Source organism: Lolium perenne, chromosome 1 (assembly GCF_019359855.2).
Source record: "Lolium perenne isolate Kyuss_39 chromosome 1, Kyuss_2.0, whole genome shotgun sequence".
NCBI lineage: Eukaryota > Viridiplantae > Streptophyta > Magnoliopsida > Poales > Poaceae > Lolium > Lolium perenne.
In genome coordinates this window covers 132,742,483-132,814,571 of record NC_067244.2, presented here as the reverse complement: position 1 = coordinate 132,814,571, position 72,089 = coordinate 132,742,483, and the positions used below count along the sequence as shown (strand labels likewise).

The 72,089-nt window shown below is 44.8% G+C and overlaps 3 protein-coding genes across 4 annotated transcripts; 2 read left to right on the top strand and 1 right to left on the bottom strand.

Annotated features, from left to right (window-relative positions):
* Positions 1–36,384: 36,384 nt before the first annotated feature.
* LOC127302686 (uncharacterized) lies at positions 36,385–38,302 on the top strand. Its single transcript, XM_051333231.2, has 3 exons — positions 36,385–36,531; positions 37,144–37,273; positions 37,461–38,302. The coding sequence occupies exons 1-3, from the start codon at positions 36,417–36,419 to the stop codon at positions 38,077–38,079; spliced, it is 864 nt and encodes a 287-aa protein (XP_051189191.1). The 5' UTR covers positions 36,385–36,416; the 3' UTR covers positions 38,080–38,302.
* Positions 38,303–38,452: 150 nt separating this feature from the next.
* On the bottom strand, positions 38,453–41,507 carry LOC127302674 (protein NEOXANTHIN-DEFICIENT 1). Of its 2 annotated transcripts, none has more exons than XM_051333222.2 (9): positions 41,179–41,507; positions 40,922–41,069; positions 40,785–40,831; positions 40,213–40,267; positions 40,078–40,116; positions 39,823–39,994; positions 39,385–39,445; positions 39,114–39,170; positions 38,453–38,890 (listed from the first exon to the last, which is right to left on the bottom strand). In XM_051333222.2, the coding sequence occupies exons 1-9, from the start codon at positions 41,235–41,237 to the stop codon at positions 38,650–38,652; spliced, it is 879 nt and encodes a 292-aa protein (XP_051189182.1). In that variant the 5' UTR covers positions 41,238–41,507; the 3' UTR covers positions 38,453–38,649. The 2 variants fall into 2 exon arrangements, with proteins under 2 accessions (XP_051189182.1, XP_051189173.1); XM_051333213.2 differs by having other exon boundaries at positions 39,385–39,457; positions 41,179–41,503.
* Positions 41,508–44,393: 2,886 nt separating this feature from the next.
* LOC127302666 (probable disease resistance protein At4g14610) lies at positions 44,394–49,323 on the top strand. Its single transcript, XM_051333207.2, has 8 exons — positions 44,394–44,810; positions 45,048–45,114; positions 45,220–45,318; positions 45,404–45,460; positions 46,995–47,043; positions 47,307–47,984; positions 48,064–48,237; positions 49,013–49,323. Exons 2-7 carry the CDS (start codon positions 45,080–45,082, stop codon positions 48,235–48,237), a joined length of 1,092 nt encoding a protein of 363 aa, XP_051189167.1. The 5' UTR covers positions 44,394–44,810; positions 45,048–45,079; the 3' UTR covers positions 49,013–49,323.
* The last annotated feature ends 22,766 nt before the right edge of the window (positions 49,324–72,089 follow it).

The following is a 72,089-nucleotide window of genomic DNA, read 5'->3' as shown; positions in this document are numbered from 1 at the left end:
TTAGACTCAGTTGGTCCCAGGCACTTGAGTAGTAACCCTTCCAACGTCCTGTAGAACATATCGTCTCCTAGGAGGACATACTTCATGGCTTTGTATCTTATCCGTTTAGGTGCCCCCCGAGCCGAATCTTTTAAATAATTGAAGATTTCGGCTCTCCAATCATCCTGTTCCAGGAACTGTACCTGAACTTCCGACCCGTCAGATATATCTATATAGCCTGACGCCATTTGTGCGAGATTGTTGGCCTCGGTATTTTGGGATCTTGGGACCCAATTAAAGTTGATGTACCAAAACTGTGTCATCAACTCACGGCATTCCATCCAATATGGGAAAAGCGATTCACTTTCGCACTTATATTCATCCGTGAGCTGGTTAATCACCAACTTGGAGTCTCCAAAAAGCTCTACTGCTTCTGCCCCGGCTTCCAGTAGCAACTCCATTCCCTTACGTATTGCCTCATATTCTGCCACGTTGTTGGTGCAAGGGGTAGATAACCTGATGGAGAAGGAGTATTCTGCCCCCCGAGGCGACACGAGCAGAATGCCGATGCCACAACCATCGTCGCAAGCCGATCCATCGAAGAACATAGCCCATGCACGTATAGATAGTGCTGCTATATTGGTACTGATCCTTTCAGTGATAAGATCGGCCAACGCTTGTCCCTTGACTGCTTTCGCAGGCTGATACCGGAGATCGACCTCTGACAACGCAAACATCCACTTACCAAGTCGGCCTTTCAAAACAGGGGCCGACAACATGTGCTTGACAACATCTGACTTGCATATGACGATGATCTCTGCCGTCAAAAGGATGTGGTGAAGCTTGGTGCAGGTAAAGAACAGGCAGAGGCAAAGTTTCTCGACCTCAGGATATCTTGTCTCCGCGTCCAGCATCCTTCTGCTGAGGTAGAAAACGACCTTTTCAACGCCCTCGTAGAGTTGCACCACTACCGAAGCGATGGATGTGTCAGCTACTGACAAGTAGATGTAGAACGGCCTATCTTGCTGGGGCGGAACTAGCACAGGCGGCGTCGTCAGATACCGCTTAATCTCATCAAACGCCTGTTGCTGTTGTGCCCCCCAGTGAAACTCGTCATCAGACTTAGTTTTCACCAGCGCCATGAACGGCTCGATTCGCCCTGACAGATTAGAGATGAATCGTCGGACAAAATTGATCTTGCCGATGAGACGTTGGAGCTCCTTCTTCGTGGTTGGCGGCTGCATGGTACGCACCGCCTCCTGACTTTTCAGGCCGATCTCAATTCCCCGTTCATGAACCAGAAAACCTAGGAATTGACCAGCCGTCACGCCAAAGGCACACTTCTTCGGATTCATTCTCAGTCCGAATTTCCGAGTTCGGTCTAGGACGCGCCGTAAATCATCCAAGTGTCCCTCCATGGAGATAGATTTGACTACCACGTCGTCGATATAGATCTCTACCAACTTACCGATCAGATCATGAAAAATGTAATTCATGGCTCGTTGGTACGTTGCACCAGCATTCTTCAACCCAAAGGTCATGACCACATATTCAAACAAGCCTACTGCCCCTGGTACTCTGAATGCGGTCTTGTGTATATCTTCCGGGGCCATGAATATCTGGTTATAGCCGGCGTTGCCATCCATGAAGCTCAACACCTTGTGGCCAGCAGCGGCATTTATCAACGTTTCTGCCACAGGCATCGGATACTCGTCCTTTGGAGTGGCTCTATTGAGATCTCGGAAATCGATGGCCACACGCCATCGGCCGTCCTTCTTCTCTACAGAACGAGCATCGGAGATCCACTCAGCATACCTGCATGGCCTGATGAACCCGGCGGCCAACATTTTCTCGATCTCTTTCTTGACTTCTTCCAGAATTTCGGCCCTCATCTGACGTGCTCGTTGTTGGAACGGCCGAAATCCTTTCTTAAGGGGGAGCCGATGTTCAATGATGCTCCTGTCCAACCCAGGCATCTCCGTGTAATCCCATGCAAAGCAATCTGGGTATTCCTTTAACAGAGCTATCATCTGTCCCCTGAGCTGTGGATCTAACTTCTTGCTGATAAAAGTCGGTCCCACCGGGCGTGCCAGAATGTGTTGCGGTCAAAACCCACCGGCGGGCAGCGACGGGCAACACAGTAGAGCCGGGAACAACTTAGGGCTGCGGCTGGCCCTGGTCCCTCCGAGCGACGGCCCGCAAAGCCTCTGGTACACACGTCCGATGCTGATGCAAGGGCGTGCCACCTGACCTATACCTGGTCAGGAAGGTGATGGAGATGCCTCGCTTAGTTTCCTGCATGGCATACACGTAAACATTAAATACGAGCCTCGATCGGCTCTCAGGTTATCCTGTGAATCGGCTCAAGGAGCCGATCCACCCATGATTCGTACGAGGTGCACGAATATATGGTGGTCCTGCTTGATCAAGATAAAGCTAAAACGATCTACGACGATTTAGGGTTTTCACCGCATAATCGGATCATCCTACTCACGATTGGGCCTCGCGGCCACGCACGGTGATCGTAAGCCGATCCTAGACAAGGCCTAAAAACCAACACGAAGTTGATCCCCGGAACATCCTGTCTAGGACTAGCAAACGACACCCTACGTGCCGCTGGATCCTCCAACCCTTTGTAAGGCCTAACTATTGCAGATATTAAACTAATCCTTGAAGAACAAGGAGCAACCGTAACGGATCGGATCTACTAAATAATGATCAAGCGGGGTGCCGCCCCTACACCTGAGATAGGTGTAAGGGCGGCTAGACATGCAAGGGTTGCACTACGACAGCATATGATACGAAGAACAATGCTAACCCTAACACATCTATGATAACTACGTTGCTCGCCATCAAAAAGGCTTCAGTACGAGCAACGCATGAACAACATAAAGCTTATACTGCCTAGATCGCAAGATGCGATCTAGGCAGCATGATGCTTACCGGTAGAAACCCTCGAGACGAAGGAGTTGGCGATGCGCCGAGATTGATTTGTGGTTGAACGTTGGTTGTTGTTTATTCCATAAACCCTAGATACATATTTATAGTCCAGGGGACTTTCTAATTTAGGCGTGCACCTAACCGTGCACGGGTAAAACTCTATCTAAGATGCGATCTACTATATTACAGATATATGGGCAATCTAGCCCAACTTTGCATATGAGGCCGATTCACGTATTTCTTCCGTATATAATCTTTAAGCCCATCTTGATCGCGGCCCACCTCTAACTTGGTCAAATTCTGGTGATAACAGTTATAAATAACTCTGCATATACTCCCATCGGGAGATCGATATAAGTCATCTTTGACTTGATTAAATGTGCCATTCCAACAGCCGAAAAAGCACTCGACAATATATTCTCAGAACGCCAAAGTTGCGATCAATTTCTGAATGCCGCAAATTTGCGAAGGTAAGACCCCAGATCCGTTCTGCTGGGCGTGGCATCGCCGAAGACTGCGCTCTGCTACTTTTATCCATATCAACAGATACGAAGAAAAATCCTAACGGACGCGTTAGGTACCCGATAAATTTTACTGGGACTCGACAGAATGGTAAGACCTTAAGCGGCACCTGTCGAAGTTTGCACCAGTATCCCGAGATCATGTCCAGGGACGTGATCTTGAAGTAGGTTTTTGCGGATTGCCACTAGAGCAGTTAACTAGTACCTGATCCGTCAGATGAACTAGCCCCAACTACCATTATCCCTGTACAATATAGAAGTTTATGAGAATAAATATAGAAAAGTTGAAGTTGTCGAATAAAAATAAACAGTGGAGATTTTCCTTAACTCTACGATTCAAGCAAAATCTCGGGGGCTACTGACATAGGCATCCCAAATGGGCCTGCCGAAGGTAGTACCCGGGGTTTACTGAAGGCCCATTACCCGAAGAATAAGAAGATTCGGGAGCCCAAGATATTATTAAGAAAGACTAGAGTTGTAATAGGAAGTGTTATTTGTAATCTTACGGGATGAGTTAGAAACCTTCCCGGACTCTGTAACTTGTACAGCACGAATCCCTTGGCTCCGCCTCCTATATAAGGGGGAGTCGAGGGACGCAGAAATCATCAAATCATTGTTTTACAAACCCTAGTTTCATAATCGTCGAATACTTTTCGGCTGAAACCTTCGAGATCTACCTGCCCTCTACTTCCAACTAAACCCTAGTCTACAATCCGTAGGCATTGACAAGTTAGTACCTTGTCAGCCGCCTCGTCGCCCCACTTCGTATCGCCCCTGGTGTTCTGGAAACTTCGTGGAAAAATAAGATCCTGGGCGTTGATTTCGTCCAATTCCGAGAATATTTCCTTACTAGGATTTCTGAAACCAAAAACAGCAGAAAATAGCAACTGGCTCTTCGGCATCTTGTTAATAGGTTAGTGCCGGAAAATGCATAAATATGACATAAAGTATGTATAAAACATGTGTGTATCATCATAAAAGTAGCATGGAACATAAGAAATTATCGATACGTTGGAGACGTATCAGCATCCCCAAGCTTAGTTCCTACTCGTCCCGAGTAGGTAAACGATAACAAAGATAATTTCTGAAGTGACATGCCATCATAATCTTGATCAATACTATTGTAAGCACATGTAATGAATGCAGCGATTCAGAGCAATGGTAAATACAATGAGTAAACAATTGAATCATATAGCAAAGACTTTTCATGAATAGTACTTTCAAGACAAGCATCAATAAGTCTTACATAAGAGTTAACTCATAAAGCAATAAATTCATAGTAAAGGCATTGAAACAACACAAAGGAAGATTAAGTTTCAGCGGTTGCTTTCAACTTGTAACATGTATATCTCATGGATATTGTCAACATAAAGTAATATAATAAGTGCAATATGCAAGTATGTAGGAATCAATGCACAGTTAACACAAGTGTTTGCTTCTTGAGATAGAAGGAAGTAGGTAAACTGACTCAACATAAAAGTAGAAGAATGGCCCTTCGCAGAGGGAAGCATTGATTGCTATATTTGTGCTAGAGCTTTTATTTTGAAAACAAGAAACAATTTTGTCAACGGTAGTAATAAAGCATATGTATTATGTAAATTATATCCTACAAGTTGCAAGCCTCATGCATAGTATACCAATAGTGCCTGCACCTTGTCCTAATTAGCTCGGATTACCTGGATTATCACCGCAATACATATGTTTTAACCAAGTATCACAAAGGGGTACCTTTATGCCGCCTGTACAAAGGTCTAAGGAGAAAGCTCGCATTGGATTTCTCGCTTTTGATTATTCTCAACTTAGACATCCATACCGGGACAACATAGACAACAGATAATGGACTCCTCTTTAATGCTTAAGCATTCAACAACAAATAATTTTCTCATAAGGGATTGAGGATTGTTGTCCAAAACTGAAACTTCCACCATGGATCATGGCTTTAGTTAGTGGCCCAATGTTCTTCTCTAACAATATGCATGCTCAAACCATTCAAAAATCGCCCTTACTTCAGACAAGACGAACATGCATAGCAACTCACATGATATTCAAAAAAGGGTAGTTGATGGCGTCCCCAGGAACATGGTTATCGCTCAATAAGCAACTTATAAGAGATAAGATGCATAAGTACATATTCAATACCACAATAGTTTTTAGGCTATTTGTCCCATGAGCTATATATTGCAAAGATAAAGAATAGAAATTTAAAGGTAGCACTCAAGCAATTTACTTTGGAATGGCGGAGAAATACCATGTAGTAGGTAGGTATGGTGGACACAAGTGGCATAGTGTTTGACTCAAGGATTTTGGATGCATGAGAAGTAATCCCTCTCGATACAAGGTTTAGGCTAGCAAGGTTGTTTGAAACAAACACAAGTATGAACCGGTACAGCAAAACTCACATAAAAGACATATTGTAAGCATTATAAGACTCTACACCGTCTTCCTTGTTGTTCGACCCTTACCAGAAAATATCTAGACTCTAGAGAGACCAATCATGCAAACCAAATTTTAGCAAGCTCTATGTATTTCTTCATTAATAGGTGCAAAGTATATGATGCAAGAGCTTAAACATGAGCACAACAATTGCCAAGTATCACATTATTCAAGATATTATACCAATTACCACATGTAGCATTTCCCGTTTCCAACCATATAACAATTTAACGAAGCAGTTTCAACCTTCGCCATGAATATTATGAGTAAAGCCTAAGGACATATTTGTCCATATGCAACAGCGGAGCGTGTCTCTCTCCCACACAATGAATGCTAGGATCCAACTTTATTCAAACAAAACAAAAACAAAAACATACAGACGCTCCAAGCAAAGCACATAAGATGTGATGGAATAAAAATATAGTTTCACTAGAGGAACCTGATAATGTTGTCGATGAAGAAGGGGATGCCTTGGGCATCCCCAAGCTTAGATGCTTGAGTCTTCTTGAAATATGCAGGGATGAACCACCGGGGCATCCCCAAGCTTAGAGCTTTCACTCTCCTTGATCATATTGTATCATCCTCCTCTCATGATCCTTGAAAACTTCCTCCACACCAAACTCAAAACAACTCATTAGAGGGTTAGTGCATAATCAAAATTCACATGTTCAGAGGTGACATAATCATTCTGAACACTTCTGTACATTGCACAAAGCTACTGAAAGTTAATGGAATAGAAAAATCCATCAAGCATAGCAAAACAGGCAATGCGAAATAAAAGGCAGAATCTGTCAAAACAGAACAGTCCGTAAAGACGAATTTCTAAGAGGCACCAGACTTGCTCAAATGAAAATGCTAAAATTGAATGAAAGTTGTGTACATATCTGAGGATCACTCACGTAAATTTGCAGAATTTCCTGAGTTACCTACAGATAATTCAACCCAGATTCGTGACAGCAAGAAATCTGTTTCTGCGCAGTAATCCAAATCTAGTATGAACCTTACTATCAAAGACTTTACTTGGCACAACAATGCAACAAAACTAAGATAAGGAGAGGTTGCTACAGTAGTAACAACTTCCAAGACTCAAATATAAAATAAAAGTGCAGTAGTAAAATCATGGGTTGTCTCCCATAAGCGCTTTTCTTTAACGCCTTTCAGCTAGGCGCAGAAAGTGTGTATCAAGTATTATCAAGAGACGAAGCATCAACATCATAATTTGTTCTAATGATAGAATCAAAAGGTAACTTCATTCTCTTTCTAGGGAAGTGTTCCATACCTTTCTTGAGAGGAAATTGATATTTAATATTACCTTCCTTCATATCAATAATAGCACCAACAGTTCGAAGAAAAGGTCTTCCCAATATAATGGGACAAGATGCATTGCATTCAATATCCAAGACACCAAAATCAACGGGGACAAGGTTATTGTTAACCGTAATGCGAACATTATCAACTCTCGCCAAAGGTTTCTTTGTAGAGTTATCAGCAAGATTAACATCCAAATAACAATTTTTCAATGGTGGCAAGTCAAGCATATTATAGATTTTCCTAGGCATAATAGAAATACTTGCACCAAGATCACATAAAGCATTACAATCAAAGTCATTGACCTTCATATTAATGATGGGCTCCCAACCATCCTCTAACTTCCTAGGAATAGAAGCTTCACGTTCTAATTTCTCTTCTCTAGCTTTTATGAGAGCATTTGTAATATGTTTTGTAAAGGCCAAATTTATAGCACTAGCATTAGGACTTTTAGCAAGTTTTTGTAAGAACTTTATAACTTCAGAGATGTGGCAATCATCAAAATATAAACCATTATAATCTAAAGCAATGGGATCATTGTCCCCAATGTTGGAAAAAATTTCAGCAGTTTTATCATAGGCAGTTTCAGCAGTTTTAGCAGTTTCAGGCATGTTTTCACGCTTTGCATTAGAAGTAGAAACATTACCAACACTAATTCTTTTACCATTAATAGTAGGAGGTGCAACAACATGTGAAGCATTAGCATTACTAGTGGTGGTAATAGTCCAAACTTTAGCCATATTATCTTCTTTAGCATTTTCTTCCTTTTCCCACCTAGCACGCAATTCGGCCATCAATCTTATATTCTCATTAATTCTAACTTAGATGGCATTTGCTGTAGCAAATGAATTAATATCATTATTTTCATTAGGCATAAATTTCGATTTCAAAAGATCAACATCAACAGCAAGACTATCGACTTTAGAAGCAAGTATATCAATTTTCCCAAGCTTTTCTTCAACAGATTTGTTAAAAGAAGTTTGTGTACTAATAAATTCTTTAAGCATGGCTTCAAGTCCAGGGGGTGTATTCCTATTATTGTTGTAAGAATTCCCGTAAGAATTACCATAACCGTTACCATTATTATAAGGATATGGCCTATAGTTGTTACTAGAATTGTTCCGATAAGCATTGTTGTTGAAATTATTATTTTTAATGAAGTTCACATCAACATGTTCTTCTTGAGCAACCAATGAAGCTAACGGAACATTATTAGGATCAACATTAGTCCTACCATTCACAAGCATAGACATAATAGCATCAATCTTATCACTCAAGGAGGAGGTTTCTTCAATAGAATTTACCTTCTTACCTTGTGGAGCTCTTTCCGTGTGCCATTCAGAGTAATTAATCATCATATTATCAAGAAGCTTTGTTGCGGCGCCTAGAGTGATGGACATAAAGGTACCTCCAGCAGCTGAATCCAATAGGTTCCGTGAAGGAAAATTCAGTCCTGCATAAAAGGTTTGGATGATCATCCAAGTAGTCAGTCCATGGGTTGGGCAATTTTTAACCAAAGATTTCATTCTTTCCCTTGCTTGGGCAACATGCTCATTATCCAATTGTTTAAATTTCATTATGCTACTTCTCAAAGATATAATTTTAGCAGCAGGATAATATCTACCAATGAAAGCATCCTTGCATTTAGTCCATGAATCAATACTATTCTTAGGCAGAGATAGCAACCAATCTTTAGCTCTTCCTCTTAATGAGAAAGGAAACAATTTTAATTTTATAATGTCACCATCTACATCCATATACTTTTGCATTTCACATAATTCAACAAAATTATTAAGATGGGCAGCAGCATCATCAGAACTAACACCAGAAAATTGCTCTCTCATAACAAGATTTAGTAAAGCAGGTTTAATTTCAAAGAATTCTGCTGTAGTAGCAGGTGGAGCAATAGGTGTGCATAAGAAATCATTATTATTTGTGTTTGTGAAGTCACACAACTTAGTATTTTCAGGAGTACCCATTTTAGCAATAGTAAATAAAGCAAACTAGATAAAGTAAATGCAAGTAACTAATTTTTTTGTGTTTTTAATATGGAGATTGCAAACAAGACAGTAAATAAAGTAAAGCTAGCAACTAATTTTTTTGTGTTTTGATATAATGCAGCAAACAAAGAAGTAAATAAAAGTAAAGCAAGACAAAAACAAAGTAAAGAGATTGGAGGTGGAGACTCCCCTTGCAGTGTGTCTTGATCTCCCCGGCAACGGCGCCAGAAAAAGAGCTTGATACGCGTACATCACGCGTCTGTTGGGAACCCCAAGAGGAAGGTGTGATGCGTACAGCGGCAAGTTTTCCCTCAGTAAGAAACCAAGGTTTATCGAACCAGTAGGAGCCAAGAAGCACGTTGAAGGTTGATGGCGGCGGAGTGTAGTGCGGCGCAACACAAGGGATTCCGGCGCCAACGTGGAACCTGCACAACACAACCAAGATACTTTGTCCCAACGTAAAAGTGAGGTTGTCAATCTCACCGGCTTGCTGTAACAAAGGATTAGATGAATAGTGTGGATGATGATGTTTGCAGAGAACAGTAGAACGAGTATTGCAGTTGATTGTATTCGATGTAAAGAATGGACCGGGGTCCACAGTTCACTAGTGGTGTCTCTCCCATAAGATAAATAGCATGTTGGGTGAACAAATTACAGTTGGGCAATTGACAAATAAAGAGGGCATGACCATGCACATACATGTTATGATGAGTATTATGAGATTTAATTGGGCATTACGACAAAGTACATAGATCGCTATCCAGCATGCATCTATGCCTAAAAAGTCCACCTTCAGGTTATCATCCGAACCCCCTCCAGTATTAAGTTGCAAACAACAGACAATTGCATTAAGTATGGTGCGTAATGTAATCAACAAATATATCCTTAGACATAGCATTGATGTTTTATCCCTAGTGGCAACAGCACATCCACAACCTTAGAACTTTCTATCACTGTCCCAGATTTAATGGAGGCTTGAACCCACTATCGAGCATAAATACTCCCTCTTGGAGTTACAAGCAAAAACTTGGCCAGAGCCTCTACTAGCAACGGAGAGCATGCAAGATCATAAACAACACATAGATAATAGATTGATAATCAACATAGCATAGTATTCATTATTCATCGGATCCCAACAAACGCAACATGTAGCATTACAGATAGATGATCTTGATCATGTTAGGCAGCTCACAAGATCCAACAATGATAGCACAATTAGGAGAAGACGACCATCTAGCTACTGCTATGGACCCATAGTCCAGGGGTGAACTACTCACACATCACTCCGGAGGCGACCATGGCGGTGAAGAGTCCTCCGGGAGATGATTCCCCTCTCCGGCAGGGTGCCGGAGGCGATCTCCTGAATCCCCCGAGATGGGATTGGCGGCGGTGGCGTCTCTGGAAGGTTTTCCGTATCGTGGCTCTCGGTACTGGAACTATTATCGACGAAGGCTTAAGTAGGTGGAAGGGTAGGTCAGGAGGCGACGCGAGGGGCCCACACAACAGGGCCGCGCGGCCAGGGGGTGGGCCGCGCCTCCCTGGCGTGTCACCGCCTCGTCGCCCCACTTCGTATCTCCCCCGGTGTTCTGGAAGCTTCATGGAAAAATAAGATCCTTGGCGTTGATTTCGTCCAATTCCGAGAATATTTCCTTACTAGGATTTCTGAAACCAAAAACAGCAGAAAACAACAACTGGCTCTTCGGCATCTTGTTAATAGGTTAGTGCCGGAAAATGCATAAATATGACATAAAGTATGTATAAAACATGTGTGTATCATCATAAAAGTAGCATGGAACATAAGAAATTATCGATACGTTGGATACGTATCAATCACAAGCTGCTAACTACCCGTACAAAGAACATAGGACAAGGCAGTACTTAGTGCAAATGGATGCTAAGGAATCTGAGTATACCTGTGTTTGTTGTTTCTTCCAGAAAAATGGTATCCTATGTTCACACATCTTGAAAGTAATGATTCATTTGAATGTCCCTGAAATCCCGGAGAAGTACATTATAGACCGATGGAGAAAAAAAGACAAGAAACTGAATGGAAATAACATGATAGGAGCACCAATTCAGGAAGAACAACCTGCTCTCAGATTCAATGTGCTTTCAAAGATGAGTGTGCGCACTGCTGCAACAGCTTCACTAACCAGAAGAAAAAGTGATTACTACCTACAAGAAATCAGAAGAATTGATCAGGTTTTAGCTGATATGGATAATGAAGAACAAGAAACAGTTCCGCTGGCAGGTACCTCCACACGTACTGTGACGCATGTCCCGTCTGCCGGAGATTCTGATTTTAGCTCATCAAGTATTACCCTGAAAGATCCTGATGTTGCGAACACAAAAGGAAGGCCCAGAATGTTGACTATAAAGGAAGCAATTAAACAAAACAAGTTCTACAGCTGCACCCACTGTGGATCTAATAAACACACGAAAAGGAATTGTCCAGACTTGGATAAAGTGTTTGACCTTCCTAAGAAGAAACGATCGAGATCGAAAAACCCGCGGAATATAAACAAAGGTTAGTATTTATTTTTGAGCAAAATACATTATTTTAAAAAAATACTATTGCTCTCTTACTTTTAAAAGTACAGAAAACATTTGCTCACCCAAAAAAAATGTGCAGGTGATGTTGGAACTAGCAAGAAGAGTAAACAACAATAAAGTGAAGGATGTTGATGTTAATCCAAAGTCGTAGAAAGCAAAGCCAGAAGACGACCAGAAGACATAATGGAAGACGGTGATCCATCAAGAATTGGAGAGAGGAAAAAGAGTACATCAGTGATTGAACAATAAGTTGTGTTTGTGTGTTATTGTACTCTGCCAGAAAAATATAGGATATTCATTTTCCTATTGTAATGTTATGAAAACATCTGTGGTTGACTCAATTCTCTATTGTTTTGAAGTGGCCAACGCAGAAAGTATATACACAACCAAAAACACTCATAATAGCAGAAATCACACAGGAAAAGGTTGTAGTCCGCAAGACGACAGCAAAAGAAAGTACTAGTCTCTTTGTACCGTGACCAAGAAAACAGAAAATGATCCTATGAAAAACTAGATGAAATGAGCATCTGTTCTACAATAGTGTCTTCAATGTAAACTATAACAAAAAAAGAAAACAAAAACAGATCCTCCGTTCATGAAAATCTCCGCTGCGATGATTCACATGTTAGTTGTTCCCCCGATAATCCATCAAACTTGTAGTACTGTCCATCTTACTTCAGACCAACCTGTGAATGAAGAAAACAAGTATTACAACAAAAATATAGAACCTGTTTTTTTCTGTTTTAAGCATCTAATCGATAGTATACTTGGGCAAAAAAATTCCATCAAAAAGCAGTAAAAAAATGATATCGACATGAAAAAATGAATACATACATCACCAAAAAATTCAGACACAACAGTTTTGTCAACTTTGTTGTGCTTGCTGAAGTAAATCTCATTTGCCAACTTTATCCTGATGTTTCGGATGTCATTAGATGAGAAGATGTTCTGTAGTTGTGCTCTTGGATGCCACACATCCAATATCTTGACAGCGACTACTCCACAGTCATCACTGGGAAAGAAACAGACACCATTTTTTAGTTCATTACAGTGATCGAACACCAATTTGGATATCAGTTTATTTGTAAAAAAATGTCAATAAATCAGTACTTACGGATTAGTTTGTCTTGGAACATGTGGATAAACTATTTGGTATTCATTGAAATTGATTTGGTAAGGCATTATAGGAGTGACAATTATGTCCCATAGGTGAACAAACTTTTCCAACTAGAAAAATCAGAAATATGGACAGTTAGCAGTAAATCAAAACCACTACAAAAATGAAAAAGGAAAAAATTATATAAAATGTTACCAAAACATGATCAATTGTCTGATGGTAACTTGAATTTTCTGTGTAAAGTGAGTCGCAGAAAGCGAACATTTTTGCTTTGAAGCAGACAGCAAAAACAAACCAGTGGTTACCAATGCATAAAGGGAATAATAGCTGGATAAAATGTAAGAAAAGAATTAAACAAAGAAAAAGATATATAAAAGAAGTTAAGAAAAATCAAAAAAAGTTCCAGACACGAACCTGGTTGGAGCGCCACATAGGGTATGCACTGTTTGCTCCTTCAAAGGCATGTTGCACGACATCTCCGTTCTTTTCATTATATTTGTAAATTGGTTCTTGTAAAAAAACACTCATAAATCAAAAGTAAAAAAGAAAAAAAAGATTATGGAAAAGAAGGTATAATTGTACCCTTACCCCGACATATGAAAAGAAGGTATGTTTCTTTGAGTATCTTGGGTGATGATCCATGAATAGCTTGCGACAATAAACTAGCACTAGGTAGTTATCAACGTGACCATATGGTTGCAGTGTTGCTAAAGATTGGAAAGAACATAAAGACTTTTCATATTTTACTGCTTCTAACCTTTACAAATTCGAAAACAAAAAAAACAATGTTAATTTTACAGAAACTTATTGTACTACATGTAAAAAACATTGAAAAGTTGATCCCTATGTAGCAAATAGCGCTATAATATCTGGTAACAGAGGGTAACGTGTAGATTGAGTTGAGACAAATGGGTCTGAGTTGTATCTACCCGGTACAATGCGCCTTGTGGGTACAAAATAGTTGTTACTCTTGCTAGATGATCCTGGTATGTTAGTATCAACTTGATTTAATCCAAGATTTTGGGCACTAGGCCTTACTTGTGTGCTCAAGTCAGTATCAACTTGTTTCCCCTGATATATGACCAGAAAAACATCAAAAATCCTACATACAGTAACTGACAAAAAAAAAAGACACCAATTATGTAAATGAGGTAAAAAAATCAAAGAAGTTATTGTACGCTCAGTATGTATTTAGATGATGTAAAAAACTAAATCTCAAGGAAAACACTTGATTTACAGATCCCACATTATGTATTTACAGGATTACTAATCATGTAGAACTAGGAATACAACTATGTAAAAAACGCAATTTACTAAATCCACATTACCATATTTACAGGACTGCTAATCATGTAAAAAGTAGTCATACTTACATAACCTTTTGGAAAGTATTTACATATCATGCAGCATGTAGGAAAACATGTAATTCTCGAAATTACATAACCTTTTGGAAAATATTTACATAAAGTTGTTGTACTTACATATCATGCAGCATGTAGGAAAACATGTAATTCTCTAACTTACATAACCTTTTGGAAAGTATTTACATAAAGTTGTTCTACTTACATATCATGCAGCATGTAGGAAAACATGTAATTCTCGAACTTACATAATCTTATGGAAAGTATTTACATAAAAAATCATATGAGAAAAAGAAACTGCTAACCTCAGGTGACTGTGAAATTTGGATAGTTTCTTGAACTTGTGAATGACCATATGTATTATCTGCTTTATCTAAGTTTGTTACAGAAACAAGCTTATTATAGGCATCATTGGCTTCCTTTGACAATGTATTGCATCTATCTTTGAAATATTTTTGGCCGGTAATTTGACAAGCTAATGGATCAGGAGACTGGGATAAAAAAAACAAACTGTCAAATTTAATGTGTTGTTGCAAAACTATAAATCATACAGAGAAATATTTTAGATAAAAAGGTGTAGATTAATACATCATCTAGAAGCACGACGTTACTATTGGAGCATACTGGAGATGTCAAATCAATTGAGTTCTTCTTTAGCAGAAACAAATTGCTTGCACACTTAGAAGGAATTCCAAAGGAAGTCTTGGCTTTTAGTTTTGACTTCTGTATGGAAACAACACAAGTAATCAAAAACACGATAAATAAAAATAGAAAAGTAAAGGTGAAAACTAGAGAGCACAATTAGATGTCAGTTTGAACCTGTTCACTAAAGACATCAGTCAGTTTCCTTGGAATTATTGGAGATTGAAAGGTTGTTTCATTCCCAGAAGGTTGTTTCATTCCCAGAAGGTTGTTTGAGATTGGTGAATTGGATGCATCAAGGATGATGACATTGTCCTTGATCTTGGGGTCTAGTTTAACAATGTAATTTCCAAAAAAAAGAAATAAACATCAGGAAACACAAAAACAAAAGGTACTGAAAAATGTATTGGAAAGCAAAAGTGATGAAAAAAATTAGAAAAATAAACCTGGTGCTAACTCTTGTGAGTCTAGAATATCAATGTGACAGGGTGGAATAGTATTTGAAATGGTTGCATTAAAATAGACATGGTAAATAAGAAATTAGTAAAAATATAATATAAAATATGAAAATAAAATTAGCACTGCTTCAAACAAAAACATACTTTGTGTGTTTCCATCATTTTTCACAGTCTGGACATTGGGAACATGTTGAACTTCGTTGTTGGAACAATAATTCGATTTGTAGCAAGTACCACTATTGGAAAAATCGAAGTTGTCCACTGCTTGAAAAACATTGCCCCTTGCATTCAATCTTTTAGCTAACTCTTGATATTTGCCTGAAGCAAGCTTGCCTCTACTGATACTGAAGTAGAAATCTACAAATTAATAAAGTTTAATTTGAGTGAGAATAAATTTGAAAAATGAAAAAAATAGAAGACTAGTATATAACCCCATATATGTAAGACCAATATGTAAAACATTTTTGTAAGAAACACCCGTTAGATACCTACATACCTACAAAAATCTTTGATTTACAAAAATAAAAAGCCATCATGTAAAACCAGTGAACAAAAAAACAATAAGAACTAACAAGTAAGATCAGAATTAAAGTGAAAAAATAGGGAGAACATTTTCACCTGTTTCATCTTTGTTGCTCAAAGCCTTATCATCAGGATCAATCTTGAAACTAGGACTGCTAATTAATGGTTCAGAACATTTACTGGTTGCATTTGGTACTGCCTTGTTAGTAGAAGTATGAAGGTCGATGTTCTGGTTGCCCACATACAAACCTTTGAGCACCTGACAAACAATCTCTTCACACTTTTGTTCAATCTCTACTGGATTTCCAACAGTATTCAATTTAACAACCTCTGCTATAGTTTTTAGTTGCTGCAAAATGAATAAATAGTTTCAACATATTTAGACCCATTTGCATACAGACGACAAACAATAAAAACACCATGAAAAAGGTAAAAAAAACCTTGGTATCCAAGCATGGTCCAAGTAAAGAGGACAGTTTATCAATGAAAGATGGTTGTGCAGTTTGAATATTGGAACGAAAATTTTCTGACACTCTATGTTGAGAATGTTCAGGTTCTTCTGGCTGCAACAACCAAAAACGAAATAATTTTCTTACTGCAAAGAACTAGAAGAAAAAACAAATTAAAAAATAAAAGAGAGTAGATCAAAAAGAAAATATAACCCGAACTTTACTTGCATAAGACACATGCTTGAATTGTCTCCTTCCACTAGAATCATGTAAATATGGCAATGTACTTTGTGAATATTGAGGTTCTTTTGACTGCAACAACCAAACCAAAATGAAAAGTTTTACTGAAGGAACTACGTAAAAGAAAACAAAACTAATAGAATAAAAAATATAGGGCAAAGAAGATATAAATAACCTGAACTTTACTTGCATAAGACACATGCTTCAATGGTCTCTTCCCAAAACAATTCCCACTACACTTATCCAAATCTGCATAGTCTCTTATTCTGGTTCCTTTCCACACAAGAACTCGAGGCACAACATCTGGTAGTGACTTCAATCCAAAATCAACTCTGTCAAGGTACGCAACCTGGAGGAAAACATCCACACACAAAAACAAGAAACACATCAAGATGATGATCAATAAAAAGAAAAGAATGTAGTGAGACTAAAAAAATTACTTACAACAAGGATGTAGTGATTTCCTCCAAGTGTGATTTGTCTCTTTGCAGAAACTTTTACTGCTTTGCGGAATTTCTTGATACTGCTCACAAGCCAATCATACACAAATTTGCATAGATCATACTTCATGATATTAGCAACATCTCAGAACAGGTGCAAGTACTCTGTGCTGGGTTGTAAGCTAGAATTTGGGCAAAGAAAACTTTGAAACAGAACAATCATGAAACAAATTAAAATATCCTCATAAGACTTTAGCTTCTTCCCAAAATATGATACTTGAGGAATGGATGTGACATTGAAATGAGACAAGATGAAACTCCGCCCTGCTTCCCGATCAGGCACAACTTCCAAACCACTATTTGGAATCTCAAGAATATTGTGAACTGTATCTTTGGTGACAGGAATGAAATTGCTTCGCAACTGGATTTCTGATGTCCTTGTATAAAATTTACCAGCAATCCACTTAACAAATCTGAGCGGAACATCAGTTTTCTCAAACTTCAAAAAAACAACCAGCGCCATATTTGCATATTTGTCAATAACAGCTACTTGATGAGGTGTTAAAGACTTAGCAACAGTACTGAAATATTTGTCCGAGTAACGAGTGAAAACAGTTTGCTCATGACTCTCAGTTTTTTGCTTCTTGAACTACAGAGAGATAAGCATAGAAAATGGTGTTTCAAAACAAAAGAATGAAAAAAAAGATAAACAGTCCACTACAACACATGTTCAAAAAATTCAAGACCTGACTGAGTTGAACCTTATCAATACGACTAGCAGTCAACCTCCTCTTCAATTGTTTTACTTTCTGCATAAAAACAAACACATCAGAGAAACCCATGACTACATAGGCTTGTACACTATAAGTCAGAAAAAATATAATTGTAGATAAGAAACCCTACATTGCTAATATAAAACTTGAGCAGTGCTTCATCAAACTTGGCATCCTTTAAAGCTTTCTCCTGGAAAAAATCAAATGCAATTCAGAAAAAAGAAAAAAACAATTGAAGAGGAGGTTGTTGTGGCCTTTGGTAAAAACCTACGGCACTCGCAAAAACATGCTTACCCCACTCATATAAAACTTATGTTTACTTTTGAAAACTCATCACTATCACCATCGGTGAGCACATCTTCATAGAATTTCACATTATGCTTGTCAGATCCTGGAGGTGTATCAGAATCATCTCCATATGCTTCCAATAAAAAATCCATTACTACCACAAACAAAAGGACACCCTGCACATGAAGATGAACATAACTTACAACTGATGAAAACATAGCTAAGACACAAGAACACCATAATGCGTGTAACTTGCCCAAATACTTCAGTTTATTGCAGCTTGTAAGATGGTCTACAAAAATATCTCCTGGATCCTATAACAGCCTGAGACCTCTTATACTATGCTCATTATGCATTTTGGTCTACTCGAGTCAGATGCATTTTGGTCTGAACACATATACTTCAGATTTTGCACACTAATTCACACAAGAAACAACACAGAAAAACTAAACGAACTAGCACATCCTACAAAAATCAGGCTAACATGGGACCAAAATTAACGAACTAGCACAATCAAGCTAACATCCTTGAGGAGCCTACGGCTGTATGCAGAGTCAACATCCATGAAAAGCCTATTCGGCAGTGTATGCAGAGCCAACATAGCGGAAACACACAAGCTCAAAAAAAACATGAACAAAACACCGCCGATAGCCATGAACAGAAAAAAATCAGCACGCATCCATCAACCAGCTTACCAGCCCCCTTCGCAGTAGCCGCCCCACTCGAGTAGCTGCGCCCTCTCCGACGAAATCAGCAACAAAACCACCACTGCTCCGTGATGTCTACTCACGCTTCTTTTCCTGTAGACAGTGTTGGGCCTCCAAGAACAGAGGTTTGTAGAACAGCAGCAAGTTTTCCCTTAATTGGATCACCCAAGGTTTATCGAACTCAGGGAGGAAGAGGTCAAAGATATCCCTCTCAAGCAGCCCTGCAATCACGATACAAGAAGTCTCTTGTGTCCCCAACACACCTAATACACTTGTCAGATGTATAGGTGCACTAGTTCGGCGAAGAGATAGTGAGATGCAAGTAATATGGATGAATATGAGTGGTAATAGCAATCTGAAATAAATATGGCAGCGAGTAAACATGCAACAGAACAGTAAACAAACGAAGATTCGATGTTTGGAAACAAGGCCTAGGGATCCTACTTTCACTAGTGGACACTCTCAACATTGATCACATAATAAAACCACTCTACACTCTCTTGTTGGATGATGAACACCATTAATTGTGTAGGGCTACAAGAGCACCTCAATGCCGGAGTTAACAAGCTCCACAACATTCGATGTTCATATTTAAATAACCTCAGAGTGCATGATAGACCAACGCAATTATACCGAGTACTAACATAGCATGCACACCGTCACCGACAGACTATGAAAGGGGGAATAGATTGCATCAATACCATCATAGTAATAGTTAACTTCATAATCTACAAGAGATCACAATCATAGCATATACCAAGTACTACATGATGCACACACTGTCACAATTACATCACGGAGGAGGAATAGACTACTTTAATAACATCACTAGAGTAGCACATAGATGATATTCAACTAGATCACAAAGAGAGAGATGAACCACATAGCTACCGCAGAGCCCTCAGCCCCGGGGGTGAATTACTCCCTCCTCATCATGGAGACAGCGATGGCGGTGGAGATGGCGGTGGAGATGGCTTCCGGGGGCAATTCCCCGTCCCGGCAGGGTGCCGGAACAGAGACTTCTGTCCCCCGAACTGGAGTTTCGCGATGGCGGCGGCTCTGGAAGGTTTTCTGGTGTTTCGTCAATCCGTGTCAATGTTTTAGGTCAGGGAGGCCTAAATAGGCGAAGAGGCGGAGTCGGAGGGGCTGCGGGGCAGCCACACAGAAGGGGGGCGCGCCCCCCCCCCTTGGGCCGCGCCGCCCACACGTGTGGTGGCCCTATGGCTCTCCTCTGGTCCCTCTCGGGTGTTCTGGAAGCTTCGTGGAATTATAAGATGTTGGGCGTTGATTTTGTCCAATTCCGAGAATATTTCCTTACTAGGATTTCTGAAACCAAAAACAGCAGAAAATAGGAACTGGCACTTCGGCATCTCGTCAATAGGTTAGTTCCGGAAAATGCATCAAAACGATATAAAGTGTGAACAAAACATGTAGGTATTGTCATAAAACAAGCATGGAACATAAGAAATTATCGATACGTTGGAGACGTATCAGCATCCCCAAGCTTAGTTCCTACTCGTCCTCGAGTAGGTAAACGATAAAAAGAATAATTTCTGAAGTGACATGCTACTTACATAATCTTGATCATACTATTGTAAAGCATATGAGATGAATGAAGTGATTCAAAGCAATGGTAAAGACAATGAGTAAACAACTGAATCATATAGCAAAGACTTTTCATGAATAGTACTTTCAAGACAAGCATCAATAAGTCTTGCATAAGAGTTAACTCATAAAGCAATAGATTCAAAGTAAAGGCATTGAAGCAACACAAAGGAAGATTAAGTTTTAGGGGTTGCTTTCAACTTTCAACATGCATATCTCATGGATAATTGTCAACACAAAGTAATATGATGAATGCAAATATGCAAGTATGTAAGAATCAATGCACAGTTAACACAAGTGTTTGCTTCTAAGATGGAAGGAAGTGGGTAAACTGACTCAACATGAAAGTAAAAGAAAGGCCCTTCGAAGAGGGAAGCATGGATTGCTATATTTGTGCTAGAGCTTTTATTTTGAAAACATAAAGAGAGCATAAAAGTAAAGTTTTGAGAGGTGTTTGTTGTTGTCAACGAATGGTAGTGGGCACTCTAACCCCCTTGCCAGACAGACCTTCAAAGAGCGGCTCCCATGAAAGATTTTTATTTTTGGGTGACACTCCTTCCAACCTTGCTTTCACAAACCATGGCAAACCGAATCCTCGGGTGCCTGCCAACAATCTCATACCATGAAGGAGTGCCTTTTTATTTTAGTTTTATTTAGATGACACTCCTCCCCACCTTTGCTTTCTCAAGCCATGGCTAACCGAATCCTCGGGTGCCGTCCAACAATCACATACCATGGAGGAGTGTCTATGTTTTTTTGTGAAATCATGAAAGTTAATTAATTGGGGCTGGGAACCCCATTGCCAGCTCTTTTTGCAAAATTATTGGATAAGCGGATGAAGCCACTAGTCCATTGGTGAAAGTTGCTGAACGGATCATAGCGAACAAGAGGGGGGGGGGGGTGAATGGCGCTACAGCAAGTTTTAACCTTTTTCAAGTTTTAGCGCAACGGAAGGTAAAGGTGATAACTTTTGCTATAGCGGTGTTCCTACAATGAAGCTAGAGCATGTGCAACAAGTAAAGGAATCAACAAGATAGTAAGAGAGAGGAGCGAGACAACCGGGGGGGGGGGGGCGAGGCGAGTCGAGGTTTGTTTCCCGCAGTTCCCTCCACTAAAGGAGGTACGTCTGCGTTGAGGAGGTGCTAGTCTCACACAAGAGACTAGGCGGCCACACCACGAAGGAAGGCCTCACCCTCTTCCTCGAGAGAGCTCCACGGAGGTGCTCTCCCTCTTCCACTAAGGCACCGGTCGAGGCGGTGATTCCTTCACAAGGTTGGGGCGAGCTCCACACACACAAGGATGCTCCCAACACCCTATGGAGCTAGTACATCACCAAGCTAGACTCCATAGCTGCTCATCTCCAATGCTCCACCATAGGAACTCATCTCCAATGCTCCACCAAAGGAACCCCTCCAATACTCCACCAAGAAGCTCCTCCAATGCTCCACCAAAGGAACTCTTCCAGAGCACCACCAAGAAGCTCTTCCAGTGCTCCACCAAGAAGCTCTCCCACCAAGGAACCCTAACAACAAGATCCACTAAGGACTACCACGAATTGGTGAACTTTCTCTCGGTGGAATGATAGATCGGGGTCTCCTCCACCACCACACAAAATATGAGCAAGATTGGTTGGGTGGATGAGGAGATCCCCTCAATTTTGAGCTCAGCAACAATGGAGGAGAGAGAGAAGAGCTGAGCTGGGTGGAGAAGAAGGGGCCTTTATATAGGTCCCTCCAAATCCAACCGTTGCCCTCTGTTTTTGCCTAAGCGGTACTACCGCTCCTAGAAGCGGTACTACCGCTCTGAGTTCGAATTCCCCACTTAAATTGTCCACGTGGACACATTGCGGTACTACCGCTCGCGGTACCGCTTGCGGTACCGCAATGGGGTCCAAACCTTACTGGATCCCAAGCGGTACCCGAGCGGTACCAGAGCGGTACTACCGTAACGCGTTACGGTACTTAGCGCGGTACCGTGGGCGGTACTACCTCCCTCAAGCGGTACTACCGCTCCAGGTACCGCGAAGGTACCGCAACGTGCTCTGTGGGGCTAATTCTTGTGCAATGCTCAGAGCGGTACCACGGGCGGTACCAGTAGAGGTAGCGGTACTACCGCTCCTGGTACCGGTAGTACCGCTATGGATAAAACAGTTTTCCTATCTTCCTCTCCTACCATGTCACCTCACGACACACACGCAAAACCAGAAACCCTAAGAGCTACGCTTCGGTCTTCTGATCATACTGTGCTCAGCGAGGGTACCATGCATCTTGCAATCCTGTCAACGACAAACTTTGTGCACGGTTAGAATTGTTCGAGTGTTGTTATCAAACACACAAAACACGGGATATGGATCTTGCTCTTACAATCTCCCCCTTTTTGGTGTTTGATGACAACACACGAATTTGCAATAAATCATAGGATATTATGATAAGGAACTTTGATTTGCAAGTATAGGCGAAGCTCCCCCTAGATGTGTGCATATTTAGAATATGCATTTGTATACAAATACACACATCCTAGAGAGAACTCCCCCTAAATTTCACAAACCAAGCACAAGTGCTAAGATGATCATATGACAAGAATAATGTAGCACAAGTACACTATAGAGGCAAGAATATATATATGTGGGAGTTTGGGTGAACCTTTTCATACCTTCGCCTTGAGAAAACCCAAACCATAAGAATAAGTGCCTCCATAGGAATGATATGGCCAAACAAAGAATGAACAATGGAGACCAATGACCATAAAGCTAAGTACGATTAAGTCTTAATACAAACACATGCGAATAAGTTCCGAATAACTAATGGAAAGTTTTGATGCCAAGGCCGAAAGAACCAAAACGAAGTCACCAAGCCCTTGGCATCCCCATGCAAATTCCCGTCCTAATAGATCAACTTCTCCCCCTTTGGCATCGAGACACCAAAAAGGGAGAAGGAGCATACTAGCGTCCCAAGGGAATCACTCGTCGTCGTCATCCTCCTCGTCATCATCCTCCTCATCACCATCACCCTCAATGTCATCACCTTCAAGCTCGACGTCCTCCTCCTCTTCATCCTCATACTCTTCATCTTCGGCAAGTCCTTTGCCATGAGGTGGCTCGGGGATGGACTCCTCGGAGCTAGACCAAACGAGCTTGGATTTCCACTCACCGGGAGGAGTGATGTTGTCCTCGGAGCCCTCGGAGACCGGGAGTTGCATGTGCCTCATCATTGCCTTTTGGCGTTGGCGGATCTTCTTGTTGTCATGATGGGCTTGGTACATCCTATCCTCGAGGTCCCTCTTGAAGCAAAAGGACTTCTTGAGGCGAGCGGTGAGCTTGGCGAAGAGGCCCTTTTGCTTGATGGAGTTGGGCACATAGTCGGAGTCCTCGCTGTCGGCATCATCTTCGTCCTTGTCCCTTGCGGCTCCTTTGCCAAATCTTGGGAGGTCGTGGTCCTTGACAAGAGGACTCTTCTCCTTGTGAATGGTGACGTTGGGGCGGCATTGCGCTATAAGATCTCCACGGCCTTCTTGATCCCACTTAAGACAAATGAGCCTCATGAGATAGGGAGCGTATTGAGGAAGCTTGCGGAGGAAGGCACTGTCACGCATCTCATGCCACATGTAGTCCATGATGTCCAGTAGCTTGCCGCGGCCCCTCAGCTGATGAGTGCGCACAAGGAGATTCACAAGGAATCCGTGCACCTCGTCGTGGTTGGTATGCTTGGGGTTGATTGTGCTGCGGTAGATGTGGTTCATGATGTCATAGACAGGCAGGAGTCCCTTGGTGCTACCACACAACATCCTCCCTCGAATGTAGAGGTCGGCCATCTTTTCCTTGGCCATTGGCTTGGCTTGGAGATGAATGCGGAAGTAGTTGGTGTCGTTCAAGGGGATCTCATACCCAAGGCATCGAGCAAAGTCTTGCCAAGAGGCCTCCATCACATGCTCCTTGGTCATCCACTTTAAAGAGCGATAGCCACTTTCATCCTCAAGAAAGACCACAGTGGCATAGAATTGGCAAATCACCTCCCGGGAGAAATCGTGAGAGAACGTCATGATAGGAACGAGACCTTGTTCTTCACAAATCTCCAAAGCTTCTCAAAAATAGTCGAGGTCGGAGCGGAGCTTGTCCATGCTTATGGAGTATTGGGGGCAGCACTTGAACTCTTTGGCCCCATAGACCTCGTAGTAGATCTTCTCTTGACTTATGTGATGAAAGTAGGCATTGGGGCATTGGCGAGCATTTCTTGGGAGCAAATAAGGATTGGCTCCCCGCACCTGCAAGAATTGGCGTTTCTTCACATCAAGCATGGATTGTTGGGGTCCCCTTGCCCCTGCTGCTGCATCTCTCTGTCTCTTGGTGGTCCTAGTCGGCATGATCTCTTCTTGCTCATCTTCGCGATGACGACGAGAGGAAGGCTTGACTTTGCCACCACGGGTCTTTGGTGCACCTGTGAACAACAGAGGTTTGGGAGGGAATAGGGGATAAATGCACAAGCCTAGAAATTAAAGATCAAAAAGGACACTAACAAGCAACATTGGTGACTCTATGTAGACCGGTAGTACCGGAAATTTCAACCGGTAGTGCCGCTCAGACCGGTAGTACCGTCCAAGAATGGGCGGTACTACCGCTCAAGCTCGCACAGCCAGATCGAGTTTGGTCCATGGCAAAAATCAACTCTAGAGTCACACATTGTTGCTAGCTAGTATCCTTACACATGAATAGCTTCCAAGAGAGCTCCTCCACCACAAATCTCCAACAAACCCTAGCATATGCATCTAGGGAGATCAACTCACCCTAGAGAGAGAAGTTAGGGTTCATACCGGAGGACATGGCGGAGAAGGGGTTGAGGAAGCTTCTCCACGGAGGAGATTGGGCCGATGGCGGCTGGAAAAGGAGATCGGGGCCGATCTCCTCGAGCTCTTGAACCTGGGGCGCCCTTTGACTCGAGTTGGAGGAGGAAGAAGTGGTAGGTTGGGATGACCCGGCCCCCAACCAGTACTCTTGTCAAAAGAGGCAAGCGGTAGTACCGCTCCTACAAGCGGTAGTACCGCTTACCCGGTACTAGCCCGGTACTTAGAGCGGTAGTACCGTTCTGGGGATAACTGTCAGTTTCGTCAGAGAACTGCCCCAGAGCGGTAGTACCGCCCCAAGAAGCGGTAGTACCGTCCACAAATCCAAAAAGAGCTCAGATTTTGGTGTAGACTTGTGCGTTTAGACGGAATTGGCTCAAGAGGTGGATGATGGCTTGGGATTAGATTACAGAACTGTTAAGGTACTACCCAACCAAGCTTGCAAGAATCAAAGCTAGAAAAGCCAAGCTTGGGTGAATCTCCCGAGAAGAAACAAAGATGAAAGACAAAACGACACACAAAAACATGAAGAGAGAAAGAAAAAGAAATCAAAAAGAACAACACCTCCTCGGAGAGAAGGTTTGGTGGCCAAGGCCACCGTGTACGAGTTTGGTAGTGTGAGGTCGCGTAGAGACCTAGGACTCACGACTACTACTCAACATGAAGCTCATAGTCACTTGATTGACGAATAGTGCATGCTTTGGGTTTCTTTGTGCATCATGGGGGAGGGATAGCTCAATAATTTAAACCGCACTCCCCCTATGTCCATGCGTGCTTTACATCTAGACATATGGCACAAGAGTGATATATGTATCCACTTATGACATAATGTCCAAATGAGAAGCATAAGGGTTGAGAGGCAAATCTTGATGATAACCGATAGAGAGTGAGTCCATTGTCTTGTTGGGCACATTTGGGAAGAATAGATCCTTGGGATTGCTATACCGTTGAATCCCATCACATCTTGCTCTTGAGCATATCTTGTGCTTTGCTTGGATTATGAGGGAGCCTTGACGCATTAGCATACCGGCGAGAGAAGATCAAAAGGATAGGTTCGCGTTGATTCCTTGATCATCATTGAGATTTGGGTCCTCGCCTTGACGTCATTGATGTTGATGCCGAACTTGAGGTTGTGGAAGAGGTGACTTATCACTTGGTTGTCCAAAGGAGGTGACTTGGCCTTGTGGTGTAGATGGCTCCATATAGATGGAACTTCGTCCTTCCCCAGTACTCATAGAAGGTAGCGTTTGAGATTGGTGAGAGCCAACACTCATCCTTCCTATGGTAATCGGGGGAATTACATCTCCTTTCTCACAAGAAGCACTTCGCCTTCTCCAAAGAACTATCATATCTATCAAGAAGTCTCATCACACAATACCACAAGCCTCTCAATAGACTCATACTCCATCATTATGCTTGAGTGTCTTCTTAGATTTGTCTCTCACTTCCGGCAACCCTATGAAGTTAGGGTAAGAGTATGGCTAGGAGCAAAAGGTGGATTCCTTCTTTGCCAATGAAGAAAACCAAGATCTTGAGAACAAACTCCGTTCCATTGTTGCCTCTTCTTGCAAGGATTATGCCATAGGACTTGTATCGAAATTGTTTGGGAAGCTTCATCATGATGCATTTCCTCTCAACACAATTCCTACAAAACACAATCTCTACACAAAGAAGCAAATTCCATTAGTCCTAGACCGTGGCCTCTTGAAGAGACTAGCTCCACAAGAGGACCACAACATGTTCATAATAGTAGGTACAAAGACCCAAGAGTGTAGAGCAATGAACAAAGAGTACATATGTAGGAGTCTTGACAATATAGGACTTTGATCACCACTTTGTCAAGGCTCCAATACCTTTAAGCTTGATTTTGTCGTCGTCATAAGAAGGATGGATATAAGAACTCAATGACGACACCAAATTCCTTGCTTCCGGACATAAGACTTGTGGCGTCAAGATAGTCACCCAATAAACACCTCCGAAAGCAAGGCCCTTCATGGATCAAGAGTTGGAAATAGGAGCCCACTTTTCAATGGGCTCTACCTCCATATCCTTTGCTTCATTGATCCTTCCTTCTCTCTCAATCTTCTTTGGCATAATTGCCACTTCTCCTTCATGGCATAAGTCCTCGTGGGCTTCAATAACTCCTTCCAAGAATTGGACTTGAATTTGGAGACTCTCAATCTCGGACCTCAAGTCATTAGCTTCATCTTCTCGGTCCACTAGAGCTTCCTCAAGAAGTGAATTCCTTCTTTCGAGTGAATGCTTGTGTCTCTCCAAGGTGGCAATGTCGTCCTCATGATTGCTACAAATGTAGTCCTTGCTTGAGCGTTTGTATTCTTATATGGCTTCATCTTGCATAAGCTTGATCACCATAAGTTTGTCCTTGCTCCTCTTAAGATAAGCTATTTCATCCTCATGGTTACAACAAGTGACCTTTTCTTTGCTTGAACGGATCCACTCCAACAAGGACTCATTTTGCCTCTCATTGACTTCAACTAGCTTGGCCTTGTGTTTCTTTAGAGTGGCAATCTCTTCTTCATGATAACAACATTGCACCTTCTATTTACTCAAACGATAGTATTCATCTAAGGCCTCCTCTTGAGTTGAGATGACATCCAAGAACTTCGCATTGTGTTTTCTCAAGAAGCATACTTCGTCAAGGAGCTTGTCACAACATGAGTTAGGACATTCATCTTCATTCTTCTTGGCAAAGGTTGCAACATCCTCGATTGACCATTCATGATCTTCTTCAAGATAATTCTTCTTTGTCTTGAGCTTGTCCAACCAACCAAGAGCATAATCTCGATCCTTGAGTTGGGAGATGAGATAGTTGTTGTAGTCTTCAAGAATAAGAGCACTAGTTTCAAGAGTCATACGCATGCACATTTCTTCCTCATAGGCTTGGGTGAGAGAGATAATCTCCAATTCCTTCTTCTTTTCAAGTCCTTCATTTTCCACCATATGGTCTTCATCTTGAAGCATGTTATTTCTAGGCTTGTCGGAGAAGGATCTCTTGGTGATGTGGTTGTTGGAGAAGCGCTTGGGAAGGGGTCTAAACTCGCTCTTACGAACGAGGTATCCACCATATAAGTCCCTTTGCTTGTAGAGGCAATCCGCAACGAAGTGACCTTTGTCGCGACAATTGTAGCAAGAGTTCCTTGACCTCGAGTTTGGTTTCTTGTTTCCACTCTAAGGAAGTAGAGCATTGTAGAACTTTTTCTCGATCCAACGGTCATCCACGAAAGTCGCTCCAAGATCTTGCATTTGGATGGCGAGAGCAATAAGGCGTTGATACAACTCTTCGGGCGATTCTCCCTCTATCATGACAAAGTCATTTGCCATTGCTTCACTAAGATGAGAGCATTGGATGTCCTCATTTCCAAGGAAGAGCTTGTCAAGTTCGTCCCAAGCTTCCTTGGCGGTCTTGAGCGATTGGATGTGAGCGCGTTCCTTGGGAGTAATGGCCAAATGAATCATGTCGATGGCGATGGCGTTGAGTAGGTGGTCCACCACTTCCCTTCTTGTCAAGTTCATTGGGTCTTGTGGTGAATATCCTTCTTGAATGATCCGCCAAAGCTCGGTAGAGGTGCTACACACATGAGAATGCATTAATAGTTTCCAATCACCAAAGCTATTAGATTTGAGTAATGGTGGAGGACCATGAGTCATGATGCAAGGCATAGGCATTTGATCATATGAATCATAATCACTTTATGGAGATGCACCCTTCCCCTTTGATGTGGTGTCAACATCTTCAAGGTCCTTTTCCCGATGTGAATTTGTTGATTTCTCAACAATCTCAACACAAGGAAAAGAGTCAACTTGTGATGGGGAGACATTGACACCTCTATTAGTATCTATGATGGGGTTAGGCTTTGGAGTAATCAACTCCATCATCATGGCCTTCAATTGAGATACAATGGATGACTCCAATTTCTTGAGGTCATACAAAGTAGCCGGAGTATTATCGACACTTGATGATGGAGATGATTGCTCACGGGAAAGGGCTCCATTCACAACCACCTCTTGTTCGGCCATTTCTTAGGCGGTAAAGCCCGAGCAAGAAAACCTTGCTCTGATACCACTTGAACGGATCGTAGCGAACAAGAGGGGGGGGGGTGAATGGCGCTACGGCAAGTTTTAACCTTTTTCAAGTTTTAGCGCAACGGAAGGTAAAGGTGATAACTTTTGCTATAGCGGTGTTCCTACAATGAAGCTAGAGCATGTGCAACAAGTAAAGGAATCAACAAGATAGTAAGAGAGAGGAGCGAGACAACCGGGGGGGGGGGGGCGAGGCGAGTCGAGGTTTGTTTCCCGCAGTTCCCTCCACTAAAGGAGGTACGTCTGTGTTGAGGAGGTGCTAGTCTCACACAAGAGACTAGGCGGCCACACCACGAAGGAAGGCCTCACCCTCTTCCTCGAGAGAGCTCCACGGAGGTGCTCTCCCTCTTCCACTAAGGCACCGGTCGAGGCGGTGATTCCTTCACAAGGTTGGGGCGAGCTCCACACACACAAGGATGCTCCCAACACCCTATGGAGCTAGTACATCACCAAGCTAGACTCCATAGCTGCTCATCTCCAATGCTCCACCATAGGAACTCATCTCCAATGCTCCACCAAAGGAACCCCTCCAATACTCCACCAAGAAGCTCCTCCAATGCTCCACCAAAGGAACTCTTCCAGAGCACCACCAAGAAGCTCTTCCAGTGCTCCACCAAGAAGCTCTCCCACCAAGGAACCCTAACAACAAGATCCACTAAGGACTACCACGAATTGGTGAACTTTCTCTCGGTGGAATGATAGATCGGGGTCTCCTCCACCACCACACAAAATATGAGCAAGATTGGTTGGGTGGATGAGGAGATCCCCTCAATTTTGAGCTCAGCAACAATGGAGGAGAGAGAGAGAAGAGCTGAGCTGGGTGGAGAAGAAGGGGCCTTTATATAGGTCCCTCCAAATCCAACCGTTGCCCTCTGTTTTTGCCTAAGCGGTACTACCGCTCCTAGAAGCGGTACTACCGCTCTGAGTTCGAATTCCCCACTGAACTTGTCCACGTGGACACATTGCGGTACTACCGCTCGCGGTACCGCTTGCGGTACCGCAATGGGGTCCAAACCTTACTGGATCCCAAGCGGTACCCGAGCGGTACCAGAGCGGTACTACCGTAACGCGTTACGGTACTTAGCGCGGTACCGGGGTCGGTACTACCGCCCTCAAGCGGTACTACCGCTCCAGGTACCGCGAAGGTACCGCAACGTGCTCTGTGGGGCTAATTCTTGTGCAATGCTCAGAGCGGTACCACGGGCGGTACCAGTAGAGGTAGCGGTACTACCACTCCTGGTACCGGTAGTACCGCTATGGCTAAAACAGTTTTCCTCTCTTCCTCTCCTACCATGTCACCTCACGACACACACGCAAAACCAGAAACCCTAAGAGCTACGCTTCGGTCTTCTGATCATACTGTGCTCAGCGAGGGTACCGTGCATCTTGCAATCCTGTCAACGACAAACTTTGTGCACGGTTAGAATTGTTCGAGTGTTGTTATCAAACACACAAAACACGGGATATGGATCTTGCTCTTACAGTTGCCCAACAAAATTGAAAGATAAACACCACATACTTCCTCATGAGCTATAAAACATTGACACAAATAAGAGGTAATAACTTTTGAAGTGTTTAAAGATAGCACTCAAGCAATTTACTTTGGAATGGCAGGGAAATACCATGTAGTAGGTAGGTATGGTGGACACAAATGGCATAGTTTTTGGCTCAAGGATTTTGGATGCATGAGAAGTAATCCCTCTCAATACAAGGCTTAGGCTAGCAAGGTTGTTTGAAGCAAACACAAGTATGAACCGGTACAGCAAAACTCACATAAAAACATATTGCAAGCATTATAAGACTCTACACTGTCTTCCTTGTTGTTCAAACCCTTACTAGAAAATATCTAGACCTTAGAGAGACCAATCATGCAAACTAAATTTTAACCAGCTCTATGTAGTTCTTAATTAATAGGTGCAAAGCATATGATGTAAGAGCTTAAACATGAGCACAACAATTGCCAAGTATCAAATTATTCAAGACATTATGCCAATTACCACATGTAGCATTTCCCGTTTCCAACAATATAACAATTAACGAAGCAGTTTCAACCTTCGCCATGAACATTAAAAGCTAAGAACACATGTGTTCATATGAACCAGCGGAGCGTGTCTCTCTCCCACACAATGAATGCTAGGATCCAATTTTATTCAAACAAAACAAAAACAAAAGCAAACAGACGCTCCAAGTAAAGCACATAAGATGTGACGGAATAAAAATATAGTTTCACTAGAGGAACCTGATAATTTGTCGATGAAGAAGGGGATGCCTTGGGCATCCCCAAGCTTAGATGCTTGAGTCTTCTTGAAGTATGCAGGGATGAACCACGGGGGCATCCCCAAGCTTAGAGTTTTCACTGTCCTTGATCATATTGTATCATCCTCCTCTCTTGACCCTTGAAAACTTCCTCCACACCAAACTCAAAACAAACTCATTAGTGGGTTAGTGCATAATCAAAAACTCACATGTTCAGAGGTGACACAATCATTCTTAACACTTCTGGACATTGCTCAAAGCTACTGGAAGTTAATGGAACAAAGAAATCCATCCAACACAGCAAAAGAAGCAATGCGAAATAAAAGGCAGAATCTGTCAAAACAGAACAGTCCATAAAGACGAACTTTTAAGAGGCACTGGACTTGCTCAGATGAAAATGCTCAAATTGAATGAAAGTTGCGTACATATCTGAGGATCACACACGTAAATTGGCAGATTTTTCTGAGTTACCTACAGAGAACACTGCCCAAATTCGTGACAGACAGAAATCTGTTTCTGCGCAGTAATCCAAATCTAGTATCAACCTTTCTATCAAAGACTTTACTTGGCACAACAATGCAATAAAGTAAGATAAGGAGAGGATGCTACAGTAGTAACAACTTCCAAGACACAAATTTAAAACAAAAATTGTTGTATTAAAATAAAAACATGGGTTATCTCCCAAGAAGTGCTTTCTTTATAACCATTAAGATGGGCTCAGCAATTTTAATGATGCACTCCCAAGAAATAAGAGTTGAAGCAAAAGAGAGCATCAAAAAGCAAATTCAAAACACATTTAAGTCTAACCCACTTCCTATGCATAGGAATCTTGTACACAAATAAATTCATGAAGAGCAAAGTGACAAGCATAGGAAGATAAAACAAGTGTAGCTTCAAAAATTTCAGCATATAGAGAGGTGTTTTAGTACCATGAAAATTTCTACAACCATATTTTCCTCTCTCATAATAATATCCAGTAGCATCATGAGCAAACTCAACAATATAACTATCACATAAAGCATTCTTATCATGAGTCTCATGTATAAAATTATTACTACTCCCAACATAAGCACAGTCATTCTTATTAATTGTAGCAGGAGCAAATTCAACAAAGTAGATATCATTATTATTCTCATCAAGTGTAGGAGTCATAGTATAATCATAATAAAATTTACTCTCCATAGTAGGTGGCACCAAAAGACCACTATCATTATAATCATCATAAATGGGAGGCAAAGTATCATCAAAGAAAATTTTCTCCTCCATGCTTGGGGGACTAAAACTATCATGCTCATCAAAACCAGCTTCCCCAAGCTTAGAATTTTCCATATCATTAGCAACAATGGTGTTCAAAGCGTTCATACTAATATCATTGCTACTAGCATGCAAATAAGGTTCCATAGGTTTTTTAATTTTCGCAGCAAACAATCCATGTCTTAACTCAGGAAATAGTTTTAAAAGCTCACTGTTGCTTTCCATTATGCCTAACTAGTGAAATAAAAACAAGAAACAAAAAGATGCAATTGCAGGATCTAAAGGAAATAGCTTCGAGCACTTACAACGGCACCAGAAAATAACTTAGTTACCTGGGACCAGAGTGTGAGTGCCTTTTACCTTTCCTCCCTGGCAACGGCGCCAGAAAATACTTGACTGTCTACAACTGGCGCGTGGTTGATGTGGGAGGAAATCTCTGTGGTGTAGCTTTTCGTTCCCCGGCAACGGCGCCAGAAAATAGCTTGATGTCTACTCACGCTTCTTTTCCTGTAGACAGTGTTGGGCCTCCAAGAACAGAGGTTTGTAGAACAGCAACAAGTTTTCTCTTAAGTGGATCACCCAAGGTTTATCGAACTCAGGGAGGAAGAGGTCAAAGATATCCCTCTCAAGCAACCCTGCAATCACGATACAAGAAGTCTCTTGTGTCCCCAACACACCTAATACACTTGTCAGATGTATAGGTGCACTAGTACGGCGAAGAGATAGTGAGATGCAAGTAATATGGATGAATATGAGTGGTAATAGCAATCTGAAATAAATATGTCAGCGAGTAAACATGCAACAGAACAGTAAACAAACGGAGATTCGATGTTTGGAAACAAGGCCTAGGGATCCTACTTTCACTAGTGGACACTCTCAACATTGATCACATAATAAAACCACTCTACACTCTCTTGTTGGATGATGAACACCATTAATTGTGTAGGGCTACAAGAGCACCTCAATGCCGGAGTTAACAAGCTCCACAACATTCGATGTTCATATTTAAATAACCTCAGAGTGCATGATAGACCAACGCAATTATACCGAGTACTAACATAGCATGCACACCGTCACCGACAGAATATGAAAGGGGGAATAGATTGCATCAATACCATCATAGTAATAGTTAACTTCATAATCTACAAGAGATCACAATCATAGCATATACCAAGTACTACATGATGCACACACTGTCACAATTACATCATGGAGGAGGAATAGACTACTTTAATAACATCACTAGAGTAGCACATAGATGATATTCAACTAGATCACAAAGAGAGAGATGAACCACATAGCTACCGCAGAGCCCTCAGCCCCGGGGGTGAATTACTCCCTCCTCATCATGGAGACAGTGATGGCGGTAGAGATGGCGGTGGAGATGGCTTCCGGGGGCAATTCCCCGTCCCGGCAGGGTGTCGAAACAAAGACTTCTGTCCCCCGAATTGGAGTTTCGCGATGGCGGCGGCTCTGGAAGGTTTTCTGGTGTTTCGTCAATCCGTGTCGATGTTTTAGGTCAGGGAGGCCTAAATAGGCGAAGAGGCGGAGTCGGAGGGGCTGCGGGGCAGCCACACAGTAGGGGGGCGTGCCCCCCCTTGGGCCGCGCCGCCCACATGTGTGGTGGCCCTGTGGCTCTCCTCTGGTCCCTGTCGGGTGTTCTGAAAGCTTCGTGGAATTATAAGATGTTGGGCGTTGATTTCGTCCAATTCCGAGAATATTTCCTTACTAGGATTTCTGAAACCAAAAACAGCAGAAAACAGGAACTGGCACTTCGGCATCTCGTCAATAGGTTAGTTCCGGAAAATGCATCAAAACGATATAAAGTGTGAATAAAACATGTAGGTATTGTCATAAAACAAGCATGGAACATAAGAAATTATCGATACGTTGGAGACGTATCACTCCGCAACCTCAGCGCCCCTCACTGGCTCCACCAAACCTCCGCCGTAGCCGCGGACGCCTTCTACGACGAACAATCAAGGACAACACCAAAAATCAGCTCCGCCTCCATGTACTGGTACTACACCACAAAGCACACCGACGAAATCAACTCACCTCCTCCTTCCCGCCGACGCACCGCGACACTGCGCCGCCTCCCTTCCCGCCGATGCACGGCGGCACCGCGCCGCCTCCCTTCCCGCCGACGCACCGCGGCACCGCGCCGCCTCCCTTCCCGCCGACGCACCACGGGATCGTGCCGCCCTCCCCCCAAATCGCCTTCCTCCCACCTCTCCCCCTCCGCCCAAATGAAGAACACAACAGAAAAGGAGGAATGGAAATCTTATGAAATCGAAACGGGAAAGTAAAAACCGAGAAAAACCAAACCGGAAAAAACAGGAAAACCGGGTCGGGTACGGACGCGGGACACGAACGTCAGCCAGGCAGACTAAAACGCGACACGAATCGTAAAGCACGAAACGAACAGCTCAAAATTCGACTGACAATGAAAAGCAAATCAGTCGACTGATTTGTAGCAAATCCGTTCAATTAATATTACAAATCGACCGGCGCATAAACCAGGTTGTTTACTACTAGCAAAAAAAAAGAGAAAAAGGTCCCGATCGGATGTGGACAACTTGGGCATGATTGCCGATGACGTGGCAGAACACAAGCAACAGATCTCAATATCCATTTTACTGTGCTGGTGTCAATCAATTCAATGGTGGATTAGCATGAGCTTCTGATGACAAATGTCCAATGGATTTCGGTTTTGGGGTCTGAATAAAAGGAGAGGATACTTATGTTTGTGCTGGATTCATCAACTGTTTTTATCTTTCTTGTCTTGTAGTGCTCGTACAGAACCTTGTCCATCTTTTTTGTTCTTCAATGCGATGAAACTTTACATCATTTCAAATTCCAGAGCATATGTACACTTCTGGCCGAGTTACTATGATAAAGCTACAAATTTAAGATTTGTTACCAAAAGTGATTTTTTTTGGATGCTTCACTTCAGTTTGAGCATCTCTGCATCTTTTCGAACCCACAAGACATACCAAAGTGAGAATATTTGGATGCTTCAATTCAGTTTGAGCACCTCTTCATCTTTCGGAACCCACAAGATTTCTCAAGTGCAACATCTGCCTAGGCATGTAAATTTTCCAAAGAGGATAAATATAAGAATGTGATAGCCTTTACAATTTAAACACAGTAATAATGACAATTTAAACATTGCAAGTATTTAACCAACCTAATCTAAAAAAAATATTTCACCAACCTCACACCATAAGTACCCACCCTGACCTGGCCAAAGACAAAACAAAGAATCAAGGGATCTCAAGAATAAAATGGACACTTTTTTCACCACACGTAAGAGCTAATGCCATAAACTTTTTACCTCAACAGTCTTATCATTTGGAGGAATCATTTTAAAATTCCCCTCACTTTTACCGTCCCTTATCTTTTCTCCTCTATCTGAGTATATGGAATAGTTGGTTTTAGCATAAGAGACAAGACAATAAAACAAGAATGGTTGGAGGCATTACCACGTGGTAAAATAGAAAATCTAGCGATCCCATCACACATTAGGTATTTCATCGTACATGACTACTGTAGTATTTATACAAGTTAAGTCCTCATGCCTCTCATTTGAATTCTTGAGCCCTTGTTGGAGACAAGAAGAAACTCTGTCCAATGAAAGGGGGCTTGAAGAAGGGGAAGTGGTCCAAGGAAGAGGACAATCTCATCAAAAATCACATTGAGAAGCATGGCATTGGCCGTAGCTGGCAGGGATTATCAAATACTTTAGGTTTGGATTTCCTTTTCCACATCTCGCCATGCATACACATCTACTCCGTATTTGAGCTCTTGATCACTTCTCCTTGGTTTTATTTCACAAAATAAATGAACAAAAACGGATTACTGAAATGTAATATTGTTCGTTCTTTGGCTTGCAAATGATCTCTGCTGTTCTTATTGGTGTTATTAGCATATAACAGAAGAATACTAGGCATGTACCACTGTTTCCCGCAAAAAAAATGTTGCACTGTTTTTACTGCATTAGTGAAGGCATGTGCAATGACTTGACTTCAGAGATTTGTCCAAGTCTCATCTTATTATCTTAGTTACAGAAGTTGCATACTTCCCTTTTTTCCCCTAGCATTCTCGGTATTAATTTCGTCAAGCCTTGGAAAATAAATTGGAAATATTCTAATTGATTCTGAATTCTTGTAATAGCCATGTTTCTGCCAGGAGTTCAGACAGAAAGAGTGAGTCCTTAGTGTTGTTGTGCGGCCGAAAAAAACATTAGTGTAGTGCACAAAAATAACTAGCTCAAAATTTGACGTGATCGTCGCAAAGCATTGCATACGCAAATCATCACCGTCCACCACTGTATCTGAAGCATCATTTGAAATCGCAGGGCTGAAGCGCTGCGGCCGGAGTTGCCGATCGAGATGGCTGAACTACCTTCGTCCTGGGCTGAAGCATGGAAACTTCACGCCGGCCGAGGACAGGGTCATCTATGAGATGTACAGCAAGAAGGGAAGCTGGTGAGTGACCCTGACATGAACCCGCCTAGTTCTAAATCAATGCTAAACATCAATTGGTTGGTGATCACATCAAATGTGCTTAAATTCTACCACCTACAAATGCATCAACAAATTGCTTGATTAAGTAGTTGAGTTTTGTTGCATCACTGATTCACTGACCTGCTGCAACTGGCATTTGATCGAGCAGCTGGTCCGTGATCGCCGCGAAGCTACCCGGGAGGACGGACCTCGCCATCAAGAACTACTGGAACAGCACGCTCAAGAAACGGTTCCCCCGCGCGGCAAGGAGCCGCCGCCTCAGGCACCGCCGCACCGGCAGCACGTCGTCCGACGACACTGCGAGCGCAGAGCTCGCGCTGGTCGCCTACGACGAGGAGAGCATCAGCCCCACAGCGCTGGTCGTGTACAACGACGAGGACAGTGCCAGCACGGTGCCGGACCTCCAGTTGCTCGGGTACAACGAGGCAGGATCCTCGTCGAGCCATGCCGACGCCGTCTCGGCCGGCTCGCCTGTGCAACCACCACCACCACTGGTCACCGCCACCGCGAACCAGGAGCCGATCACCGCGATCCCGATCAGCAGGTCGGTGAGGATGGAGCCATGGACACCGCCACCACCTGCTGATGACACCAGTGAGGAGATGAACGTCGACTGCGGTCCCATGTCTCCGGTCCCCCTGGGGCTCATGGAGCCTGACCTTCCTCGCATTGCCATGGAGCCGGATCTTCCTTGCATCACCATGGGTCTTCCTGACACTGCCGGTTTCGATGACATCGACAGCTTTCTCTCCTTCTTTCACCACTGATCTGCACCTTGTTTGCATTGCCATGAGTGTACTTCGCAAAACTGGAGTTTAGCTGTGATTTAGGTTAGAGTTAGCATTTGAGCAGTAGCTTAGCTGTGATTGTGGTTAAAGTTAACACCCGAGTTGTTAGGGATGGGTGTTGGTGGAGTTGTACTAGTGTGCTATGCATCAGTGACTCTGTTCATTCTGAATTTTTAAGACCATCTAATCTGCTGATCTAATTTCTGGTTATTGCACACTATTCTTCAGCCATTTTCATTATTTTTTAACCGTATCCATTTTTTCCGGCAAAGCATTCAAAATATCAAGGATTTTATGCCAGTTCCCATTGTTTCAATTCGCTCTAACCCCTTTTTCTGGGTCGAATTGTGCATATATGGAACTGCCAATGTTGTGTTACCTGGTTTCCATCGAAACCAAACTATATGCAACTTTGAATTCATCAAGTAGGTTTCAAACCCAACAATAATGGTTTTCTTGAAAACCTATGAACAAATGAAAGAACAAGCAGCGGTAACCATGTCTACTGTGTAAGAAAATCGGGCCAAAAACTCCCAGCTAGCATCAGATTCAGGTGCTCGAGTATCTGACTTCCTTCTTCTTCGAATGTGGAGCAACAGTTTTTGGAGCATCAACGTGCATCAGCAGGGAGCTGAACTCCAGAGCCAAGATAGGCCTAGACAACAAAACCAGAACGCTCTGTCTTTGCGCATCCGATTCAGATACAACGCTGCCGTTCTTGCCATCAGAGCACTCCTGGGGTTCTGCGGTTCTAGGGCTCCAGATATTGGCAGGACTTACCGGGCGCACCCTGAGAAGGAGAAGACCTGGTTAGAAAGGTAATTACATTCACATGTGGATAAAGATGGCATGTTTTCAGATGATAATTTGTCCATACATCCCTAATAGCAAGACAGTGACATAACTAGTGAAAAGTTTATTTTTTGGCATGGCATGCGAAAGGAGTTTAATAGAAACCAACAGACTAACGATATGCATTTCAGAGGATATTTAGGGTTTAGGTATGTAATCACCTGCACTCTACTTTGCAAGAGTACTTGAGAAGATCGGGATGGTCCTCTGTCTGGCCACTGCAATTCACAACACAAGCAGGTAATGTTCAGGTTTTTAAGCCATGGAAGAAAAATGGAGTAGATTTTGAGAAACATATTTCAGATTTCTAAGTAAAATAACACATGACTGCTTAAGCATCTAATTTCGTTTTGCTTCCCAAGGACGTTAGGACTTTAGCAGTTCACTTTTAGTGGGGAGACATGGAGGCTCTCCACTTTAGTTTAAACGAACCTGAAGCTCGGAAGTGACATCCTGATTGCTGGACCTATCCACTTGTTGTCTTTATGTGATCCTGCTGCCACTCCTACAAAATTAGGAAGTGAAACAAGGCACTGATTTTTTTATAGAAAAGGGGAAATCCTAGAAGTTCCATTTTTGAGAGAAAATAGTAGGGTCAAGCAGTCGTTATTCTGAAGACGTGTCGGATGTGCTTGTGTATTCGACATTCATAAGTCACCAGTGATGAAGATAAACACATTTCAGAGAACTGGAGTACGAACTAGGCTAACTAATATTGCTTGTTGTTTTAGCTCCAAAGGTAATTTACCAACTCGATATAAAATTTAAGATGCGCCGCCAGCAGCTATTTGGAAGTTCAGCTGATAATTCAGACAAGTTACAAGGACAAGGCATGTAACCAGATCTTAGAACATGAGAGTTTTAAATTACCGGTGGCCGGCAGGCTGATGTTGCACAAGTGCCTCGTAGATGAGCCCGTGGTCTCCGAGATCTCGAACCCACGGCAACTCTCTTTCTTGGAGAAAGTTGAACCCATTCCAAGAAGGTTCAGAAAGCCGTTTGGTTTTGCCAACGGTTTGTTTCTGAGTTCAGAAGCTTCAGTCTATCACACGAGAGCAAAGTTCATGTCACAAATCTCGTAAAACGTTTGTTAAACCTAAAGATAAAATGGCACCTATCAAGTACCTGTGAGAACTTTGCGACATGGCTTGGCAGCCCCACTTCCTACAGTAATGAGAGTGGCATCGATTAGGAGAACTGTAGCAATGAGGAATTGCCCTCAAACAGCAATAAAAAACTGTGGATGAGATCTAGTGGCACCTTGCGTCCATGCCGGCAGGCTTCAGCACTGTTTACGAGCACCCTGGCAGCCCAACTGTTAAGCGAAACAGGTTCAGAGACCAAAACCAGTAGAACAGTGAATAACTCTAAGCGCTTTCGATGGAAAAAAAAAACTGAAGAGAGTATCATATCATCGCCAATTAAGCAAGTTGTCATTTGGCACAGGTTTTTTTTTATCGAAATGGATTCCAGATAAGCAACAGGGTTGTCCAAGCCACAAGGAGCAAGCACAGCGACTGGATCAGATAGTTAATGGATGGTGATTACTAAAGAGTGGGGATTGCGAAAGCCTGTGTGCTCAAGTACAATGGACTGAGCAAGTAGGCGTTCTTTACTTGATCAGATACACGGGTTTCAGACTTTCAGTCGTCAAAAAAAAAAAAAAAAAGATACACTGGTTTCAGCTTCTTCTTTTTTTCTTTTCTAATGCAAGTTGTGCTAGTTGATTCAACTCGCATCCCCCAACCGCAAGCATGGAGGCAAAAGTGCAATCACTAGTGGACATGGAAGTGACCAAAGTATGCGTAAGATAATTAGCAAGATGAACTCACGCGCAAGAAGTCGGCGGGTTCCACACAATGCCGGCGATCACCACCAGCTGCAGAGCAGAATACATGAGCTCGTCAGAAAAGAAACGGAGAGACGGGTGAGGGAGGGAGATGGGATGGGACGGGGCGGGAGGGACGACCTCGTCGAACTGGCCGGCGGGGCTGTCGTGGTAGCGCGCGAGGAACATGCCGCCGAGCGTGTAGCCGAAGGCCTCCACCAGGCGCAGGTCCTTGGGCACGAAGGCGCGCGCCGTCGCCGCCTTCACCAAATGCAGCTGGTACAATGCGCTGTTTTTTTTTGCAGAAACAAAGAATCAATGATCGATCGCCCCCTGCTGCTACACACGGTCCTCCATCGAGAGAACGGGGAAGAGAAATGGAGGGGAGGCGCACTTACCTGCCCTTGAACACCCATGGCGGCCCGTGCCGGTAGCCTGCAGCAGGCTTGTCCTCCATGGATGTAGCGAGCTATGCAAGATGAAGAAGCCAAGAACTGGAGCTGGGTAGGGGGATCAGGGCAGTAGCCAGCAGCTCGGGTTTTCTATGGGAGCAAGGAAGCAGGGAGGAAGCTCGCGACGAGCGATGATGATGATGTACTGCGTGACTGACTGGTGGGATGCTCGCTGCAAGGAGCCTTATCCAGTGTACAGGAGGCGCTAGTTTAGAGGCTGCGGGGACGACGGTGATGTCATCGATTCACCATGGATGTGATCGATCCACGAGAGGGCCCCATCGATCAAACTGACTGAGCCTGATGATACCGGAACTGTGTTGTATGTGTGGCTGGCAGCAGTTTGCTGCTGCGCGCGGTTTATGTGGCTCGAGTGAGACTCTGTGAGAAGGTGACATGGGGAAAGGGACAAGAGCGTGTGGCTGGTTGGAATGGTAAACTGGGTCACGTGCGCAGGTGCTAGTCACCGGCTAGGGAGATGCACCGGCGGCCGGCCGGCCAGTACGTCCACTGCTACTTGGGACCCTGGGGGGAGGAATCCACAGGAAACTTGATTTGTCTGTGGATGCGAAGAATTTATCAATGTAGTAAATTTTCAGACTTCAGAGTGTCAACTGCAGATAGTAACTGAGTATTCATCTCGAGAAAAAAAAACGCATTAGCGGCATGTGTGGCAGAACCAGATCAACAAAGAAAATCCGGCTGATTAGGATGTAAAGGTGATGTTAACACATGAACAGCCGATGCACAGGGCAAAGTTCCTACATAGAAACATACCTACAGAGGAATACTAACACTCCAAAAGCATGGTGATGCTAACAGCAGAATACTATATAGAGAGAGATTTCAACCAAAAACAATAATAACTCAAATGAATTACTCCCTCTATCCCAAAATAACTTACTCAACTTATATAGAAACAAGTATATCTATCACTAAAATGGGTCTATATACTTCCGTATCTAGACAAAGTTGAACAAATTATTTCGAGGCGGAGGAAGTACAATAAAGTATTGTAGTCAAGTTGTTCTCAAATTATAATTCTTGGCCCCAATTTGAGTCGAAATGCGTCGGCGTGGACATAGCGCGGTCAGTGCGCATGTCCATGCCTTTCTCCCTCGGGCAACAACGACACCGGCTCCATGGGCAAGGAATGGCCCTTTCGCAAGACCAAGCACGACCACGAGGCTAGATCATCTCGTGCCGACAAGAACTGTTGTTGTTTGTGTTGAGAACCTATATATCGGGTGCACCTACGCAGTGGATATGGGTTTGTCTACGATGTTGAACTTATGTTGTTGCTATATAAGTAATCCTAGGATATCCTAATCTTAGTAATTCGTGTGTTACTTTTTTGTTTGATGAAATATTTGCGAAAATGGTGAAATTTGTGTGAACTTATTAGGTCAAATAACAGGTGAAATGTTGGTGGAAGCTTGGGGTGAGAGAAACTCCAAAGTAGGATCTGGCCCTACACCCGGATATCACACGTCACAAGGTAACGACCAAAGATGTTGACCTGACAACACCCGCTTTTGAGAATTTCTGTGATTTTGAGACAAGAGAGGGGAGAAACGTGAGCAAAGATTTTGATTTGAAGTTGGACAAAACTAAATTCAACTAAGGATAGAATGAGAAACCCCTTTATAAAATTGGAGCCTTGTCATACCTGGACAAATAACTTACGGACCAAACATCAAAAAGCTACAGAGACACCCATAAGGATGGTATAGCGACATCATGTATATACGTTTGTGCCAAGGAAGATATTCGGAAAAAAAGAGAACGAGAATCCATTTTAGAGCTGAAACAAGAAGTAAGTGTGGTGCTAACTTGATTTAGTTGGTCCAAAGTTGGAGGAAAAACTGAATGCATCGACTAGTGCTATGAATGAACCAAGTAGTGACAAGGAAAATGCTGACCCAAATGTGCAACAAAGGGATGAGTTGCTAAGAGCTACACGGCTGAAGAAAAAAGAAGTTCAATCGAAAAATTTGAAGAGAAAGAAAACTTGCTAGTCAAACTTTTATTGACAGCAACAAAATAAAAAAAACATGATGTACAACCTCAAGTAGAAGTGAAGGATGATGGCCACAATAAAGAAGCCAATGTGGAGATTGAAAAGTACAATGTCATTGAGAGTTTTACCCACCTCCTCACAGCTCCTTCTACTTGTGTTGATTATAGTCTTTATGGTGGAAATGTACTACTATCTAGATGTTGGTTACATGGTACTTCGGGAGCTAACTATAGTATTTTGAGTGTATTTTGAGGGTTAACTATAGTCTTTTGAGGCCAAACACAACCAACGAGACATATTTTTTTTGGGGGGGGGGGGGGGGGGGCTAGGAATTGTCATTTGATTAGTAGTACTTGTTGCCACCGAATTTGAATGATGTGCTACAACCAAATGAAGTGTTTGTGATCTGAAATGTAAATTGCTTTCTTGGTTTTACTTGCGAGTTATCAATAATTGCAAGTATGTACATGGATTTTCTGTTGTAATAGTTGCATGATGCTAACGGTTGTTTGGATTACTAACAAGCGGAGCTAAGAATAACTGAATTTTCTTTTTGCAAAAATGCTGTTGAAATCATGCTAAAATGCTGCTGAAATCATGTTAAAATGCAGCTAAAGCTCAAAGTTGGTCAAAATTCGAACTTCCCAGAAAAATTCAGAAAAAATCTAGTAAATCAAACAAATTGAGTTATGTATTCTAGGAAAAATTTCAATGAAAAATTTCGACATATAGTTTGTGACCTAAGAGCATTTCAAGTTCTGTTCAAAAATTTGAACTCAAAATTCGAACTTCCAAGAAAAAATTGAAACAATTCCAGTAAATCACATCTATTCTGTTATGTATTCTAAGAAACTTTCGTTGAGTTTCAACATACGGTTCGTGAATAAACATAATCAGGGATCCTTTAATTCATAGGAATTGTGTAGGATTTAGATTATATAATATTTTTTTCATACACTAGTTGTTGACTCGTAGGAACATATTCTATTGGAAATAATTCTAAAAAAAATCTTGTAGTGCAAATTCTATAGAAAAAAAACATGAGATCAGTCAAAGGAAACTCAGTTTCCTATAGGATTCAACTAATTATATGTTTTTCTTATTCTATAATTTTTTCTATCCTACAAATCGAAGGAGCCCTAAAGTTTCAGAGTGACAAGTGCTAAAGTGAAAATGGGTGAGATTTGGAGTCAGTTTGTCTTTGGTGGTTTCAGGTCATTGGATCTGCAATGGGTGGCTGGGATTTAGATAAGTCTCACGGTGACTTGTGTGCTGAAGCTGAGTCCCGCGACGAGGGCTCTTGGGCGGCGACAAGCAGAGAGCGGCGGACTGGGACACGAGCCGTGGGCAGGTCCAGGGTCCAGGGCGTCGGCGAGCGTCTGGCTCGGCACCAGCGCGCGGTTGACCTCGTCGAGGCGACGAGGCATCCTGGGCGGCGGCGAGCGGCACACTGGGAGGAATGGAGCGGCGCCGGCGCGCACCTGACCAGATCGAGGCGAAGAGGGCCTCCAGGCGGCGGCGAGCCACGGGGAGCACTGGAGCAACACTGCGAAGGATGGTAAGAATTTTCCCCCTGTACCTCAAGTCCCAAATCGACACGGCTACAGTTTCCGAACCCGACCGTGTATACGATACAAACTCTGATCCTTGTAGGACGAGACGCGAGACATCTTTGCTACTCTACTTATATTCTCTATATATACACGAAGTAGTCCAGTGTTTTTGCCTTGCGGTACTTCAGGGTCATAGTAGTCTCATAGAAACAAGTTCTTTTTTTTTCAAATACCGTTTTCAGGAGGCACCCTCGCAAGAATTTGTAGCTGGTTTATGATGTTAGGCCAATACCTGGTCGTACTTCTGTCGTAAGTGTTCCCTTCATCCTTGCATAGATCCTTTCCCTTTGTGCTCAATTTTTGCAGAATTTCATGTCTCCTTCGTGCCTTGCCAATCTGCTTGTTTGATTTCAGAGGGCTACGAGGGTATGGTATGCCGGTGTATGAGTTCTTCAAGACTATCTTTTGGCACTGTGGATCTGAGTACGCACACTACTTGTGGTGCGCATTCTGGTATGGCTCAATTCAGTGTGGCAAATGACATTTAGGCAAGATTATTTTTTTACAGAAAATCTAACTATTTCAGCAATTTTTACAGCATTTTGCTATGCATCCTGCTCCTGCTTCAAGAACAGGCGAGTCCACTGGCTTTAAGGTAACCACCAAATGTAACTTACCTATTATGTCAAGGTTTTCAGATATATGCTGGTTTTGAATGTATCTAGCTATTTGTCTGCAAAGACAATGATGACTAACACATGTAGTTGTGTACTTTAGCACAAGACAATGATATTAATTGATTTATAAGTACAAATGGTTTTGTCTATTATTAAAAATTTACGAGAGTATGATTAGGATGGTAGAGATCAGTTATTACCTTGTAGAAATTTTATTATGTGTTCATTTAGAAGGTTGGATCTTGCCATGCAGAAATATCTGTGTTTGTGTGGTTAAGGGTTTTTGGATGAAAGGCTGAAGCCCTGCTTTATAGAAAGCAAGAAAACAAAAGACAGAATTTTTCATCGTTGGGAGCCACCAACGACGTTACATTGAACTCACACTTCCTCAAAACTTAAGAAATACCATGAGGCTACTCCCACACAAACAGTTACCAACAGAACCAAAACAACCGTGGCTAACAACATACCCAAGCTAAACAAAACAAGCTTGATACAAGAATTTAAACTGGTTCAATTACACGCCCAAGTTTTTCATGATTCAAACTACTCCCTGACGATTAGCTGATTAAGGCTCCTCATTCTCGTCTTGCACTTGGTAATCACCTACTCAACCATTATCTGGAACTGCTCGCTCCAAAGGGGACACCACAACTACAGACAATATCTGCTGGCTTCTTGATCAACTAGCCTTCAAAAATCAGTTATTCCTGGGAGACCACATCGCTGCTGCAGCTCCCACCCAAACCACATCAAAATTCTCAACAGAGCCATGTCTAGTGAGAGATATCAGGTCAAGAACTGACTGTGGATTGGCCGGCCAATCAATAGAAACTCTGATAGATGTCCAAAGAAACCCAGCCATAGGGCATAAGAACAATAAGTTGTCAATACATTCAAGGCCATCGCATAAAGGACAAATCCCATTGTTTGGCCCATCTCTAGAAAGGATCTGCTCCTGAGTAGAAGCCTATCATGAATAACCTGACACACGGGAAGATTTTTATCTTCATAGGCACCTTCAACTTCCAGATATTTTTCAACCGTGGACCTGGAAAGCCAGCCATTTAGACATGGATTTGGTAGACTTGGTGATGCGAAGTGTCATGTCCATGGTCCACATGCAGCATTTGTTAGATGTTGATTCACCAATTATAGAAATTACTCTTGTCTTTGCGCCACTATCATTATGCCATACATTCTTTCGTGGCGGTTTTGATTATGTTATGCTTCATTACCTCCATTGTGTCCCATCATTATGCTATACTTTATCTCACGGTGGTTTTGATTATGTTATGTTTCATTGCCTTCATCTGTTTACTGTATAATTTGTTCGCCACTAGAGTTTGCATTGGTTCATAATGGTTTGTACTTGTGTAATGCTTACCAAGGCGTACTCTTAGTCTTATGTATCAGATATTCAACAATTTGCAGACCATATTGATTTCTTAGAGGATACGAGCAGAGAGTATAATATTGAGCATCGCTAATCCGACAATTTTTCTATTTCAGTCACAGGATGAAGTCCTTGAAAAGTAATGCGGCTTTTTGTTTTGTTGAGGTAAATATGAATAAAAACTTTACTTCCATGTGCCCATTTTGCATTCTATATGCTTTTGCTTTCTTCACCGTTCAGTAAGATGTTGATCACCTATATTCATAAATCCATAAAACATAACCATTAACTGGGTTAATACAGTGTTGGTGCAGTTTGCTTGCAAGTTTAAAAAGTGACGGTTAATATTGGTGCATTGATGTTTAAGTTTCTTTATAATTGTGTTTTGCCACGTGTGACCTATTGACTGTGTTGATGCTCTTAAACAGGGTTCTGCCACTATAATCGAAATCATTATTTTTCTGTGGGATTTCGGTGTTCGTTTGGTGACTCGGCCAGAAATACCAAATCTTGCTCGGCAGATGGTGCCGCAACATGTTGGAGTATGGGGGATGGACAGCTTCAAGAGCAAGGCACATGATTTTCTAGAGAGTAAGCTATTAGATGATTCAACTTTGGGATTATGGGGCAGTTCGGGTGTGGGTAAGACCCGATTTCTTACACTCATGATTGAGTGTTATGCCAATGGCGATTCTCTGTTTCGCCATATCTTACCAATTCAAGATGGTAGCGTGACCGATATACAACATTGTTTGGCTGTTATTTTGAAATTGGACTGGGATACTATGTCTTTGTTTGAGGAGCATCACCGAGCGGAAATCATCTCAGAGTATCTGAAGCACGACAGCTTTCTAGTTTTGCTAGATGACGTTCAAGACAAACCATTAGACTTGGCGTCCTTTGGTTTGCCGATGCCACTTGGAGGTAGGCGAAAGTTGATTGTGACATCGAGGAGCCAGGTTGGCTGTAGCCGCGCGGGGTGCACTGTGGCTAATACTATTGAGATGAAGGGCTTAGATGATGAAGATGCGTGGAACCTTTTCAAGTACAACGCGGGAGTTGAGATCACCGAAGCTGATGTTGAAGTTCACAAAATCGCAAAAGAGGTAATTTATATTTCTATAATACCTTCTCCAACGTACAAAAAAGCTGTCTTTGCACTAACTTATCTGATATTGTAAGCAGATGGTTTCAGCGTGTGAAGGCATGCCTAGAGCTATCAGTGCCATTGGCTTAGGCATGGCCGGAGCAACCTTGTGTGGGACAAATCTGGATGATTGGTGGTACGCCTATGAACTTTTCAAGGCTAAGAATCTGCCGCCTGAAAGAATGGAAGAAATTTGGGCGGTTCTAGTATAGGTATGTGCAAACTCTTTATATTTACAGATTCATCTTCACCTTCATACCGTTAGTATCAAAGTTTAATAAATCAGAGCGATTCATGTCCCTGAACAATTCTTCATGACCATCTACCATGCTCGTAGTCCAGATTGGACACCTTGAAAGCAGCCGCTGGGTATCCTCAGTTTTCCAGTGGATAGACTTTCATTTGAAATTTCCTCTTCAGAGCTTCTGGAGCTGCATTTGATGTCAGCTTTCTTTATTGATTATATTCCTATCGAGGACAATTAAGTCATTTGATGCTAGAATATTGATGGAACAGGGAATTGAAGAATATGTCCTGCAAACTGTGTTATTGGTAGTGGTAACTTTAGTTGGACCAATATTACCTCGATATGTAGTTGCACTGTCCTTGAGGTCAATGACCTGCTCTAAGGTCCCACCTTCAACACGTTCCTCTAAGTCCAGCGGATATACTTTGATGCAAGATTTACTTTTGGTAGTCTCAGGAGTTGTATTAGGTGCCATCTCGCTATGCTGACCAGAATAAGGACATATGGCAGCACCCAACAATCTCTCTTGCTATCTGTTTTATTTTCACTTCTAACCTTCACGGTAGAAAGATTGGTGGTATGTGAAGTCCGCAATCTTTGATAACCTGGTGTAGTTTATTGGTTGTCAGTTTTGTTGCTTGTTTCTGAGCTGTAAGAGACTTACCGTTACTTTCCTAATGCAAGTGTTATTTGAGTAGGAGCTACCAAGATCGTGAAAAGCTTCTGATGGTTTTCTGCAGGTTAATCTTGTAGTGCTCTTGAAGAATAGAGTTTGAGGAGTTGGTGGTTGTATTATAGTCGACAGCAGGTGCCTTACCGCGTGGACTCTTTCCTGGTACCTTGTACAATAGATGTACTTTGGTTTCTGTTACATGAATGTTTATCTACGTGAATTGCAACAGTAGTTTTGTGAACATACAGTAGTTTATCTACCTGAATGTGTCGAGCGTGACGACTCATTGTTGTCATTGATCCTGTTGCGATGATGAACGGCAACGTATGTATCCACCTTGCTCCTTCATCAGACATTCTGAACCACCTGGTCCTCTCATACTTGCGTGTATCCTTCGTCTCTCTTCATGCCTCTCCGTTGCAGAATTTGTGAAGGACGGAAAAGAACACTGTAAGAATTCAACCTGAATCTATGCGTTTTCCAAATTATACACTTCGGATATAGAAAATGACACGATGCAATCAGATACAGCAAAAGACAATACTCCCTCTGATCCGGAAAAATTGTCGAACGGGTCTTTTTGGCAATTTTTCCGTCCAACAATTTTTCTGGATCGGAGGGAGTACATAATTGTAGTGAAGAGCATCTGAAATACAATCACCGTAGCATGTCAGGCCGATACCGCCAAGCCCGGGTTGCAGCTCCTAACTGACCGCTTTGCCGCCGCAGAGTGTATATGGAAAAAGGGAGCGCCGATCAAGTGAAAGCTGTTCCTTTTGTTGAGTGTGCCGTACAGATTATGGAGCTTAGGGCATCTCCAGCGGCGCGACGCAAACGGACGCTGAGCGACCGTTTTCGTCCGCCGTGACCGGAAATGCGTCTGGGGCCTATTCCAGCGGGACGACGCAAAGTGACCGGGCCGTCCGCGGAGACGCAAACCTGGCCCAAATATGCGCCAGGTTTGCGTCTCCGCGGACGCTCGGCGGTCGCTCCGAGCGTCCGCTCGCGTCCCCACGGGCCCTCATGGCAGCGACCTAGGTTCGATCGGCCTCCAATTCACAACCGCCGGCGACCAACCGCCGCAATGGAGCGCCGAACCGCCGCGGAAGAGCAACCGCCGGCCTCTTCGTTTTACGCGCCGTCGTTAATCCGCGCACATTATAACCCCCGCGTCTACGGTAATTCAAGTTCAACCGCCTCCTTCTTCATCCTCTCGTCTTCTTCCGCACCGGCACGTCATGAGCGACTACACGCTGCCGTCCGACTCGGAGAGCGAGGGCAAGTCGCCCGGATTCCTGCATTGGTGGGAATCGCCGGCGACGCCAAGCGATCCGGGCTCCACGCCCAGCTACCCTACCTCCACACCGAGTGTGGACGAGGAGGAGGGAGGCGGCAATGGCAGCGAAGGCCATGAGGAGGACGGAGGCGGCGCTGCCAGCGACGCGGACGACGAGGAGGAGGGCCAGGAGGAGGAGGAGGACTCCGACAGCAAGGCGGACGACAAGGCGGCGGCAAGGAAGAAGTCCAGGGCGCTGGCGCGGGCGGCGCATCGTCGTCCGTTCACCGACGACGACGACGAAGACGCCATTTCTTCCAGTTTCAAGTCCTCGACGGGCGCATCGTCCTCCAGTTCCGACGACGAGGTGACAAGCAAGAGGCGGAGGAGTTTCCACGATGACGACGACGATGCAGGGCCTTCGAACAAGAAGGCCAAAAAATAGTTTTAGTTTATATGTTTTTAAATTTCTTCTTATTTGTATGTTAAATATGTTTGAATCTAGTCGATTGACGTATCCGGTTAATTGTTTAGGCTATAATCTATTCGATTGGACCAATATGACATCAGAGTACATCTTTTTCGCGTTTAAAACTTGATCATTCAACTATAGCTGTAAAGAAGTAGCATAAAAAAAAAAAACAGTTGCATGTCCAAAATGCGTCGGACCGCTGGAGGTAGCCCCCGACGCAAACGGACATTTCGCCCCTTGCGGTCAATTTGACGTCCGCGGGGCGACGCAAACGACGCTCGCGACCACTTTTGAGCGTCCGAAATGCGTCGCGCCGCTGGAGATGCCCTTAATGGAAGAGGTCGCTATGGTTTACAGGAGTAGCCCTCAGCTTGCTTCTTTTGCCTTCAAGACAACGTGAATCACTTCCTAGTGCAATGTGTCCATGCCCGACAGGTTTGGCATGATGTCTTCCAAGAGCTGCAGATCGTCACTGATATGGCGCTAGCAGGCTTCAGGAGTGGTGGACGACGGAGGGCAAGATCATGATTTCAGGAATAAGGAGAAAAAAGACTTCACCGCTATGGTTATTTTACGATGTGTTTGGATTGTGACGAAACTATACCTCAATTAGGAGAGTAGTGGCATCCCAGTCCACCAAAATTTGAACTCCGAATTTAACACTTTGGTGTCTCGACAGCATTCCCCGATAGCGAGACGTCCGTGATGATTTCGTCAATCTTAAAAAAAATCTTTGAATTAACTCTAGCTCTCGGGATGCTCATAGGGGGCAGGATGCGTGTGTGCGTTTATAGGGGTGAGAGTATGTATATATATGAGCGTCTATGATTACAATGTATTTTACAAAAAGTATTAGTCGCGGCGGAGGCAACTGGGTTTTTGACCATGTTAGTCTAGCGGCAGAGGCGTTGGCGCGGGCAGAGGTGGTGGTAGCGTACGCACGGGCGGTGGCGGTGGAGCGTGCCCGTGCTCGCGCATTGGTATAACCGGAGGAGGCACCAACGCACATTGAGCTAGGGCAGACTTGCGCAACTGTAAGGCCATGCTGGCTGTTCCACCGACCGAGCTCCTCTAGGTCGCCCTGGGCGACGACCAACTAGAAGGACTCCTCCTCCGTGAGGTCCGGTGACTGGGTTCACTGCCACGCCTGGAGCAGCGCCATTGACGAAGATGGTGTCTCCCGAACCACCGTCCTCCTCGTGGTCGTGGTCTTCATCTTCGTCCTCTTCGTCGTCGGTCAGGCTGACCCCATTGCTGCTCTGACTGCATCTTGTTAAGGTTTGTAGTTTTCAAATTAGGGCATCTCCATATGTGCCATGCATATCGAACGGATGAAGTCAGGGGGATATGTGAGCACCCCTTCTCTGCTCGACACGTGTTTAACGATGTTAGCACTATACACGTATCGACGCGGTCCAACGCGTCGAGTGGAAGGGCAGAGATACGCGGGGAAGGTGCGCGGTGATGCGCTTGGCCGGGGAGACACTGGCACGACCTCAGATGCGCGAGGTGGAGGCTAGCGAGGTGGAGGTGGAGGCCGGCAAGGTAGTGGCCGTTAGTGAGTAGCAGGATCAAACGGTGGTGGACCAATCCAACGGTGGTAACCGGGTGCTCACGTATCCCCTGAGCACCAAATCTACTCTCCGGAAATACGCAGCAGCACCTAGGTGCTGATGATCCCGGTTAATTGTAGCGTGGCAAAAATCGTATTTCCCGAGCTGTACAAGTTTGTATAAAAAAATTCGCATGTAAAGGACACACATATGTATGTACGTGCTAATTTTTGTACCAAAATTCAATGAGTAATCTAGTAATTTCTTGATAAAATAAATAAATCTTTCCGTTTCCGGCTTGAGGTGTGTTCTGACAAATATACCGCAAAATAATAATGTTATGAGGCAAAGGCATGTTTTGCCAAAGACCAAAGAAAACGGTGTCTCCTACCAATTTTTTTCCCAAACAACAGACATGCAAACCTAACAAGTGAGCAAAGATGGCGGTGGGGGGGCTTATTTTGCTCTTCATTTAAGCAAGAGCAAAGATGGAAAAGTTGAGAAGAATGATAAGGAGGTAGCAAGCCTGTTCAAGACAAGCCTACGAACAATGACAATATGGAAAGTGGCGAATGACCAGATTGCAGATGGTCTAGAAGTTGATGTCTCAAGCCCAAAGAAGGGCAATCTTGGTCGTAAGAGAAAAGACCTGGACCTAGAGAGTATTTTGACGGTCCCACTTAACAAGAGAAATACAATTCCATCACTATCTAGGGCTCCTCGTGTTCGACCCTCCACATTACACAGAAGGTTTTCAGTGGAGTGAGGTGAAGCACATCTCTAACATTTTGAAGGCGTTGCTGATGCCAGCTAACATCATCCATAGTTTGAAATTTTGCGTCAATATGCTCGATGAGAATGAGAACGATTTGATAACTTCTAATCCTTTCTTCAAAGAAATGGACTACACGGTCCAGATTGATGAAAAGTGGTTCTACATGACAAAGAAGAAGAACAACTACTACCTGCTCCGCTACCGTGCGGAACATGAACTATATTGGAAAGTGATGTTTCTCATTGATGTGGCCAAGCCAAGGTATGAAGGTGGAGTTTTCACTTTTGATGGCAAAATTGGCATGTGGGCCTTTGGGAAGGAAACTTGGGTTATTAAAAAGAGAAAACACATACCAAAAGGGACAATGAAAGTGAAACTATTGAAAGTCACTCGAGAGGTTATGAGTTACTAAACCAATTCCATCTACGGCATCACATCACATGCGACTGAATTTGAATGCAAAAATTCGATCAAATGGGTAGCTGACATGACATAGGTGGTCAAAGAGCTGCATGGAGTAGACGTCCTCCTTGTCGGCGAAGTAGACGACATCGTCGAGGCGGTGGTTCTCCATCACTTCCAGCCCCGTGTTCATCCGGTGCGACCGGTGTCTACGGACGCGGAGGCGTTGAGCTTGTCGCAGGAGCCGAAGGTAGGCCCAATCCAGCATGAGGTGCACCATCATCGTCACCTCCTATAGGAGGAGCACCAGCATCGGAGAGGAAGGCGTGGGAGGCTGGCGGCGGTGATGATGCCTAGAGCTCGGAACGGTAGCATCTATGAGGGCCCTAGGACCACCATGGATGCTAAAAATCAAAGCTTGTTGGAGCCCTACGCCACACATGCCGCCATGGATTCCCCAGCAACCCTGCTCCAGAGCCTGAGGACGCTGATGCCGTCGTGGATCCAAAAATCAAACCTTGCGTGGCGTGGGAGTCAGTGATGGGGACAGGGACGAAGACGAGGATGGGATTTTTCTAGTAAAAAAAAGCACAAGTGTTTTTTTTTTGCAAAAATGCTAGTACGCAGCTCTTTTAGGGCTTGGGGGAGTATTATTTTTGAAAAGTCAAACCACGTAAAGTTTTACCAAAAATTTAGATAAAAAAGCATCAACATGTAAGATACAAAATCAATATCATCATTAGATACACCATGCAACATGTTTTCATATGATATCTATAGAGTATCATATTTGTTGATTTATTTTTCAAAAAAATGGGTTAAACTTTATTTAGATTGACTTTTCAAAAAATGCAGTATTGATTGGAGCAGAGATAATAATAAGAAATAACTCATCGTAAATCCTATTTCATCGTTATATCTATTATGTGGCATGATTAAGATATGGTGGTCTTCTATCAACCATTGTTCATACCCTAACACCGGGCTATGAGCCATGCACCGAAACTACAAAAAGATTGAGAACCGGTAACTGACTTAATTGGGTAGCCCGAAAGAACGAAGGATTGAAACCGACTTTTGTCAGAAAAGATGCTCGCGAAATCAAAATCAGCGTAGACTCCCCTAGGTCACCAACGTTAGCAGCACAGATCCGATCAGGATCAGATCGTTCCCTCCTCGCCTGGCACGGCATGACGCCTCTACGCGAGCTTCGATACGATCGCGTCACACTCTATCCAAGGCCCAGGTTCCACCGCGGCGCGAGGCGGCGCGATCCGTCGTACCACCTCTCCGAAATCTTCCCGCCTATTCGGATCGCTGATTTTCTCCCGCGGAGGAAGAAAAGGACGAGAAACCCAGGACGCGACACCGGCGTCGATGCGGCGGCCGCGGGCGCCGACCAACCCCGCAAGCCGCGGTTGTCGACGCCAGAACCCGGGGTACCGAGCCTGGAGTGCGGGATCTGCGGATCTTCGGAACAAGACGAAGACGACGACGAGGAGGAGGAGGAGGAGGATGAATCTAATGCGACGGCGCGCTACGTGGTCGGGCCGGACTCGATCCGTTTCCTTGCCCCCGTCGACCAAGGCAGCCTGGTGGTGTTCGACCGGTGGCGAGAGGTCCACGTGCCTTCCCCGTGGAGCCACAGCTACTGGTCCAAGCAGCAGGAGCCGTGGCAGAGGTTCTACCTTGACCGCGGCGCCGGCTGGCGAGTGAACTCCGAGAAGGAGGTGAACCAGGAGCTCTGGATCGCCTTCCTGCTCGACCGCGGCGCCGGGAGGCACTCCCGGTGGTGGATGGAGGTCGAGCTCGCCTTCGCCTCCGCACGAGCCAGCATCGACGCCCCACCGTGTCCCGCCAAGCGCCGCTGCTTCAGCCCTGCCGACGATTCTGCGGCCGCCGCGCCGGGCGTGCTACCGCTGGGCCAGGACCCGGGATCAGGAGCAGCTGAAGACGATCGTGGAAGAGATGCTGACTGGTCCAGAACCGAAGACCGCGAAATCTGACTGCAAAGGAGTGTCAGGTTTCGAGCCGTGCGTCTTCTAAAAGTATCACATCATTTTTTCAGAAAAGTCTCCACGTTTCCTAAAATTATCAGGTTTAACAATACCGGACAATTGGAAAGTAAATGTCGTTTAAGAATATCATTAGTTCCAACAATTTCATTCCGTTTATCGCTTTAGTACTAGTACCAGTTTTCAATCTAGTGTTGGTCTACGGTTTATTTTCCTCCCTTTCATGTACTTATTATTTAGGTATATATAACCTCTGAAAAAAGTGACATATTATTTAGGTATATAGATTTTTTTGCAGTGTATTGCAGTGTCGTAATGCTCGTGCCAGCCCTTTGGCCTCGCATGGAGACATCATCTCTCCTGGTTTTGTCCTCTGTCAGTATTGAAACGTTATCCAAAAGCTGTAAATCAAACGGCCTTCCTGGTTCGATTTTCTCGTGAGGCACATTGAACCAGCAAGCCACAACATATCGAACCACCTCAATCAGGCGTTTGAATCGCTTTGTTCTCGTCTTGTGCTTGTGGATGCTGGTAAGTAGTCCTGGGCTTGATTCCTAAAATAAGTAGTGATGGGCTTACCATGCGGAAACTATATATAAAGTTTACAGAAATCAGGCCCACTTTACAACCATGAACTTTTTGTTGTTCTTGTTGTTGTTGTGAACTACTCGGTGTATACAATTCAATATACATGACTTTGTAAATATTTCCGCCTTCACAAAATTATGGTTCACTTTTCATGTATTCTTAAAAAATGAAAACACTCTGCTCGATTGTAAGATCGGGGTTAGATAAATGGAGACTCACAACATTTGGCTCTAGCGGGGCTCGAACAAGTGGCTAATTTGAGGCGGGGACATTATTGTCCAGATTTTTCTTGCAAAGATTGGTGCTTTTAAGTTTTTGATGCATACATTGTTTTAGTACATACATAAGTGTGACATGTTGCATGGTTTTTGGAATGTTGCATCAATGCTACAATGCTATTTTTTGCATTGCTGCAAATATTTGTTTCCATGTTGCATTTGTTGTGATGATTTTCCAAAACAATCTCTTGTGACCAATGGAGATTTGTTGCATACATAACATATTTTGTTATATCTATGTGTTTTGAAATGTTGCTATGCTTTCACCCTTCATTTAAGACCATGAGAGAAATGTTACGATGATGTTACATATGTAGGAAAAAATATTGCTCAAGGGTTCTTTTTGTCGCAATGATAGAACATGCTAGAATCAGCATCCTAAGTTGAAAATAGACATCGGGAGGAGGCTGATTGGACACTGCGCTGGACCGACACCTACCACAATCCATCAAATTTATTTAGTCGAGGGATTAACGCATCCACTTTTATAATAAAACTCTCCAACTTATCCACTCACAGAAACTTCTGGCACCAGGTTTACATCCTCCCTACTAAGGAGGTGTTTGTTCTAGCTTTTGGAGGCTTTCCACCAAAATAAGCAGCCCAAACGAGCCAAAGGGCACGGCTTCGCTTTGGGCTTCGCCAAAGCCACCAGGCAGAATAGGCAGACAGGAAAAAGCACCTCCGGAGGTGCTTCCCGCGGCTCCCTGACGAGATCTTGATTTACGTTGGCTAGTCTCTGACCTGCAAAGCAAACGAATCTCCTAGTTTGATGATATTTTCGTGGATGGGGTCTGCAGCGTTTCGGCCGCTTCTGATTATTCCGATGGAGACTGTTAGGCAACGAGCTTTGCAATTGATAGCAGGTGAGAGGTGGAAAAAATTCACCCATATTTATTGTAGAAACAATCATCTGCTATGGGAGGAATTAGCTAGTATAATGTTGTGGAAATGTATTTTGGACAAAAATATATTCCCAATGGTTATGTAATGACAATTGTATGGCGACTTGAATTTTAGATGCATATTCTATTTATTACACGTGAAGCAGCAACAGTACAATTTTTCATGAATGTAAGGGTGTTTCAGACAGTTTACAGCCAGACAAATTTCTGGTTTAAAGACTTCCACTTAAAAGCAATTTTCCTAGACAAAGAATTTTTCAAGACGACCTACATAATGCCCATGACAACAACAGGCCCTAAATGTGCTCATCCAGCCTCCGTGCTCATCCAACAATACCAATCACATGATGTCCGTGTTAGCATGGGTGACTATTAATGACATATGAGTTTTGCCGAGTGACTTCTTAACAAAAGCAACACCGTTGTTTTAAGTCAAAATAGCAATTACCAGGTACATAAGTCCACGTACAATTGGGTGATTTAACCTATTTCTTAGATCTTTCATGTTAAATTTCTGTTTAGTTAGAAGAGAGAATAAAGATGCGGAAGATTGTTTTTGCTTAGGTGGAAATTGCAGTTGCATGTGAACAAAAGGCAGTGCCGAGAACCTATATTTCCCAAAATCAAGATGTTGAACTACTTTGAACTGGAAAACGCTTTGCTTCCGCCAGGGGATCGCACGCGACGCGTCCTCCGGGTCGAGCGAGCGACACGTGTCCCTTGTGGACCCACCAAACCAACCACCGCACCTTATCCCTGTCCGTCTCTCTCTTCCTCATCTCCCTTTCTGTGTCCTACATTCCCCATCGCCCATCCACTCATTTTCGAATCCAAGCAGCACCCTGCTCGCCGGTGGTTCCCAGTTTGGCCGTCAATCGATTCCTGGTGTCGCCGCCCGCTGCTGGTTCCCGGCGTCGAGCTCGCCGGTGGCTCCCCGCATATCCGCACGTACCTGCTTCGCCGCGTCTTCACTCGCCTCTGCTCTCACGCGCTGCAGCTTCTCGCCGTCGCCACCCGCCGCCACTCCCCCGCGTTGCTCACGCCTGGTGGCGCGGTTTCCGGCTGCTCGCGTTCCTCGTCGCGGCCGCCCAAGCGGTCGAGCTCGCGGTGCTCTGCTGTTGCTGCGAGGCCGGGCCGGCGTTTCCGCGAGTTCATGCCAGCGGTGCTGCGAGCAGTGGTCGCCCGAGCTACGGAAGAAAGATGTTGGTGCTCGTCGGAGCTGCGAATCAAGGCAGTCGATGCTACAAAGGTCGGCCGACGATGCTACCAAGGCCGGCCGGTGATGCTACAAAGGTCTGCCGGCGATGCTACCAAGGCCTGCCGCCGATGCTACCAAGGCCGGCCGCCGATGCTACCATGGAAAATCGGGGCTGCTACCATGGATATCGGCGTTTGCTGCAAGCGACTACCATGTTGATGCTGCATCGGCGACGCCGTGATGAGATAATCCAGCCTTGCTACAAGGTGGCACAGCCGTTGCTGCCACGACACCGCCGCTGGCCACCGCTGCTACAAGCGGCCTCCAGTGTTGCTACAAGCGGTCACTGACGCTGCTACAGTTGTCCACCGATGTTGCTGCAAGCGACCACTGTGATGTATTATCTCCGGCGACGGCGGTGATGCTGCAATCGGAAGGCAAGCGAGGTGCTACCTAGGGGAGGGAGGTGATGCTGCCATTACCAGAGAAGGGTTGACGTGCTGCGAGTAAGGTGCTTCCTAGAGGGATGTGGCGCCTCCTTCGGCGGAGTTGGACGTTGCCCTTGCCGGAGCTAGACGCGCTGCAAGTCGAGCGAATGGTCTTTTTTAGAGTAGTCGAGCGAATAGTCGTGGACGACGGTATGGTGCTGCTTTTCCTCTTTCGCTAGCGTGGGGGGGGTTTTTTCTTCCGTGTGCATGAGTGGTCCCTAGTGGACACGTGTCGAGCGCTGGACGCGGGGGATCAAAAGTTCCGATCCCCCGGGGGACGCTTAGCACGATCCCTTTGAACTCACATGAAAAAATCAGTAGGAGTAATTTAGTGGCCGTGGCACAAACAACATCTCTAGAAACAATAGAGAATTATGAAAACAATATCCTTGATGCAAAAAAAATATAGCTTGCCAATGCTACTCTGGAATCAAGAAAAACTGGGAGATCGACGAGACGACGGGGTACTCGAAGACGATTGTGCCGGATGACTCCTCCAACAGTGTCCAGAGACTCGACTCAAGACCTCCACGGCGTCCCTGTCGCTTCAGCCGCTGAAGTTCAGCGTTACGCAGGTTTTCAGTGTCCGCGTCCTTTCGATCCGCACGCGGCGCGCGAACGCGACGCGCGGCAGGCCGGAGCGGGAGCTGGACCGGGCGCCGAGCGTGCCGTCCTCCACGACGGCAGGGCACACGCGCGAGACGATGAGGTCCTGGAGGTTCTGCGCGCTGAGGGCGATCTCGCCGTAGAGGAGGCCTCCTGGGCAGCGGTGGCGGCCAGGATCAGTGCGAGCGCGGCGTAGATGGACGGCTGAGCGGAGACCGCCTCGCCGCCGTCAGCATGGTGCACGGTGGCGGTGGGAAGGCTGGAGCCGGTCGCGTCGCTTGCGCTGGCTTGGGCTTCCATCGCAGCCCGTCACGATCTCGACGGAGGTACGTAAGATCGGTGCACGGACCTGCAGGCCAGCCCTGGCGAACGTAGTCTAATCTGCTTGGACGTTGAAGCCAATGTGCACGTCGCAGAGTCCCGCGCTCACGGGGGTTCTGATTTACAATCGGGCAGTATGTTAATTCGGACAATAGTTATTTAAATATCCTTTGCCAGACAATTTGAGCTACTTATGCCCCATGGAAAAACTTTTAAATCACATATGGCTCCTCTTAAATAAGTCTGGTTTATTGCCGGTATCCCCCCCCTAGGCCAATAAAATTGAAGGGGCAAGTTTACCGAGATAATTATACATGCCCCATAACTTTCAGAAAATAGACAAACAACCCCTCAAGTTAAAACCGAACCCCCTGTTTTTCATGGTGTGGCAGTTAAATAAAAACCGGCCAATGCCACGTTCGACTAGGAGGATTAAAATTCTCCTTCAGCACCATCGTCCTTGGCCTCTCCTCACCCCCTAAATACCCAGAATCCGGCGATCTTGCTCGCTCCTTCGGCGCGGTGACCATGGAGGCGCACATTCTCGTCGTGTTCCTGACCCCTACTCACCACTCGCAAATAAACACATTCTCCCTCTCTCCCTTCTTGACCATGGCGGGCAGCGCGCATCGGCAGCCTCGTCTCCTCTGTCCATAAGAGCATCTCCAACGAAATGGCGCACCATCGCGTTTCAACCGTTTTTTTGCCGCGCGCACCCTCCCGCACGTCTCCAGCGGACGCGCCAAACCGGCGCGGGAAAGGAAACTTTTCCCCCGCGCGCGCTATCGCGTTATCCCGAGCGCCAAACTTGCCGCGTCGCTTCGCGCGCGCTATAAAGCGCCGCGTGTGCGCCAACAAACCGCCACGGAAAGTTCCACCGCTTCACCTCGCCTCGTCGCTTCCCCACGCCACGCGTCGCCGCCGCTCTCCTTCCTCTCCTCCGCCTCCACTCCTTCGTCGTCGGGATGCCACCGCGCCGCCGCGGAACATCCGGTTTCCACGGCGTACGAACGGGACGTTCTACGCACTCCCCTTCGTGCCGGCGGCTTCCACCTCACCCTCGGCACCTACAACACGCCGGAGCTGGCGGCGCGCGCCTACGACGCGGCCGCGTGGCGATTCTGGCGGCCACGACGCGACCTCAACTTCCAGGACGTCGAGTCGCTGGAGGAGGCGGAGTTCCTAGCGCCCGCACCGTGCATCGTCAACAAGGAGGACCGTCGCCGCCACCGCCAGGCGCAACACCAGATCGCCATTGCCGAGCGCGACGAGGAGCTGATGCGCCAGTGGAGGGCGCAGTTTCCCAGCGACATCGACAACACGGAGGCCTTCTTCGCCGACCTCAGGGTGCAAGGTAGGTCAGCCAGGCGCCGCCGTCGCGCCATCGCCGAGTTCGGGCTCGACAAACCGAACATGACTTGGGCCGACAATGACCCTCGCTGGGATGACGTTTGGACTGAGGCAAAGGTCAAGGCAGTATGACTACTGGGGTCAATAGGGACGGCCTTCTACATGTTAACCGGCCCTGGACCTTTGCCTGCACCGCAATGGCGAGCGCGGATGGAGTGGATGATGTGGGCTTCTTCTTGAACTTTCGGTGCTGCAGAAGCTAGGCTACTAGGATCCTTCCCACTAGATTAACTGAACGACGATGCTTCGTCAAGCTCGCCATGAACCGAAGATCGACGGTGGCGGTTTCGGTCGATGCAACTCAAGGAGCACATAGATGTTCAATTAATTAAGCACAGAGGTCCGGGGAGATAGGGAATGAGTTGTGCATCAAAATGGGGCTCGGTCGCCGGAGGCTCTCCTAGAGCAACTCTAACAGAACCCGTAAATGCCACCGGAACTGAATTTTTTCGGCGGATATACGGGTTCGGGCCCAAAGCGTCGCAGAACGGAATCCGAATCGGTGGCCCGGCCGTAAAAATATCTCGGGGGCCCGAGATACGCGAGGCTCGCCCCGTATTTATACATGCCACAGAGTGGAGTAGGGTTCCAAACCCTACTCCCCGCCTCCGCGTTCACTTCCTCCGCCAAGCGTGCTTCCACTTCCGGCGAGCGATCGCGTTGCTACCGCCGCATCTCCGCTTCCGCGACCTCCACCACGACCGCATGGATGGCGCGGTCAGCGTTGGGAGGGGAGGCGGGCGGATTCCGGCGAGCGATCGCCACGCCCCCTCCCCATCTTCCACTTCGAGGCCGAGCGGTGGAAATGGAACCGCTCGGAGGGCGCGCGGGAGCGCAACGCGCGCCGTTGGACCAACTGGGGCCTGACGTCACCGGGGAATCTCGCCCGCTACGCCAACAACGGTGAGGGGTCTTCCTCCGGCGCGTCGGGCGGTGCTCTTGCACCGCCAGTCACCGACAGCAGCATCGAGGAGGAGGAGGAGGAGGAGGCGGCGTCGGCGCGCATTGTTCTACAGTCGGCGGATTACGTCCTCAACGACGACGAGGAGGCGACGGCGATGCGATCCAATAGATCGCCGTCATCTCGAAGCCCGAGGTGCGCGCGTGCTTCCGTCGCGAGGAGGCAGAAGCCATCCGTGTCGTGCGCGCTTACGAGGTGGCGCAGAAGGAGGCGGCCGTCCGCCACGTGAAGCAGGAGGTCATCGACCTCGACTCCGAGTAGGCCGCCGACGACGTCGTCCTCCGCCGCGCGTAGAGTAGGTCGCCAACGGGCGAAATTAGCTTAGTTAGGAGTTGGTCGCCGACGACCAGACTAAATGTAATCTCTTTTGCGACTGTTATCACCAGATTTTAACCAAATCAGAAGTGGGCTGTGATTGAGATGGGCTTAGCAAATATACGTAGAAATTATTCGTGAATCGGCCTTGTATAAAGAGTTTGGGCCAAATTGCCCGTGTATCTGTAAAATATAGTAGGATACGTGTCGGTTAGGATGAAAAGATAGAGTTTAGCTCGTACACGGTGGGGATTATTCCCACGTTAGGAAGTCTACGAACTATAAATATGTATCTAGGGTTATTGAGAAAGGAGGACGATCACGTTCACAACAAACCAATCTAGGCGCATCGCCACCCCTTGTTTCGAGGGTTTCTTCCGGGTAAGCGCTATGCTGCCTAGATCGCATCTTGCGATCTAGGCAGAATCTTGTTTATTCGTTGTTCATGTGTTGCTCGTACTGAAGCCTTTTTGATGGCGAGCAACACCGTTATCATGGATATGTTAGGGTTAGCATCGGTACTTTCTTGATGTATTCGATTAGTCATGCTACCCCTGGATATCTAGCCACCCTTGTACCGATCTTAGGTGCAAGGGTGGCACCCTGCTTAGTCATTATTTAGTAGATTCGATCTGTTACGATTGCTCCTTGTTCTTCAAGGATTAGTTTAATATCTACATAGTTAGGCCTTGCAAACGGGTTGAAGGATCCAGTAGCACGTAAGGTGTAGTTTGCTAGTCCTAGAGGAGATGTTCCGGGAATCAACTCCACGTTGGTTTTTAGGCCTTGTCTAGGGCTGGTTTATTATCATCTTTCGTGTCTGCCAGGCTCAATTACGCGTAGGACGTTCCGGTTATGTGGTGAAAACCCTAGATCTTCGTAGATCGTTTTAACCTAATATTGATCAAGCAGGACCACCATGTTATTGTAGATCTCATGCGAATCATGGGTGGATCGGCTCCTTGAGCCGATTCACAGGACAACCTGAGAGCCGATCGAGGCTCGTATTTAATGTTTACGTGTATGCCATGCAGGAAACTAGTCGAAGCAATCCATCACCTTCCTGACCAGGTATAGGTCAGGTGGCACGCCCTTGCACCAGCATCGAACGTGCGTGCCGGAGCATTGCGGGCCGTCACCCGAGGGACCAGGGCCCACCAGCAGTCCTGGGAGCCTCCCGGCTCTTCGTGTTGCCCGTCGCTACTCGCCGGTGGGTTTTGGTGGTCAACACATTCTGGCACGCCCGGTGGGACATTCTTCTACATCAACTGCATCAACATCCGCATCAGAGATGGCGGAAGATCCAGTCACGTACGAAGACATGTCTGAGGAGTACAAGAAGAAGTATGACGAGATCAAAGCTCTCTTCGAAGCCGACCTCATCGGCTCTTTCCAGAGGACCCGCTCACACGGCATCAGGTGGAAAGGGTTCTCAGCTGAAGGCGCTCTCGATGGAGTGGATCTATCTACTCCTTCAGAAGAACGCACCAGGTCTCTACGTCAGGAGGTTAATCACATGGTAGCTCATTCGCTACACCGCCATTCTGAGAGCCTGGTGAACACTTTGGAGCGTGTCGCGCTTCGCGTGGTCCAGGAAATCATGAAGCATCAGTACTCTCCGTCAGGACCTGCCCTAGGGACTTGATACGTCTCCGACGTATCGATAATTTCTTGTGTTCCATGCCACATTATTGATGATATCTACATGTTATATGCACATTTTATGTCATATTCGTGCATTTCTGGAACTAACCTATTAACAAGATGCCGAAGTGCCAGTTCCTGTTTTCTGCTGTTTTTGGTTTCAGAAATCCTAGTAAAGAAATATTCTCGGAATCGGACGAAATCAACGCCCAGGTTCCTATTTTGCCCGGAAGCATCCAGAACACACGAGAACCGCCAGAGAGGGGGCACAGGGCCACCAAACCCTAGGCCGGCGCGGCCAAGGGGGAGGCCGCGGCCCCCTATAGTGTGGCCCCCCTAGAAGTCCACCGACCTTGCCCTTCCGCCTATTTAAAGCCTCCGTCGCGAAAACCCTGATACGTTCGACGAAACCAGAGAAAACCTTCCAGAGCCGCCGCCATCGCGAAGCCAAGATCTGGGGGACAGGAGTCTCTGTTCCGGCACGCCGCCGGGACGGGGAAGTGCCCCCGGAAGGCTCCTCCATCGACACCACCGCCATCTCCATCAACGCTGCTGTCTCCCATGAGGAGGGAGTAGTTCTCCATCGAGGCTCGGGGCTGTACCGGTAGCTATGTGGTTCATCTCTCTCCTATGTACTTCAATACAATAATCTCATGAGCTGCCTTACATGATTGAGATTCATATGATGATGCTTGTAATCTAGATGTCGTTATGCTAGTCAAGTGAATTTTACTTATGTGATCTCCGGAGACTCCTTGTCCCACGTGTGTAAAGGTGACAGTGTGTGCACCGTGTGGGTCTCTTAGGCTATATTTCACAGAATACTTATTCACTGTTATGAATGGCATAGTGAAGTGCTTATTTATATCTCTTTATGATTGCAATGTGTTTTGTATCACAATTTATCTATGTGCTACTCTAGTGATGTTATTAAAGTAGTTTTATTCCTCCTGCACGGTGTAATGGTGACAGTGTGTGCATCCGTGTTAGTACTTGGCGTATGCTATGATTATGATCTCTTGTAGATTATGAAGTTAACTATTGCTATGATGGTATTAATGTGATCTATTCCTCCTACATAGTGTGAAGGTGACAGTGTGCATACTATGTTAGTACTTGGTTTAGTCTTATTGATCTTTCATGCACTCTAAGGTTATTTAAATATGAACATTGAATTGTGGAGCTTGTTAACTCTGGCATTGAGGATTCGTGTAATCCTACGCAATGTGTTCATCATCCAACAAGAGTGTAGAGTATGCATTTATCTATTCTGTTATGTGATCAATGTTGAGAGTGTCCACTAGTGAAAGTCTAATCGCTAGGCCTTGTTCCTAAATACTGCTATCGCTGCTTGTTTACTGTTTTACTGCGTTACTACTGCTGCGTTACTACTGCTTGTTTACTGTCTTGGGCAAAGCACTTTTCTGGTGCCGTTGCCACTGCTCATATATATTCATACCACCTGTATTTCACTATCTCTTCGCCGAACTAGTGCACCTATTAGGTGTGTTGGGGACACAAGAGACTTCTTGCTTTGTGGTTGCAGGGTTGCATGAGAGGGATATCTTTGACCTCTTCCTCCCTGAGTTCGATAAACCTTGGGTGATCCACTTAAGGGAAAACTTGCTGCTGTTCTACAAACCTCTGCTCTTGGAGGCCCAACACTGTCTACAGGAAAAGGAGGGGGCGTAGACATCAAGCTATTTTCTGGCGCCGTTGCCGGGGAGGAAAGGTAAAAGGTACTCACACTCCGGATCTCGGCTACTAAGCTATTTTCGCCGTTGTAAGTACTCGAAGCTATTTCCTTTAGATCCTGCAATTGCATCTTTTTGTTTCTTGTTTACACTAGTTTGGCATAATGGACAAAAATGAGCTTCTTATTCTATTTCCTGATTTAAAACATGGATTGTTTGATGCGAAAATTAAAAAACCTATGGAATCTTATTTGCATGATGGTAGTAATATTAGTATGAACGCTTTGAACACCATTGTTGATAATAATATAGAAAATTCTAAGCTTGGGGAAGCTGGTTTTGATGAGCATGATATTTTTAGTCCCCCAAGAATTGAGGAGGAAATTTACTTTGATGATTCTTTACCTCCTATTTATGATGATTATAATGATAGTAGTCTTTTGTTGCCACCTGTTATGGAGAATAAATTTGATTATGATTACATTATGCTTCCTATACTTGATGATGAGAATAATAATGATAGCTACTTTGTTGAATTTGCTCCCACTACATGTACTAAAATTTATTATGCTTATGTGGAGAGTAATAATTTTATGCATGAGACTCATGATAAGAATGCTTTATGTGATAGTTATATTGTTGAGTTTGCTCATGATGCTTCTGAAAATTATTATGAGAGAGGAAAATATGGTGGTAGAAATTTTCATGTTATTAAAACACCTCTCTATATGCTTAAAATCTTGAAGTTGCACTTGTTCTATCTTCCTATGCTTGTTACTTTGCTCTTCATGAACTTGTTTATTTACAAGATTCCTTTTCATAGGAAGCATGTTAGACTTAAATGTGTTTCTAATTTGCCACTTGATGCTCTCTTTTGCTTCAAATACTATTTCTTGCGAGTGCATCATTAAAACTGCTGAGCCCATCTTAACGGCTATAAAGAAAGAACTTCTTGGGAGATAACCCATGTGTTATTTTGCTACAGTACTTTGTTTTTATTTTGTGTCTTGGAAGTTGTTTACTACTGTAGCAACCTCTCCTTATCTTAGTTTTGTGTTTGGTTGTGCCAAGTGAAGCCTCTAATCGAAGGTTGATACTAGATTTGGATTTCTGCGCAGAAACAGATTTCTATCTGTCACGAATCTGGGCTGTTTTCTCTGTAGGTAACTCAGAAAAATATGCCAATTTACGTGCGTGTTCCTCAGATATGTACGCAACTTTCATTAGTTTTGAGTTTTCTGATCTGAGCAACGGAAGTATTTATTAAAAATTCGTCTTTACGGACTGTTCTGTTTTGACAGATTCTGCCTTTTATTTCGCATTGCTTCTTTCGCTGTGTTGGGTAGATTTCTTTGTTCCATTACCTTCCAGTAGCTTTGAGCAATGTCCAGAAGTGTTAAGAATGATTGTGTCACCTCTGAACATGTGAGTTTTTGATTATGTACTAACCCCTCTAATGAAGTTTATGAGAAGTTTGGTGTGAAGGAAGTTTTCAAGGGTCAAGAGAGGAGGATGATATACTACGATCAAGGAGAGTGAAAGCTCTAAGCTTGGGGATGCCCCGGTGGTTCACCCCTGCATATTCTAAGAAGACTCAAGCGTCTAAGCTTGGGGATGCCCAAGGCATCCCCTTCTTCATCGACAACATTATCAGGTTCCTCCCCTGAAACTATATTTTTATTCCATCACATCTTATGTGCTTTGCTTGGAGCGTCGGTTTGTTTTTGTTTTTGTTTTATTTGAATAAAATGGATCCTAACATTCACTTTGTGGGAGAGAGACACTGTTGCGGTCAAAACCCACCGGCGGGCAGCGATGGGCAACACAGTAGAGCCAGGAACAACTTAGGGCTGCGGCTGGCCCTGGTCCCTCCGAGCGACGGCCCGCAAAGCCTCTGGTACACACGTCCGATGCTGGTGCAAGGGCGTGCCACCTGACCTATACCTGGTCAGGAAGGTGATGGAGATGCCTCGCTTAGTTTCCTGCATGGCATACACGTAAACATTAAATACGAGCCTCGAACGGCTCTCAGGTTATCCTGTGAATCGGCTCAGAGAGCCGATCCACCCATGATTCGTACGAGGTGCACGAATATATGGTGGTCCTGCTTGATCAAGATAAAGCTAAAGCGATCTACGACGATTTAGGGTTTTCACCGCATAATCGGATCATCCTACTCACGATTGGGCCTCGCGGCCACGCACGGTGATCGTAAGCCGATCCTAGACAAGGCCTAAAAACCAACACGAGGTTGATCCCCGGAACATCCTGTCTAGGACTAGCAAACGACACCCTACGTGCCGCTGGATCCTCCAACCCTTTGTAAGGCCTAACTATTGCAGATATTAAACTAATCCTTGAAGAACAAGGAGCAACCGTAACGGATCGGATCTACTAAATAATGATCAAGCGGGGTGCCGCCCCTACACCTAAGATAGGTGTAAGGGCGGCCAGATATGCAAGGGTTGCACTACGATAGCATATGATACGAAGAACAATGCTAACCCTAACATATCTAAGATAACTACGTTGCTCGCCATCAAAAAGGCTTCAGTACGAGCAACGCATGAACAACGTAAATAAGCTTGTGCTGCCTAGATCGCAAGATGCGATCTAGGCAGCATGATGCTTACCGGTAGAAACCCTCGAGATGAAGGAGTTGGCGATGCGCCGAGATTGATTTGTGGTTGAACGTTGGTTGTTTATTTCATAAACCCTAGATACATATTTATAGTCCAGGGGACTTTCTAACGTGGGAACAATCCCAACCGTGCACGAGGCAAACTCTAACTAACCGACACGTATCCTACTATATTACAGATACACGGGCAAACTAGCCCAAACTTTGCATGACAGGCCGATTCACGTTTTTTCTTCCATGTATATTCTTCAAATCCATCTTGATCGCGGCCCACCTCTGACTCGGTCAAATCCTGGTGATAACACATGCCCCCCTGGTTTTGGTAATGATAATTTCAAAACCACTCTGTTTTTCCTTCGAAGGGTCATGTCGTGGCAGAGCAGAACCGTTGCAGTATCCTTCATCATGATGCCCTGTCTTCTCAGCTTCTCTGCAAAATTCGATAGCTTTAGCATCACCTCCTCGGAAACTGCAATGGCATTAAATCTCCACCAGGCTCCTCATTATTTAACCACGCCGATCGATTAGCCCTCTTCATCCTCTTCCTCTGTTCTAGCTATCGGCACCAAAAAACCCTCTCCTTCCATAGCCATGTCGTCCTCTTCCTCTTCTTCCGTTTCTCTCCAATCCTCTTCCTCAAGCGAGTCGATTCCGGAGCACGACCAGATAGAGGCGTACAACCGGCGTGCTCCCAAGCATTGGGACAAGCGGGAGTGGGATTTCGATTTCGTGCCAGAGGGCGAGGACCTCGTCTGGTCAGATGGGGCCATGCCCCTAACTGACGGGGAAGATGACCTCCGGTTCCTGGTTGACGGAGCACTAGAGGCGGAGAGCGACGACGACGACCCTCCCTTCCGAGGTAAATTCACCTCCGTCACCAAAGAAGAAGAAGAGGATGTCGAAGACGAAGACATCTCCTCCGACATGAAGAAGGAACAGGAGGACGACACCTCCTCCGACGAACCGCCACCAAAACGCATCCGGGGCTGGGCTTGGTCAGACGAGGACGATGATGATGACGAGGAAGAAGCCTCTGCTGAAGGTCACAGTAGCAGCAACGAGGAATTCATCGACAGCAGCAATGACGGCAGCTACCCAGCGATGGCGAAGACAGCAACAGCCCTTAGAGTAGGGATCTACTAGCATAGGGTTAGCAGTAGTAATCTGTTCCCTTTTGTCGAACAATCGGTTTCTCTTTGTAAGAAATCTTATTATTAATGAAAACTTCCTTTGATTTTGCCGATGTCCTCTATGCTGATTTAGCCGATTTTTCCTCATCTGACTTCGTCGACTGTTAGCCTAATCAACGCTCAATGACTGATGGCAACACATCGGTCTCTCCCGATAATCTGCGAGACAGGCCGATGACGACAGCATTTGGCACAGCCGATCGCAGCAGGCCTGCGATTTGGTCTTGAGCAGGCGTCTTTAAGAGAACCCTGGAACTGTCGCTGAATCAGCTTGGATGCTAAAACTGATAACTCTGTAACAAAAGCACCACTCTTCAGGACAATTGCGATGTAGAGCCAGCCGATTCCAACCAAATTGGCGATGTAGAGCCAGCCGATTCCAACCAAATTGGCTCTCCAGGGCCAAGAACTTTTCGGGCGAGCTGCCCCCCAAGCCTCATCCAAAGCGGGAACAGTGACGATGCAGCCAAACGTGTTACCATTGGCCCCCAAGTCATAGTGCAGAACCAGCCGATTCCAACAAAATCGGCTCTCCGGAGCAAAGATTTTTTAGGGCGAGCTGCCCCCCGAGCCTCTTCATTGCGCCTCGCTGATCAGCTTGGCTCCTCATCTTTGGCAGATTGATGCAACTTCCGGTGAGGATGTTTTGAATTTCTGATACCCTCCAAGACTCTAGACGCAACAATCTCTGAAAGTGACATCGACCTAGCCGCCACCTTAATCCACACCAGGCAAAAAATGCCATAGTCGCTTGATTCGTTATCGGCTGTGCTCATGCGTCTAGGATAGGTATGCTCCCTTTGTTGGACTCACCCTTAACCTGATCTGCCTGCTTACACTGGCACTGCTGAACTTGAAGTCTTTCAGAAGGAGTTGGAGGTCTTGAGAAGGAATTCATCCAGTAGAGCCTCTCCTTGTAACTCAACAACTGCTCCATCGGGCTTCTACTTATATCAGCTGTACCTCTCGAGTCGATGGCCATGCATCGGCTGTATACCCACTATGAGTACATAAATATGTTTTTTTTTACTGGCCGATTTTTCTAATCGGCCCCCAATGTTTCACTGCACACTGCACACATGTTCATCTAACTAGGTGCCCCCCGAGCCGAAGCTGACAGGTAACTGTAGATATCGGCTCTGTAGTCTAGCCAAGGCACCGTATGTGCACATCGACTTTGGTAGGACCAATGTTGATTTTCCCTGACTCATCAGCCGACGTAAACCGCTGCCCAATAGATCGACGTTGCATTAAGCAGAAACATGTGGTGAGGATAATTTTGGCCGATTGCTGGAATCGGCCTCCATATTGATTGAAGCGCTCAATGAAGGCTCTGTAATGTTCCTTCATAGATTCTTGGGACCGATCCCAAGGATCGGCCTCGCCACGTTTCTTATTGGTTTGTTCTCGCTACTCGGTCAGGCCAGTGGATAAGACCAGCCTAACCTCATCCTTTGTCATGTCGATGCGCTCGCTGTCGTCCACCTTGAGTGCATCGTGTAATCCTGGAGCACTAAGCTTCGTCGGAAGGACGAGCACCATGTTTGTGCCAGCCGATGTATCATCATCGGCTTTCCTTTGCTTGGGGCGCCACTCCATTTTCCGTGGTCGACCCTCTTCATCCAGGGTTCGCTGAATTTTCGCGGCCAGATCAGGTCGCGCCTTTCTTAGCGTGTGCAGGTATAACCTTTCGGCTTCCTCCAAGCCGCGCAATCGCTGAACCCTACGCTTTTGGGAACGGCTGAGTCCATCAGGGCACCACCTTGGCCGGTGGTACCTGTCTTCTTCTTCTTCTCCCTCGTCTTCTGAATCCTCGAGATCTTCCAGCCGAGGGGACTCAGCGCGTTTGTTTTGTGGTGGGAGAGGCCCTAGACGTTTGAACACGGACACGTTGGCTGCCTCCTTCTTCTTCTGGTTGCATTCTGGGCAATTGCCGATTGTGGGCAATCGGCTCATTCCTGAATCCCAGCAGTGTCTGAAGAAGGGGCAGTCCCAATGCCTATCTTCGTCGCCTTGCTCCCTTGATTTTTCTTTGGCACGGCGCTCGTACTCTTCCTCATCGCGATCATGCCGACGATGTCTTCTGGCTTCTCTAGCCAGACGATCTCTTTCATCATCATCGCTGGATCGTCGGCGTTGGTCATACTGACTCACATACTTGTTGAGGAGGTGATCAGAGAGGGATCGCTGATATCTTATGTTCTTCACTTCTCCCTCTGTGACGTAGCGCTTGCCATCGTGACGGAGCCGATCGCGTGGAGCGGCCTCCTCTGTGTCCTTGCTACGAGAGCAGCTGCCCTCGTCTCCATCCTTGCCAGAGTGGTGCCCAGGTCCTACCATGTTGACGCTGAACGAGGATCCTGGCTGGCAACCTTCAGGGTAAGTGCACTCCACCATGTTAACGGCGGGAAA

Coding starts and splice junctions, on each gene's coding strand:
- LOC127302674 (XM_051333213.2), bottom strand. CDS start 41,237: ATGGAGGACAAGCCTGCTGCAGGCTACCGGCACGGGCCGCCATGGGTG. Junction 40,832..40,921: donor CCGCCGGCCAGTTCGACGAG/GTCGTCCCTCCC, acceptor TCTGCTCTGCAG/CTGGTGGTGATCGCCGGCAT. Junction 38,891..39,113: donor TCTTGCAAAGTAGAGTGCAG/GTGATTACATAC, acceptor TCTCCTTCTCAG/GGTGCGCCCGGTAAGTCCTG.
- LOC127302666 (XM_051333207.2), top strand. CDS start 45,080: ATGATGTTAGGCCAATACCTGGTCGTACTTCTGTC. Junction 45,319..45,403: donor TACTTGTGGTGCGCATTCTG/GTATGGCTCAAT, acceptor CAATTTTTACAG/CATTTTGCTATGCATCCTGC. Junction 47,044..47,306: donor CGGCTTTTTGTTTTGTTGAG/GTAAATATGAAT, acceptor GCTCTTAAACAG/GGTTCTGCCACTATAATCGA.
- LOC127302686 (XM_051333231.2), top strand. CDS start 36,417: ATGAAAGGGGGCTTGAAGAAGGGGAAGTGGTCCAAGGAAGAGGACAAT. Junction 36,532..37,143: donor GGGATTATCAAATACTTTAG/GTTTGGATTTCC, acceptor TTGAAATCGCAG/GGCTGAAGCGCTGCGGCCGG. Junction 37,274..37,460: donor TACAGCAAGAAGGGAAGCTG/GTGAGTGACCCT, acceptor TTGATCGAGCAG/CTGGTCCGTGATCGCCGCGA.